Genomic DNA, 71,447 nt, shown 5'->3' on the forward strand with positions numbered 1-71,447 from the left:
TACCGGACAAAGATAAAGAAAACAAGCGCAATTTAAAAGTATCAGAACTACTAGCCTCTCCACATTGCGCTAAGAATTGACCTACATGCTCCCATGTGGTTATACTATCCTCACCACTAAATTTGATAAATTCGGGAATTCTATAACCACGAGGATATGACACATTATCATAGTAATCAACATACGGTTTTTGGTAAACCTTAGCATGATTCCTAGCTTCAATCCCGAATTTATCCCTAATAATTCCACTAATCAATTCCTCCATACTATCAGGCCTATGTTGGTTTGGTGGTGGATTTGGTGACCTAATAGGTTGAGCTTGCGGCGCAATATAATTATATTGGCCAAGCCCAGTATTGGGAGGATACCCCCTAGAAACATCATTATAAGCATTAGGAACATGAGGGGAGATTTGGGAACTATTAGTGGTAGTAGATACAGGGGAATCAAATGTTCTAAGATGATACAAATAACTAGCATTGGTCATTGGATCTACCCCCTGTATAGGGATGATTGCGCTGGTCTGATCGGCCCAATTCCCGGTCTGACCGGCCTCCAGAGCCGCGGTCACACCAATCTGAGGTCCGGTCTGACCGCCGGGATAATACCCGGTCTGACCGGCGGCGAAATCACGGTCTGACCGGCCATCAGGCCCGGTCAGACCGGCTGTGTGCGTCGTCCACCCCTCACCGGTTTGTTGCGTCTATGCCGCATCGGTTTTACTTCCTATTTGATCTATAGGGGCTTGGCTAGCACTAGTAGAGGCTTTATCTATGAACATAAAATTGGCCATGAGGGTACCGAATTTAGTCCTCATAAATTCTTCACAACGAGTTTCAATAGATGCATCTAACTTATTATTTAAAGTAACCAAAGATGAATCTATTGTATGCACAATTTGTTATTGGATAGATTGTGATACCTCTTCAGCACTTACCATGTCAAAAGTTGGTTTAGGCAACGATCCCGGCTTGAAAATCACGCCTTGACGAGTCCTAGCACACGCCTTTGTCAATAGATCTTGAGTATACGCCTTGAGATGCTCATCCAAAGCTTTGCGTGCTCCCTCATCAAGCTCCTCCAATGCGACTGGTATCACATTGACCGGTTCCACCTCCACCTTGGATGACGGCGGCTTCGTCATGGCGAAGTCGAAATTGAGATGACATTGAGCATATTTCCCAGCGGAGTCGCCAAAAATCGTGTTGGCAACTTTTTGTGACAAGTTGACAAGCACGATCGCAGCACCTAAATGCCTTGCGGTGATCTTAGAGTCGCCAACCACCTCGATCTGGCAAAAGTTAAACCAAGATGGGTTTTGATAACTAAACTGGCTAGCGGAGCTGATTCTAGATAACTACCCGTCTCGTGGGCAAAACAGAAGGTTTTCAGGTCAAACCTACAAAGAAGTGTCACACTTTCGCTGCGGCGGCGGACGATTTATGGCGCAAATCGACAAAGATGGATAAACTAAGAGAAAACTAAAAGCAATATGAAAAACGATTCGATTGATTGATTGTAGATTGGTTAGTTACAATTGAACCGGTCATGTCCTTTATATGTGGGTTGGTCTTGCCCTCTACAGGCCCTCCTCCATGTCCAACTCGGGATAGAATCCAAAGTAAACCCGAAACATGCCTTCCCGAGCAAAGAAACCCGAGATCTGACAAACACAGACCCGAACTCAGACTCTGCTGGTCAGACCGGCCACACACCGCCGGTCTAACCGGCCCTCACATGTCGGTCTGACTGGCCAACATATGACGGTCAGACCGGCCCAATCAGAGAAAACCGATAGACTTCTAAACATTGGCAATTTTCATTATGTTATCCCTAGGTGCCAAATTTGGGTGTAAACAGTTACCACTTAAAATATACTCCGACTACAAGTATCTCTTGGTGGAGGCAATTATACATCGATATGTAAACTAATCCTAGGCCGCAGCCCTATAGCGATCCACACGATGTGACAGCTGGTGCTCATCGATGCAGCATGTACTGCTCCTCCTTGTCAGCGTATCCTAGTCAGCCCCAGCAGCCACGACACTGCATGTTGCATTGCCCCACTATGCCGATGCAGCTGGAATCCCTTACAATAGTTGGTCTTGGAGCACTTGCTCAGGTGACGGAGTCCAAGAAGGGCAAGAGCTGGGGACTGGTCTAGCCCCGTTGTTCACGCAGGGACCTGGACCGGGTTAACACGCAATATAGTGGGAGTGAGCTGTTTCGTTCATGTCCGCACCGCACCATTGCAAACTCTAGATTGTACAAACATTGTTTTTTTTGGTGTATGTAGAGCCAGGACAAGTACTGCACAACAGACGTACTAGAAATCTGAGGTGACTACAGTGCATGATACGTGTCTTGGGAGCTTTCTTTTGTCTGTCCTATGTGGATTTTGTACGTTCTGTTTGGTGATTTACTGGGAAGTTCTGTACTTTAAAGTGGGTGGCAAATTTCTGTGTTGGTGAATTTTCCTGTTATATAATCTCTTCAACCTCTGTCTAGTGGCAAGCCACAATTTCTTCCTTGATTCCCCCACGATGACAATATAAGTCCTATAGCTGTTGGCAGCAACTACTGAGTCTTAGCTTCCATAGCTTGTGCCCATATATCTAACATCCATCATGGTTGGTCTGCATAGCACCAACGTCGAAGAAAATATAACAGACAGCTCCATTGGTGGTAGGCCCGGGATCTTGTGGCATGGAGGCACAGGATCACAGCCTCCGGTCCCGAGGCATGCGGCGCGGCGCAGCGCCAGAGAATGGGCGTGCGGCGGCAGCAGCGTGGAGAGATCGATTAAGACGATGCAGTTGCATGTAGGACCGGTAATTACCCATTCTAATCCTATCCTTTTTGAATTGACGGTTAGATTTGAATGGTACCATTTGGTACCTAGTACCTATTGATACCTCCTCAAAGATGGTAAAAATCCTCTTATTATGGAGTAGAGAAGGGTTTTTATCCATGACGTTATATCATAGGGATGCATTATTATGTCGATTGTAGCAACGCAAATGAGTTGGAAGAAACTCACTGATTGGAGCATTGACCTGTCGTTTTGTTTTCCATATAGAATTTCTTATATAAATGAATTATTGTACCCCTGCTTTGACCGTATGCATTTTGCATATATTTCTTTCCTGCTGACTCACATGACAGTCACGAGGGATACCGGATATATGCTTCAAGATTCCTGGGTTCCTGTACTGTCTAGAGTTTTATTTAGCCTAACCTTCTTGAGATCTGAAAGTACTGTGTTTGTCCTCAAAATATATAGGTAGCATCGATCACCTACCCAATTGCAAGATCTACCGAGAGCTTGCTCGATCCATAGCCTGTCTCCAAATATTTCTCCCCATTTTTGCTAGACACACGAAGAGTTGAGTGATGGATCCGGTGTCGGTAGCTGCAGTGGGATGGGCCATATCCACCGCAGGGTGGATCATCTCCCCCATCGTCGCCAAGCTCGTGAACAGCGTCTGCCCCCGCATAACCTTGAACGTGCCGAAGAAGATCCGCGACCTGGAGACCTGCACTCTCCCTCGGCTGGCGCTCACTCTGGGAGCACTGGAGATCAGCCAGAGGCATGAGCTGGAGAAACTGGTGAAGGAGCTCAAGTCGGCTTTCTATCAGGTGGAAGACATCCTGGATGATGCGGAGTACTGTCGTCTGGAGAAACAACTAGCCCGCTCCAAGAAACGCAAGTTCCCCTTGGATTTTAATGATGTTGGGTCCTCGTACCAGGTCGGTTCTCCTAATCTCTGTTTCCATCAGTTCAAGAGCATATACTCCCTGCGTACTCGTAAAGAAAGTCGTTTAGAACAGCGACACGGTCTTCAAAACACAACTTTGACTCTTTATTTTCTATAAAAATATTTATTGAAAAGTGATATATATATATATATACTTTTATGAAAGTATTTTTGAAGACAAATCTATTCATATAAGTTTTACATTTTCAAAGTTGAGAGTTATTAATGATTTATATTCCTAAGGTTTGACTTAAACATTGTTCTAAACGACTTTTTTTATAAGTATGGAGGGAGTACTTGATTAAAAAGAAAAACACACACACAAAGAGAGCACAGTACTTGGTTGTTCGTCTTTTTACGGATTGAGTTTTTTTATTTTTATTTTTGAAAGAGGATTAAACCCTGCCTGGCATGGAACGAAACCATAATGAGCAATCTGGTAGTTGAGAATCAGAAATCAGATCAACATCGCTGAAAGACAAACGTATTTTCTTTCCTTAAACAAAAGTCATGCCAACTCTGTGTGTGTTTGGTGGTGTGAATTTTCAACTCCACCTCGTTTTTTTTGCACGCTTCCTGTACTGTTAATAGAATTTGTATACGAAAGCTACTATAAAAAATCATATTAATCCACTTTCCTAAGCAAATAGTTAATATTTAATTTGTATACAAAAGTTACTTTAAAAAATTATATTAATCCATTTTTCCAAGCAAATATTTAATATTTAATTAATTATGTGCTAATGAGTTGTTCCGTTTTACGTGCGATAGGTATTAATGAGCTCTGCACTCAAGTTGCCGAACACAGTCTTAGTACAATACAAAATAACTAGAAGAAAGCTAAAGATACAAACAATATTTCTGTAAGAATTCAAGTCTTCATCATATAAATATTAAATTTCTGGCTTATAATATAGCCGTAATAATTATTATTTATTTCTGGCTTATAATATAGCCGTAATAATTCAAGTCAAATAATGGATGTGCGTGTTGTTGTGTTTGTTCATGTGCTTTTGTCGTGTAGTAAAAAAAGATATATAATATTTGGGTGAAACGGTGTACTCCCTCCGGTGTCATAATTATTAAAGTTTTGGAGGTCAAACTTTTATAACTTTGACCATCAATAACTTTAAAAATATCTATTAACTTATTAAAGGAATAGAAAAAAAACATCCACGTTCGCTTTCATGGCCTAGAAATTCTCATATTAATCGGAGAAAAAGAAAAAATAGAGTCCATATAGGAATATACAATTTAAAAATAGCTGAAATTCGGATTAAAAATATGGAATATAGGAAGATAAGAATATAGTCCATACCGGTAGACAATAGAACTAATAAAAATTTGGAATTAAAAAAAATAAGAAAACTAAAAGTAGAGATTAGAGTCAATATAGAAATAAGCAGAATAAAAAATATATAAGGAAAATTTATTGTATATAAGAACTTTTTTTAGAAAAAAAAAAGTGTCCGATCGGACAGCTGCATAGAATGATTAGTCTTGGAAGTCTTTTCCAAGGAAAAAAAAACCTAAGCTGGGCTACAGTAACCGTGTATAATACAAATCACAAGTGCTTATCTCGATCTATTCTCCCCGTTGCAACAAATCAAATCTCTAATGGCAGGTTCATACGGTCATACCTGCACACTCTATGCATTTATATGTCTATAATAGTATATCTTAGTCTAACATAAAAAGGCCACCATATTCGCTTCCACTTTCTACAAATTTCCATATTAAATAGAAAAAAATAGAGTTCAAATGGAAATATATTTCAATATATCTGAAATTCAGAATAAAGAATTCTCTTCAACTACCTAGATGAAAATAAAACTATTTATAAATATAAATATAATTTAATATATATCTAAAATTTGGAATAAAAAATGAAGAAAATTTTAAGAAGAGTCTATGTTGAAATAAAATTTAGAAATATCAAAAACTTGGATTAAAAAGAATAATAGAGTCCATATAGAAATACAATTTTAAATAGCTGGAATTCAGAATTAAAAATAATAAATATTGAAAGAAAGTATTAGAGCCCACACCATTATATAATTTAGAACTAACTAAAATTTGAAATTGAAAAAATAAAAATTAGAAGTCCATATAGAAATAAATTTATAATTGAAATTTAAAATTTTTAAAAAGAAATATTGGAAAAATAATTTAGAGTCTATATAAAAATATAATTTAGAAATAATAAAAATTCAAAATTATAAAAAAAGAATATTGGTAGCTAGCCGCGCAATTTGTGCGGGCCGTCGTGCTAGTTTAGTTTAAAGGAACTAGAAAGATATTTGTCTTTCAAAACACTATAATAAAGTAAACATATATTTATTTATTATATACTCCCTCCATCTACTTTTGATAGTCATAATTCATCTTGGCACACGGACCAAAGATAAGTAATTCTACTTATCATCCATTTAAACATTCTAATAGTTATTCCTCGTAAACAAACGATTCATTAATATTTACATTTCTCGATGTCCATGTAGCCAATCTTGTGTGGAAGAATGGAGAGTCACGCATTAAATCTGAGAAATTCGTTAAGATGATAGGTTGTTGGATTGAAATATGCCTATCAAAAATAAATTTTTTCAGATTTGGAATGACTATAAAAAATAGATGGAGGGAGTATATTATAATAGAAAAAAATGTCAAAGATATATTTTGTAGACCGTGTCATTGTCCAAAACGTCAATTAAAATAAAACCTGAGAGAATATATATGTTAATATGATATTCTTGTTACATAACGTGTAAAATCTATTTTTCAGCAATAGGACACCAAACATATACAAAAGTCAGCTCATTTTTTTTAGCTAGGAATTGTGTTGGAAATTTGGATAATTTGCAAATCTGTATGTACAATTGCGCAGCGTCTCTTACATAGTTCAGATCAATTCAGACTACTTATTAATTCACTGTTCTCCAACTAGCTCAGTGTTTACTTGGATTTGTAGGCTGATGGTACCAAGTTAACGGCAGGATATTCAAGATGCCGTTTGAAGGATAAACTAGATAAGATAGAGAAACTAATTGAGAAAGCACAGGACATTATTAAGTTAGCTAACCTGCCAGGCAATAATAATGAAAGTGGCGATCATAGACGATACGTTGGTGTCACTGCCAAACATACATCGAAGCCCACCGCTGCATATCTGCCACGCAAGGTAATCGGTCGAGACAAGGATCGTGAGGAAATAATAAGTATGCTTCGTGATGAAAACCAGTCAAGTGCTGATAGATGTTTTTCCGTTATTGGCATTCACGGCATCCCTGGGTCTGGGAAGACAACTCTTGCACAGTATGTTTGCGAGTACGAGGAGGAAGCCAACCACTTCGACATTGTGATGTGGATTCATGTCTCCCAGAATTTTGGCCTGGACACCATCTTGAGGGAGATGATTGAACAGGCTACAAAGCAACCATGCCCTCAGTTCAAAAGTCTTACTGCTTTACAGAAAAGATTGAAACAAGACCTGTGCGAAAAGCGTTTCCTGTTGGTACTAGATGATGTCGAGCATAATAAGGATATAAGCGAGGATGATCTTTCTGCATTGGAAGTTGGGGGAGCAGGAAGCAAGATTCTAGCAACCAGTCGAACTAGAGATGCTTTATTGGCTTTGGGTGCTGTGAGATCGAAATGCATTCCAATATCTAAGTTAGATGAGCATGTCTTCCGAGAATTGTTCTTGCAATATGCACTTGACGGTGCAGAGATATGTGAGCGAGATCGAATAGTACTGCAGATGATTGGGGCTGACATTGCAAAGAAACTGAAGGGATCACCTCTGGCAGCAAGAACAGTGGGAGGACAATTGCGTATAAGGCAAGATGTTGAGTTTTGGAGGAGTGTACGAGATAAGGATTTTTTCAGTGACGCAATGGAAGCTCTGCGGTGGAGCTACCAGCTTCTTGATGAGAAAGTTAGACGATGCTTTGCTTACTGCAGTATTTTTCCCAGAGGGCATCATTTGGGACGCAGTAAGTTAATTAACTTGTGGGCAGCAGAAGGGTTCATAAGCAGAGAGGAAGTTGGAGGAGATTACTTCCACAAATTAGTGGCGACCTCGTTTCTGCAGCTCGAACGAAAGGACTCGTCGGGCGAGGAGTACTATTTACTTCATGATCTGCTGCAGGATTTAGCAGAGACGGTCGGACGTAGTGATTGCTGCAGAATTGAGGGTGGCTGCACAGGACAAGTTCCTCGAGACGATGTTCGCCATTTGTATATTAAGGCTTGTAATGGAGCAACAGTTGCTGGCAATAAAGCTTTCGAGAAAATGATTACCGAAAATATTGTCAAACTGAAGGAGCTGCGCACTCTGATCATTGACGGAGGGGAGACAGGAATTGAGGCAAAGGTGTTCGATGATATCTTCGACAGCTTGAAGTCTCTACGAGTACTGATTGTAGAGACACAGAGTAGAAGAATATTGCAAATCCCAGAATCTATTGGTTACTTAAAGTATCTACGATATCTTTCTATCGAGTATAGATGCCGTATATTTTTTCCGCGCACGGTTACAAAGCTTTACCACTTGCGGGTGCTTGATTTTGGTGAATATGGAATGTTGGAACGTAGTTGCTCCCCTGAAAATATGAGTAACCTTGTGAACTTGCAGAGAGTGGTAGGCCGTTCACTTGGGGATTTTCCAAACATAGGCAGGCTGACATTGCTCCGAACATTACCAACCTTCAGGGTGAAAAGGGACCTCCTGGGTTACGACATTAAGCAGCTGAAGCACCTAAACAAGCTCCAGGGAAAATTGGTGATCAGTGGTCTCCAACATGTTCGCAGCGAGGAGGAAGCCGTTGAAGCGAAGTTAGCTGAGAAGGAGCACCTCAAACAACTGACACTGGCCTGGGACGATGATAACACAAGCAGTAACCACGATCCAGCAGTACTCGAGTGTCTATGCCCGCCAATGGGGCTTCAAGTCCTGGAAATCATAGGCTACCGTGGTTCATACCCTGGCTGGATGGTGGGTAAGCATAGTGGTCAACTGTACCTTCAGAAACTTGAGCTCCGCCAATGCAGCCCACTGGGACCTGCTCCTAGACTTTTTGAGTGCTTCGTTCATCTGGAATCGCTCTGTCTCTCTCACTTAAGCTGGCACACCTTGCCAGATAACATGGAGCAAGTCAGGACTCTCAAAGTTCTGATGATCTCCCACTGCAAGAATATGAAGGTGCTGCCAACACTGCCGCAGTCTCTTTCGCGTTTTAAACTCTCAAACTGCGGGCACGAGTTCACAAGGTCTTGCAAACAGAATGGAGAAAATTGGGAAAAGATCCAGCACATTCTCGAAAAAATAATCCTATGATATCCATAGCTCTCAAGGTAAGACACTAATTAAGACTCGAAGTCCCTTTGCTGCCTTCTGCTCCCTGTAAATGAGACTCACTGCTAACTCTGGTCATGTTTGTTAATCAATTTGTCAAACTGATTCTGCAGACGAGGCATCATGGCGCAATGGCGTTGCATCAGCAGGGCTTTAGGCATCAATGGGAAGACGATGAAGGGAATGTTGAGCAAGGTGGCAGTTCAGACCTTAAGCCAAACTGCAGGCTGGGCCGGATGTATGTGTGTTATGATTCCTTGGTGTATTTTCATTCTGTCCTTTTTTTATCAAAAACTAGGAAGGTAGCCCGCGCCTTGCGCGGCCATGTATTTTAGATTGCGTTTGAAAAACTTATATAGGTGGAATATCAACCGGATGACACCTGCCATATTTTTCAAAAGTACTACTTCGAAAAACTTATATTGCCATGTTTGAAAAACTTATATTGCGTGGGCATGTATTTAGATTGCATTTGAAAAGTTTATATAGGCGGAATATCAACCGGATGACAACTGCCATGTTTCAAATGTACTATTTCTCCGTAATTTTTCTTCATCAACATTGCTTAGATATTTTTTTCATGCTGTTTGTTAGCTTTTAAAATATATAATATTTAATCCATCGGTATAAACAATTATGTATGATCCGTATAAACACTTGCCATGTTTCAAAAGTATCTATTTAATTTGTTTGGAAAACGTGCCTAACAAAATAAACATAAATTAAAAGTTAAATGTTTTGTCTTGTTTAATTGATTGTTTAGTGGTCTTTTTTTAACAAATCCTAAAAGAACTATTATTGTTAGTAAACATGCTTTATTTGTACCATGAAGTTAGTCATCTTTTTAGTTGGTTCAATATGCATGTTTTACATACTTACATATAAATTAACAAAAACATATCTTAGAACCTCACTTCCTTTTAATATGTGTGATCTATAGTATCATTTCTAAAGCTAAATATAGTCGACATGAGTCAAAAAATTTAAATATAATAGTAACAAATATAACCTACTATATACTTATACCTTAGTGTGGCTTAATATGCAGACAAACTCATTATAATATGGTATTGGATAGATGCAAGACCACTAATATTTAAGCATTTAATAATTGTTATAAAAATGGAACATGTAATGGTTGGATCAATTTTAGTGAAAAGTTCAAACTTATTTGATTTTCTCCAAATAGTTCAATTTAGTCCCTATTGATATTTTAAATTGTAAATTTTATTTTATGCCAATTCAAAATATAGGGGTTATGGATAGAGCAATAGTTAGATTAAAAATCAAATGTGTAGCTTAAAAATATGCATGTTTTAATATTATTGATTATTTCTCGCAATAAAAAATGGATGGGTAGAGGAGAGAGTGGTGAGTTAGAGCTGAGAGGGGAGAGGACGTGTAGTGTTGTCATTTCATAAAGTGTGAGCCGTTAATGTGGTCTTTACCAAAAGTAAATACTTCCAGAGTATTCTTTTTTTTGATGAGATTCCATAAATAAAATTGCACACGAGAGCTTAAACGTTGTCGCACTGAGTTTCGCTATATGAAAAAAAAAGTTCAATCAAATATGGAAAATAAGCCTAATGCAAACACTTGGACAATATGCTTAGCTTGTGATAACCGTACATCAGCGATAACAAACTGATTTGATTAAGTATGTGTCCTCATTAGGGTGGTTTTTGGAACAAAACTAAGTAGGGATGGGTATTTGCAACAAAATAACTTATGGGATGGAATGTCAAACTTCAAGTGATTTATGAGGTGGTTTTTGCAATTTTCCCTATATATAACAAGAGTGTGTGAAGATTTCATTGGATTAATCTCTTAACTTCCTATAAGTATTGAAAGTTCGATAAATTCATGTTGATTCTAGTTTGAGTTTAGGCATGGGAAGTATGGGGAATTCTAGTGTCACATGCATTGCGTAATTAGCTGCAGCTTTCCAATTCCAGACATCATGAACAATGTATTTGGGACCTGTTTTCTTTTGACGAAATGGAATTAGACATATTCATAGACCAATGTGTATAGTCGTAATGATGCATATGAATGTATTCGTGCATAATTAGCTAGGCTGGGTCTCATGTACAGGATCTGGCTAAGAATTAAGCAGCTAATCCATAACATGTGAGAATCAGATGTTGATTTCTGGATATTATAGCTGAGTTCTTTCTCCCAGGTTCCCAACTACATATCTCGTTTTCCGCGCGCACATTTTTCAAACTGCTAAACAATGCGTTTTTTAAAAAATAATTTCTATATGAAAGTTGCTTTAAAAAATCAAATTAATCTATTTTTGAAAAAAATAGATTGCTAATACTTAAATAATCCCACCTTAATGGACTGTTCTGTTTTCCGTGCGTGGGACAAGTGTACCGAACCGGAATTAGCGAACACACCCATAGGAAGCTTATGGTGCTTCAGGACAATAACCTGATGTTTATTAACATCAAGCAATTCTTCGACTTTGACAATCCAAGTATATGAGAAACTCAGTATGTCCTTAGATTACAGAATGCTATGTTCTGTTATAGTTTCTCTTCGATTTGCTCAGCCATAGCCTCATTTCAATTGTAAATAGCCTCTATATATTGAAATTCTATTTGTTAGAGGGGGTATGGAGTACATCATAAACAGTCTGCAGAACCTGCACGTATAGTATATTAATATATTCTATATCAAAAGTCTGGTTCACGGAGTAACATTCATCTTTTACACGTTAACAGAAACAGTGTGGATATACAAGATGCGCCCAGCAAAATTTTACACATCCACTACAGGGCCAGGGCCGGTCCTGACTTTTCAGGCGCCGGGGCGAAACTAAAGTCATGCCCCGGTGCGAAACAAAATATAGAGGCCCTTATTATACGATATAATAATAATAATAATAGATACATATACTAAATTATTATCATAAATATTTAAATTGCATTCATAAATTTTATATAGGAAACATTGAACATGTTACCTCGAAAATTTCTTCTGACATTTCTAGCTGTGAAGTCATTGATAATTGTACCAATATCAATTTCATCCAATAATTTCTTCTCAATGCATAAAGTTGCCAAACCATTTAACCATTTCTCTTTTTTTTCCTTTTCTCGCTACTTCCTCGACGACATGTCCTGATAATTATAAAAAAAATAACATTATTGTAGTCATTTAACTCATATTACACTGCAAAATTATAAATCTAAGTCGGGAAAATAGTGCAGCCATGGCCTTCGTTGATTCGTCCAACTCTAGGAACAACATCAACTGAATTAATTAAATAATTAATCTAGCATCCAATCCTACGGGAACAACTGCAACTAAATCAATTTTTCACATGTACTTAGCGATGGCAATTGGGAATTTGGGATTTGGGAAATTGACTCACTCACCTGAACACAAAACATACCGCTGAGTCCTGATTCCTGAATTACTAATCGTTCTCCTCGGCAGATGGCAGCAAAGCAATCCGGTAGGCGGCAAGCGCGGCCTGCGGGCTTGTGTCGGCGGACGGCGATGGCGCGATATCGTGACTCGCACGAGGGGTTAGGGTGTGGGCGGCGCCGCAGCCATCTCGCTACTCGATCGCGTCTTCTGATCTTATCTCTTTCGGTTCGCTTTCTCTGCACGAGGCCGAGGGGCCGAGGCAACGCCGGCCTACGGTTGGATTGGTCGGGGAAGGGGGACGGGAGGTGGAGCCCTACGATCTGGGTGCCCAGGGCAGCCGCACCTCTCGCCCCCCTCCAGGGCCGGCCTTGATCCACTGTAATGGACGCATTCATCCACTACCATTTGAAACAAAACTTTCTAGCAATCTTCTGAGATATATATTTAGGTAATATGCTAGTTGGCACCTAAATCAATAAGATTAAGCATGTAGACAAGTTTGTGTTTCAAAACAAGCGTTTTAAATTCGTGCATTATATTGCACCCATCTGATAAGTTTGTGTATCACCAATGCAATTTACACTTTAATCAACTTTATTGATATTGGATTGTTTACCCAAGTCGACTTTATTGGATTAATTGTGTACCCATGGATATATGATGATGGTGGGGGCTGTGGGGCTTCCCTTACTAACTTCTAGTAAAGAAATTGATATGAAGAGGACATTCCTCATACATGGTGAATTCAATAGCTTCTCTAGGGCCAAATACACTAGGGATTACCAAGATAACTCTAGGGAACATGTTCCCCTTTATTAACCCTATTGGCGACTGTTAAATGCCAATTTTATGCCACTAATACCTGCATAAAACATAAATTATAAAACATCCAACATAGTGGTAGGGTTTAATGCTGATATATTCCACGAGTGTTGATGTATATTTGAATGCAGGTAATAAACCGCCAATATTAGGAGGAAATCTAAACTAAAGTGGAGGAGAATTCCATCTAAAGAAGAATTGGGCTCACAATCTCATCAAAACACCAGAAAATGGACCCAATCAGTTTAGAAGTGGATAAGGGAGAACATAGTAGAGGCCTAGAGCAAATTTGTGGTCTAGATGGGCCTGCCCAATTTCAGCCGAACCATGGCTGAGGCCGTCCATCCTGGCCTTCCACGTGTACGTCTAGGATCAAATCCCAATGACAGTTGGAGGGCGTTTTCGATTTTTCCATCTGCCATAACCGTCATTGGTAGGCCATAAAAGGAGCTCCCATTCCTCACTCTCACACACTGAAGCAAGAGTTGAATTATAAGAGGCTCTTTTGTACTTTTATGTACATAAGATTAGGAAGAGAGTAAGGTAGAAGAATTCAGAGGAATTACGGAGTTGTCGATAATCTCCTCTTACTTTTTATACCTTGATAATTACTCTCCTTTAATAGAGTTATCTTTTGAGTAATTAAGATATCTATAGTGAGAATTTTTCTTGGTTAGTTCTTATTAGCATATTGGATCACTGTTCACTACTGTCTATTATTACATAGTGATTACTTTGGTGAGTTATAAACACTAAAGTAGCAATCAATTTCGTAGACGCGGTGTCTAGGTAGTTAATTTTCAGTGATTGCTTCATATCCCATAGATAGTTAGAGGTTAGTGTAGTGGTAGTGACAGCCCTCGAGATCACCGCAGTCCTTCCTGTCTGGGTACGAGATAGAGTGCGTTCTGGTAGTAGCGAGCACACCAGTGCCTAAAGTATTGCGATAGGATTAAAATTAAGCTTTCCGTAAACATTGTCTCTCATTAGGAAATCATGTCTATTCTTTGCCTACATCTGCCTTGTCTACTTGGATGACAATAGAGAAGAGTTGAACACAAATATTACCTGTGGAAATCGATACCTTGAAATACTCCTGAGTGAAGTGCAACATCGTTATATCCGTGCGCTTGCAAATTTTATCTGTTATCGCAAGAAATACCAACAAACCGCTTGAGAAGACGCTCCTAGGGTCAATTCTACGGGAAATGCAAACTTCCCTAGAGTTTTTCATGAATACCTTGGGGAAGATATTTGTTCCCTAGAGTTCGAAATTCTACAGATAGTTGTACATGTCGCAAGTTCATCCTAAGTGTAAAGTATATTTCCCTAAGGTTTTCAGCTACAAAATGGAATGTTTCATTATTTTAATTTGTTATAGTACATATTGTATTATCATCACTTACCTCAATGTTCAAGGGAAAAAATTGATCAACTAACAACAATGTTCCTTTTGTTATGAACGGAAAAAACTTAAGTTGAACTGAATCTTCAATTTACATGCTTTTGTAGTACAGCAACAAAGCTGGAAATTAAATTGGGCTAACATTTCTTCTTACAAGCACGCTCAAACTTTCAAAATATGCTACAAAATTGAGGCTATCATTCCACGGAACGAAACAAAATTGAAAAAAACAAATAGCACAATTTCTTGAGGACTTAAACCACTGAATAGTAGCTTGCTGCAATAATGGAGGAAGTGCAGTGAGTTGTTCTCGGATGCTTCCTGCCGATTTCCCTTCAAAATCAGACCCAAATAGCAATTATGAGTCAAGATAAATTCGTGAATGAGCACAAATGAAAGAATTTGAAATTAGCATGAAATTGTTTGGCTAAAAGAACAGTACGAGCTAAGTTCAAATATGTACAACCATGTGTTGTTCGGCATCAAAATTACCAGACAACCTGCTGGCTGTGGCGCGTACATTGGAGGTGTAGGGGATGCGACCATTTGCCGTTCGCTAGCTGCCGGAGCTTGCCCTTGGGACACAAGCTAAGAAAAGAAAGAGAGTGGATCGGATGAACTAAAGAACCAAGTAACATGGATCTGGACAAATGATTGAGTGGAGAAAGGGGTGTTGCGGCACCGACGGCAGCTATAGCTGGATTTGCAGCACTTGGACGTGTTAATACTCAAATTTGGCTCTAGAATATAAAATTGAAAACTTTTGCTACATTTAAAACGAACCTAGACTTGTCATACGAGGCCGGTCAGACCGATGGTAGGGGCCGGTCTGACCGGCAGCATGTGATCGGTTAGATTGGTAGAGTCCGACTACAAGTTTGATTTATCAGTTCTTGGGTTTTCTTGCTAAGGCTTGATATTTTAGAGTTCTAGTTGGTTTCTACAGCTAATTGAATGTGAGAAAGATCATGGGAAGCAATTTTAACCCTCCTATAGATATAAGTGAGCTAAGGCCGATTGAAACAAAACCAAATCAATCGTTAAAATCAATTTAATATCCAAACCTTCTATATTTTCTATCTCCCTTCTTCTTGCTACCTATCCCAAGTATATTCTCCTTAAACCTGACATCCTAGCTGGCCTGTTGAGTCTAGGACAAACCGGCGTGTGTTCACCCCGACAGGGTCTCTCTGAGTGCTCGTTCGGCGACATCTATCCGCGCCCTATAGCGGCGCGTCTCTGGGTGCCGCGCCATGGGTTGCACATAACGTGTGTGGCGGCAGCACGATTCTACGTCAACAGAACGCTCACTGGTAGCTGGTGTACAGAGCTCGAGCCTGGTTGATGCTTGGTAGTTAGGAGAGGGCAAGCACTGGCCAACCATCGAAGAAGAAGGGGAAGATGTAGATTAGATGGGCCCAAAAACTACTGAGCAGTGAATTTGATTTTCAAGGCGCGTTGTTCTTGGCGGGGAGAGAAAAAAAGGGAATGCTAATCTGGCCATCCTAGTGCTGATGTGGCACAACTTAGTGTCCTTCTCGTCATAAGTTCCCTAGGAACATGGACAAACTCTTGTACCAAAATAAAAACTTTTATTGGATTAATTATGTAGCCATGGATATATGATGATGCTAAGGGCTGTGGGGCCTCTCTTACCAACTCCTGGTAAAAAATGATATGACGAGGACATTCCTCATAGAGAAAATTCCCTATGTACCCATCAAAGTTCACATAATCCCTTCTTTGCTTCTGAATTTTGCTCATTCTCTTACATACCCCTGAATTTTAGTTTGGATCGCTTCCACGCCCTTTTCCCTAGTTGACTGCTAAATTATTATGAAAAAGTCAATTTATTCCCTTTGCTATGAAGAAACATAATAAATTAATGGAGTACATTGTTGGATGTAGAAATTTGTTGGATGAGACTATTATATTTATGAGTTTGTTATGCACCATATTAACTGCGACAAATTTAGTTTTAGATATGGTATAAAAAGTTAATATTTATTTATTAGTTATTAAAAGTTTTTTTATGTAGCATATTGTTGACGAAAAATCCGTGCTCGGCCAGTGGTGCCAGGTCTGTGTTGGCGCGAACTAAGTCGACGAACATAACGGTCTAGGAGATCTACTTAGCTCTAGCGTAGGTTCAAAGGTTGGTGAAATGCAGGCGTGCCAGTCAAGTTTATCCTGCAACTGACAAGATATACAAATAGCATGTCAATGAGCCTATCGGCTGACGAGCCGATGGAGTAGTTCCAGTCGATGCCGATACCAGCCGATATGAGAGGGTTTGGAGCTATCGGTTATATATCCAATTTAGATTCTGATACTTGAGACAATCGGCTGATAATAGTAAATAACAATAATATAATCTAATAGAAACCAATCGGCTAACAATGATATGATAAAATAAGCACTGATCTGAAGGTTGAAGAATACATCGGCTAGAGATCCGATGTCATAAAATCCAGAAGATTAGATTAAACAGTGAAATCTTTGTTATCATCGTCTAAATCCAACTTATATGCAATCCTTGTAAACCAATGCAACATCCAGATACCTCATCGGTTGAAACCCCGATGAAACCCTTATTGGCAGTCCAAAAGCAGGCTAGAGATTATGGTTCTAAACACGACTTAGTAGATCAAACTTAGCTGATGCAGCACTAAGTATGAAAAGAAACACAATATCTAGACAATCAAGCCGATGATTGATTTTTCGGGTGGTAGAAGCCTCAGCTAATCTAATATAGTAAAACAATTTAGCCAATACTGGTAGAAACCCTAAAGCGAGAGACAACCGATAGAGCTAAATTGAGATACTAAGACTAGATTAACTAAGACATATGATAAATAGCCAGGCAAATATATCAACCAACCATAGCAATCCAAGAAGTACTGATGCAGCCTTGAACAACGCCAATGTAGCCAATACAATTGCCTAGGCCGGTAGAACATTGGACTTACCCTTTCGCCGGAGATCGAAAAGCGATGTAGCCCCGTATCAGGTGTCAAGTTCCGCCGTGATAAATAAAATAAAGTAGAAGAGGTAAAAGGTGGCGATCCGCCGAATTGTATTGATCGTGGAGATATTACAATGACCCCGGGTGTACATATTTATACCCATGGGTAGATACTAGTCCTTGTAGGATAAGAAAGAGACTTTCCTAAAGATAAAAGAAAACATAAAGTCCTTATAGGACACTAAACATACTTTCCTAAAGATAAAAGGAAACTAACAAACTATTCCTAATTAATAGATAACTTGCCATGGCGCATCCTCCTTAAACACGGTCACTTCTGGATAAGCTTCCTTTAATCGATTAATTTCCTTAACCGAATATAGCTGGAATCCGACTATATGTGTTTTGATAGTAATACAATAGATTGTTGTATAAGACAAATATATTTATATGCAACATAAACAACTTTCAATAAGTAATAATTAAGTATTATTTTTTATGTCATATCTAAATGTATATTTATCGCAAATAATATGGTGCATAACTAACTCATAAATATAATAGTTCCATCTAACAAATTTTTACGCTCTGACGGTACACTCTATTAATTTATATGCTTCTTCATAGCAAAGGGCAAAATGGGTCTTTTCATAAGAATTTAACGGTCAACTAATGGAAAATTCATAGCCTAAACTCCCAAGTAGGCAAAAGGTGGTGCGGACCCATTCTCATCCTCTTCCTTCCTCAAGCTCCCGCCTCCTCCCTACAGGTCTTCAAGGTTGAGCTCTTTCCTTGTCTCCAATGGAGGGAGCACTTGCCATGTTCGCTGAGATAATATTTTGTCCAACAAACTGTATGTTCTTTCATTACAAACACAAAAATGTATCGGCAATATGAAGCACTTGTACCACATAAATGATTTAATCAGGTCCGTTGTGTGTGGTTGCATTCCAAATATAGTGTACAAGTGGTTGGTCACCTGAAACCAGCATGATGCAAAGAAAGATAGGGAAAACGTGTATGCCTCGTTAGGACAACAAATATCATGGGAAAAGATTCATCTTCTGGCATGAGGTACTGTGGGAAAATTAAAGTTTTACTAAGTTTCATGCTTCAATTATTTCATATGGTATTGTAGGCTGAATCGACAAAAAAAAATCATTTTCCTTGCACTTAAGATTTTTCTTGTGTTGAACATAGATCTTTTTTTAATTTATCCACTCAGATCTTGTTTTTCTAGTAGCTCATTTTCTAGATAGGAATTTCATAGTTTATAAGCATTAAGCTGGTAATCAGATGCAACAAATACATGAACCAAGACTAGCTTGTAGGGATCTAAAAAACGGAAAAGTGATATTTTGATTAAAAAAGGAAATGGGATGATGGGATACAAAATAGAAAAGAATGATATATTGGTATGTAAATAAAGGAGTGATTGACACCCTCCAAAATCGATAGTTGACCATGCTTTCTCTGGCAAAATATCATCTAAGAAAAAGTCCACCTTTGCCATGTTGTCTAGGTAGGCAAGTGATAATGAGTATCGCATTACTTGCGTGGCAAATGAAAATTCCTGATTGCCCTGTGAGAATCCTACAACACTGCTGAAAGGCTAAGCCATGTCACCATTGGATCCAGCACTGCCGCTTCCACTGCTACCTCCAAACCGATTGTACCCTATTGAGCTAATGCCACTTGCAACATCCACAAGCCATCCCTCCCTCTGGATTGGTACCTCCGTGCTCGACAATGACACGGATGCAGGTATGAGGCCTTCCTCATGGAGCTTCTTGAGGCGGTCGTTGACAATCTTGAGACGTGCATTTGCCATCCATCCGAGGCTGGTAATTTGCTCGATGGTGAGACCCTCGAGGCTCGGGCGGTGGCCATTGATGGCTTCAATGAGGAGTAGCTTGGTCTCGCTTTCATCAGCATCGTGTTCCACCTTGTGCAACTGCTCTTTGAGCTTGTCAACCTGCTCGTTGAGGATGCCCTCTAGGTCTGTCAACTTCTTGTATCTGACCAGATGAGGCATGGCCTTGAAGTGCTCGAGAACTCTGGTCGCCTCCCACACCGACGGCCAAACCTTCGTTGCTTGCACCTCAACCTCACCGTACACCATGAAAAATAGTGTTGCGAACTCACTAACCTTCTTCGTCAAGCCCTTGAGACTCTTCATGAATGTCACCCGCTGCTTCACATCAATGACGATCCGCTGAAGCTTCACCCTCTTGCAAGCCATGGCCTTCGCAGTTCACTACTTTCTAGCAAGAATGCACCTGTAGATTGATGAGAGATGGTTAGATTGATGTGAAATCAAGGAAAGGGGAATATGGTGGATTTTTACTGGGAGTTCAGATTGAAACAATCGCCATGTTGTCGAAAGAAATTATTTCACAAATCCAAAAATATCAAATGAATCAATGTAAGTTAATGCTTTCTTGACAAAAATGCTCGGTTAATGTGTAGCTGGCAAGCATATCTGTCAACCATTAATCGTGCCCGTCAATAGCCAATAGATATTACTCGCTAGATGATAATGAGTTCACACCAAAGATACATTCATGCCCAGTTCATTATATTTGTTTGAGTTAATCCTCTTTGATATGCGAAATTGGAATTCAATTTACAACTACAGAAACGATTTTTGCTACATTCAAAGGGTTCCAAGGATTGATCCTGTCACGATAACTGCCATCGGATGGGCCATATCCACAGAATGGACGATTTCCCCCATCACTCATAAACTTGTTAACAAGGGAGCCGCCTTCATGCTCGGCTCGCCATCCCAGCTTGCATCTGTTAAAAAGCATACATGGTTACCTTGTTAAGAAAGAGAACACTAGATTTCTCGTAAACCATATTTTTATCAACTCTACATTTATTGGATTGTTTATCCATCTATTGCAGTTGAGTGGAGAAAACAGTGAAGCTAGCTACATAATTTGAGGCTCCTATTAAAGCCCCTTTGGTCCAAAATCTCCACATATTTATTGCAGGTCATCAATTATATTATTAAAATTTAGTAAAGCAACAATGCTCAGCCAAAAGAACTAGAGAAAAAGTACAATATTCTGAGGGAAAAAAAGAATTTACATCTTTGATCGTGCAGAATTTAGATTATGTCAATATATACTATTCTACCACCTCCACAACATCAATTGGAGAAACACAAGAAAGATTAACACCGCTACGTTCGATGGGTACAGATTTTCTCACTATATTGCAGTAAATTGGTCTGCCTGAACCGTATAAGAAGTATACTAGTATAACACTTCTTTACAGCGAAGATTGCATGAAATCCTCGGCTAGTTCGTAAAATTTTATCTTATATCTGTTCGTGGATTTCAGGAAGCACAGAAGCACATATAAAGTTGGTTTGCAATTTGCACAAGAATTGCATTTGGGAGTTTCCGTGCCGCGATCATTTCCATCAGTTCTTGGACAGAAGGTGACTTTTATACCTAACCAGATCAACTTTGCTTCCATTTGTAGGATGTTGTTCCAAGTGTAATTAAGTCCAAAAATAGCTTGAAGAAACCGTTGGAGAAAATGGAAACTCCCAACGCTGAAGCACAGAAGATTGTTGACCTGCCAAACTTGATAAGCAATAAAAAAATGACAACCATAGACCCAATCCTTTTGCCCAATATACATCGATTCCATTGCAGATCCACCACACTAGGTAATCCGATGAAGTATGAAATGTCGGCAGAGAAAAGATGTGCTCAATGACGATGGCAACCCAAGTCCCGATGTTCATAAATGATATAATGAATTGGCATCCATGGTATGCGTGGATCTGGAAAGATAACTCTCGCACAACATGTTTGTGTCGGATGCAGAAAAAGTCCACTATTTCGAACTTGTTACGTGGGTTCATGTTTCCAAGAATTTTCATATAGATACCATTTTCACTTAGATGATTGAGCAAGCTACAGGGCAATCATGTCTTCGGTTTCCCTCAGTATACGAGACTAACTGCCCTAAAAAGGATATTGAAGAAAGCCATGGATCATAACTTGCTAAATTCTACTTTCCAAATTAAATTAATACAACACTAAATTAAAAATTGACGATAATTATGGCATCATAGTATTAACTTTGAATTCTACAAATATTAATTTTTGGTAAATGAAAATTAAAGGGTCCATGCTATTTTCATTTTGCATGTTTTATTTAACACAAACTTGCAATACAATTTACGATCATCATAATACGATTTTAGCAGCCATATTTTTTTTAGTTATTATAAGAACATCCAGATAATGTCCAGTTAATATTGGTATCGGTACTTAGCTGACACGAAATAAGTTGTGAATCAACATAATGTAAGCATCTCCAACCATTAATGTGTAGGATAGAACACAAGTAACCAAGGCATATTGACTATCCATGGTACATCCGGAAAATAAAAAACTTTGCCTGGTATATGAGATCTATTTTTTAAAGAATAAAAACAGAGAAGACAAAGGAGAATGCTAATTGGAAGGAATCAATATAATATGGCCCGAGCTGCATGGAATTCAAGGATTAAGTGTGTTGGGGGATTATTTCATTCCTAGGTAATATTTTTAGAATTATATAATCTGTATAACATGACACCAAATGTACATGTGCAATGACTAAAATTCCCCAAAACTATATGGCTGCAAAGCACCTCGAAAAAAGTCTAAACCCCCAAATGGGCAAAAGGTGGGGAAAACCCATTTTCATCCTCTCTACACTACCACCTTTTCCTTCCTCAAGCTCCCACCTCGTCCCTACAGGTCTTCGATCAAGGTTGAGCTCTCTCCTTGTCTCCAATGGAGGGAGCACTTGCCATGTTAGCTGAGATAATATTTTGTCCCAACAAACTGTATGTTCTTTCATTAAAAACACAAAAATGTATCGGCAATATGAAGCACTTGCACCACATAAATGCTTTAATCAGGTCCATTATGGGTGGTTGCATTCCAAATATAGCTTACATGTGGTTGGTCACCTAAAACCAGCACGATGCAAAAAAATATAGGAAAAACGTATCTGTCTTGTTAGGACAACAAATATCACGGGAAAAGATTCATCTTCTGGCATAAGATTCTGTGGGAAAATTAAAGTTTTACTAAGTTTCATGCTTCAACTATTTCATATGGAATTGTAGGCTGAATCGACAAAAAATCCTTTTCCTCGCACTTAAGATTTTTCTTGTGTTGAACATAGTTCTTTTTTTAATTTATCCACTTAGATCTTGTTTTTCTAGTAGCTCATTTCCTAGATAGGAATTTCATTGTTTATAAGCATTAAGCTGGTAATAAGAGGCAACAAATACATGAACCAAGACTAGCTTGTAGGGATCTAAAAAAGGGAAAAGCGAAATTATGATTAAAAAGGGAAATGGCATGATGGGATACAAAATAGAAAGGAATGATATATTGGGATGTAAATAAAGGAGTGATTGACACCCTCCAAAATCGATAGTTGACCATGCTTTCTCTGGTAAAATATCATCTCAGAAAAAGTCCGCCTTTGCCATATTTTCCAGGCAGGCAAGTGATAATGAGTCTCGCATTACTTGGGTGGCAAATGAAAATTCCTGATTGGCCTGTGAGAATCCTGCAACACTGTTGAAAGGCTAAGCCATGTCACCATTGGATCCAGCAGTGCCGCTTACGCTGCTACCTTCGAACCGATTGTACCCCATTGAGCCAATGCCCCTTACAACATCCACCAGCCATCCCTTCCTCTGGATTGGTACCTCCATGCTCGACAATGACACGGATGCAGGTATAAGGCCTTCCTCACGGAGCTTCTTGAGGCGGTCGTTGACAATCTTGAGGCGTGCATTTGCCATCCATCCGAGGCTGGTAATTTGCTCGATGGTGAGACCCTCGAGGCTCGAGCGGTGGCCATTGATGGCTTCAATGAGGAGTAGCTTGGTCTCGCTTTCATCAGCTTCGTGTTCCACCCTGTGCAACTACTCTTTGAGCTTGTCGACCTGATCGTTGAGGATGCCCTCTAGGTCTGTCAACTTCTTGTATCTGACCAGATGAGGCATGGCCTTGAAGTGCTCGAGAACTCTGGTCACCTCCCACACCGACGGCCAAACCTTCGTTGCTTGCACCTCAACCTCACCGTACACCATGAAAAATAGTGTTGCGAACTCACTAACCTTCTTCGTCAAGCCCTTGAGACTCTTCATGAATGTCACCCGCTGCTTCACATCAATGACGATCCGCTGAAGCTTCACCTTCTTGCGAGCCATGGCCTTCGCAGTTCACTACTTTCTAGCAAGAATGCACTTGTAGATTGATGAGAGATGGTTAGATTGAAGTGAAATCAAGGAAAGGGGAATATGGTGGATTTATAGTGGGAGATCTGATTGCAACAATCACCATGTTGTGGAAAGAAATTATTTCGCAAATCCAAAAATATCAAATGAATCAATACAAGTTAATGCTTTCCTGACAAAAATGCTCGGTTAATGTGTAGCTGGCGAGCATATCTGTCAACCTTTAATCGTGCCCATCCATAGCCAATAGATATTACTCGCTAGATGATAATGAGTTCACACCAAAGATACATTCATCCCCAATTCATCATATATATTTGAGTTAATCCTCTTTCATATGTGCAATTGGAATTCAATTTACAACTACAGAAACGATTTTTGCTACATTCAAAGAGTTCCAAAGATTGATCCTGTCACGATAGCTGCCATCGGATGGGCCATATCCACCACAGAATGGATTATTTCCCCCATCACTCATAAACTTGTGAACAAGGGAGCCGCCTTCATGCTCGGCTTGCCATCCCAGCTTGCATCTGTTAAAAAGCATACATGATTATCTTGTTAAGAAAGACAACACTAGATTACTCATAAACCATATTTTATCAACTCTACATTTATTGGATTGTTTATCCATCTATTGCAGTTGAGTGAAGAGAACAGTGAAGCTAGCTACGTAATTTGAGGCTCCTATTAAAGCACCTTTGGTCCAAAATCTCCACATATTTATTGCAGGTCATCAATTATATTATTAAAATTTAGTAAAGCCACAATGCTCAGCCAAAAGAACTAGAGAAACAGTACAATATTCTGAGGGAAAAAAGAATTTACATCTTTGATCGTGCAAAATTTAATGTGTCAATTTAGACTATTCTACCACCTCCACAACATCAATTGGAGAAAAACAAGAAAGATTAACACCGCTATGTTCGATGGGTCCATATTTTCTCACTATATTGAAGTAAATTGGTCTCCCTCAACCGTATAAGATGTATACTAGTATAACTCTATTTTATAGCGAAGATTGCATGAAAACCTCGGCTAGTTCGTAAAATTTTATCTTATATCTGTTCATGGACTTTAGGAAGCACAGAAGCACATATAAAGTTGGCTTGCAAATTGCACAAGAATTACATTGTGGAGTTTCCGTGCCACAATCATTTCCTTCAGTTCTTGGACAGAAGATGACTTTTATACCTAACCAGATCAACTTTGCTTCCATTTGTAGGATGTTGTTCCAAGTGCAATTAAGTCCAAAATAGCTTGAAGAAACCATTTGAGAAAATAGAAACTCCCAACGCTGAAGCATAGAAGATTGTTGACTTGCCAAACTTGATAAGCAATAAAAAAAATGACAACCATAAACCCAATGCTTTTGCCCAATATACATCGATTCCATTGCAGATCCACCACGCTAGGTAATCCGATGAAGTATGAAACGTCGGCAGAGAAAATGTGCTCAATGACGATGAAAACGCAAGTTCCGCTGTTCATAAATGATATAATGTATTGGCATCCATGGTATCCGTGGATCTAGAAAGATAACTCTCGCACAACATGTTTGTGTCGGATGCAGGAAAAGTCTGATATTTCGAATTTGTTACGTGGGTTCATGTTTCCAAGAATTTTCATATAGATACCATTTTCACTTAGATGATTGAGCAAGCTACAGGGCAATCATGTCGTCGGTTGTCCTCAGTATACGAGACTAACTGCCCTAAAAAGGAGATTGAAGAAAGCCCTGGATCATAACTTGCTAAATTCTACTTTCCAAATTAAATTAATACAACACTAAATTAAAAATTGACGATAATTACAGCATCATAGTATTAACTTTGAATTCTATAAATATTAATTTTTGGTAAATGACAATTAAAGGGCCATGCTATTTTCATTTTGCATGTTTTAATTAACACAAACTTGTAATACAATTTACAATCATCATAATACGATTTTAGCAGCCATACTTTTTTTAGTTATTATAAGAACATCCAGATAATGTCCAGTTAGTATTGGTATCGGTGCTTAGCTGACACGAAATAAGTTGTGTATCAACATAATGTAAGCATCTCCAACCATTAATTTGTAGGAGAGAACACAAGTAACCAAGGCTACAAGAGGGGGATGGACGATTAAGTCAGTGGAAGTTAAATAATCGAATCTTGATAGATCTGGCGGTCTATCTGACCTGCTAAGGTCGGTCCAACTGAGGCATGGCTGGTCTCTTAATGTCAAATGTCAATTTCTCTTATTCCAACTATTGGATCAAGTTGAAAACTTAATAGAATAAACTAGACAAACCAAGAAACAACTCCACCGGAGGGATATGCAAACTAAAAAAGGGTTTAAGAGAAAACACCCTCAAAAGTCAATTGTCTCGGAATTTCAGCAAATCTGAACTAAACATAAAACTTAAGCAAATTCGAATCTAGCACGAACCAACGAATGAAACTTTCTAGATCTGATCTATGAAGTATTAGGAAGGTTTTCGATGGACTAAATTGAACAAAATCGTAGCAAAACGAACAATCACAAGTTAATGCCAAAATCAAACATAAACGCAAAACTTACAAAACTAGAATAGATCATTGATGCCTTGATGATTAAATATGACCTTTATTGCTCAAGTATTGTTTATAAGATGCAGCCACAGCACCCCTCGCAAGTTTTCACGAAACCCTATCTAATCTCTCAAACTTGGCTTACCCTCAAGGCATAGCCTTCCTCTCTATTTATACCGAATACCTCCTACTCAAAGTAGAAATACAACTCCTATTCCCAATAGGACTCTATTGCTGAATTTCCAAATCAAACTACAATTTCCAAATTGTAAATATCTCTTCCATATACATCAGCCGCAGATAATCCTCCATGCATATGCTGCATGATACAGTACCATCGCATATGCTGCATGATAATCTTCCATATACATCGAGCACTGTAGAAACCATATAATCCTCAACAGTTTTCCTTCTGATTTCCTTCGCGAACACCGACGCTGAATGTACAAACACCTCGTGAAGCCCGTTGCAAAGATCTCTCCCACACGGCGTCCATCCACTGTGTACCATCTCATATCCAACTTCGTCACCCATTATCATTGACCATTTGCACCTCAACTGCTCCCTGGTCTAGTCCCGATCCCACCGTTGACCGAAGTTGACCTCCAAAAATCCTAACTCTAGTCGCTTTCTCACATGGTATCTCGACCGCACTGGACCTCTGCTCCTCCCTGAGCATAGTCTCGATCCTCACCATTGACCAAGACTGACCACAAGTCACCTACACACTATCAAACAACACGAATTGACTCGCATTAGCTAACTTGCGCTTCTTGCTTTCCATCTTCCGGTGCTTGTCCTCCAAGCGGATCGCCTTGTCGACTAGCTTTTGGAAGTCTTCGTAGTCACCAAAGATGAGCTGGACTGACAACTCATCATTCAACCCTTCAAGAAATTTCTCCTTCTTCTCATCATCGCTGCGAACGTCCTCGAGAGCATAGCAGGCCAACCTATTGAACTCGTGCAAAAATTCAATGACGGTCTTGCCATCTTGCTTGAGTTCACAGAATTCTTTCTTCTTCAGGGCTACAACTCTAGCAGGTACGTGAGCTCTGTGAAAAGCAATAGAGAAATGAGCCCAAGTAATAACTTGTCCAGCTGGTTGGGTGGCCTGGAAGTGGTCCCACCACTCGGAAGCAGGGCCATGCAGTTGGTGAGTGGCGAAAGCGACTTTCTCCTCATCAGTACACTAGATGAGGTCCAACTTCTTGTTAACCACGTGCAGCCAGTCATTTGCGTCGACGGGGTTGGTTGTGCTTGAAATAGTGGGAGGTCGGACTCGGAGAAATTCCGACAGCTTTGATTGCGGTGGAGCGTGTATGGGAGCTTGAGTAGCGGGTGCTTGTGGGTTTTGCATTTGGTGGAGCAAAGCTGCGATGAGTTGGTTTTGATTGGAGAGCACTTGTGCTAAGTTGGGGTGATCATGGATTGGTGGAGGTGGCGGTGGTGGTGGCGGTGGTGGTGTGTGGCCCTGGTCCTGATTCTAGTTCTGATTCTGATTCTGATTCTTAGCTAAGTTCCCAGCACGAACATTGTTAGCAGCAGTACTCCTTGTGTTTACCATCTGTAGTAACCAAGATGAGAGGGAAAGAAAGAAAGGAGAGATTAGGACAAGAACACGAGCTATTAAACCAACTTATTTAAATTTTACTGATGTGATGTTGGTTACATAGAGTTCAAGTTGCTTAAGCACCACAAAGGTATAGCTATGTCACAACGGGCCGATATAGTCCATACCAAAAAGCACAAAAGGAAACAAACTCAAGCAGAAGATAAACGATAAAAACAGACGCGCACTAAGACTACGCGTCTACCCGTCCTTGGTTGCGTTGTGTCACGCCCAGAAATTCCCGAATAGAATTCCAAGCAGAATGTGCATTAAAATCCCCGTCCAGGACCGGCCGGGGTACACAAACGACAATGTTGACATTCAGATCCACGTCTTACAAACATCATAAAAGTCTTACATAAATGCAGCGGAAAAACGAAAGACAACAGGAGCTAAGCCTTGACTAGCACTGCAGCGGGAACACCACTCCACAGGCATCCTCGACGACACGGACGAAGCCTACTCCTCGGAGAAACCTTCATCTGACACATACTCGTGCTCTGGGGTTGGGAAAAAAAAGAGCAAGACTGAGTACTACCCACTGTACTCAGCAAGTCATACCGGAATAGAGGCATGATGCAGGGAATTATCAAAGAAGAGCTAAAGTGGTTCGTTTGCATAAAGCGAGCATTAAAAAAAACAGAAATTGAAAGATTTAAACAGTTGTAATAATTAATTAATATTAACTATCCACTGTCCAACGCTATCCCACGTTGCAACAGGCCCAACCATCCACCTAAACTATCCAAAATCAAAAGATTACACTAGGGTGAGACTAATCACGGTGAATCTGGTTGACCGCCCATAACCGCGGGCACGGCTATTCGAATAGTTTTACTCTGATCAGAGGTGTACAACTGTACCCACAAGACACAGCCCCACGACACGTTACCGTGCGCCAACATGTCACCACGACATACCGGAAAGAGGCCGTGACAGGACCCTTCGCATAACCCCCTCTACCCAAGCACACCACACCTCAGGTTTCACCCCCACTCCTCGCAAGGCAGCGGGCAGTCCCCTCTCGTGCCTAGGTGAATCCGGAAGCGACAGAGGCCGTCGCAGGGCCCGCCCTGCTCCATCACGCCCACCCTTGCCTGGATGCGTCGACTAGAGGAAAGCTACAGTACAAGCCCAGCCGTTGCCCACGCTGGCTTGTGGTAAGTACGATAAGTTCGTCCAGGGCATCCCGCGAACCGGTCCTTAACTGCCATGGGTGCGACCGGCAAAACCATGCACCCACAGCCCACCATGTGATTTATTTTAATTAACCAACACCAAAGCGGTGGCACTAATCCAACAATACCATTAGAACCAACAGTCTAAACATTAATAAGATTTTCCCCATTGTGCACTACTTGAACTAAGCATGGCTAAGCAATCCCTAGTCCAATCTCTAGTCATGTTATAACCCCAAGCTGACAAAGAAACATGGTACATCAATAGCATGGCTATGACAATAGGTAAACACCCCATAGAAACATTATAAAACAATGCAATATTTGAAAGAAAACAATAGAGCATTTGCAATATAGGATCAACATGTTCAAGTGACAAGCATGACTTGCCTTGCTCTGCTGCTGGAGGAACCTCGGCGACTATTTTGAAGTACACCGGAGCGTCGGAGGAACCGGAATCTAGCGACATACAAGGCAAACATTGCAAACAGGCTATAAGACTACTGAAACATGGAACAAAACCATTTTTAATGGATTCTACACATTTTTCTTGATTTACTGAGACTTGAATGGGCTTAAACGGAGCTCGGATGAATTAGTTATGAATTTTAGAAGATTCACTGTGTTTATTACTATAAAAGAAAAACCTTAAATCATTTATTGCGCAATAAATCCCAGGGCTGACGTCAGCACGGAGGGGGGGGCGGTGCCGACATGCGGGGCCCACCGGTCAGCGGCTCGGGAGAGGGAGGAAGGGGCGCCGGCACGCGGGGCCCACCGGTCAGCGGCTCGAGGGGGAAGGAAGGGGCGGCGGCGACTCGGCTCGGCTTGGCTCAAGGCCGGTCGAGCGGCCGCGGCGACGGCGACGGCACGCGCACACGTGAACGCGTTGCCGGCGACGGCAACCGGCGGCGGAGGCGACGGCGCAAAGGCGACGCGAAGGCGGCTGCGCTAAGCGACGGCTAGGAAGGAGAGGGAGGGGAATAGATGGGAGGGGATGCCTCACCGAGGGTGGCCGGCGCGGAGGAAGACGATGGCGAACGGTGACGACAAGCCACAGGAGGACGACGGCAACCTGCGGACGGGCTTCGGGGTGCCCTAAGGAAGGAAGAGAGAGATTAGAGAGAGGGAGATGAACCACGGCGACCGGCATTCAAGGCCGAAAAGCGGCGGTAGCGGTTGAACTCACCGGAGCGCGAGGGGATGCGAATTCCGGCGACGAAACTCGATGGGGAAGGGGCGGCCGGGGTGGAGCTTAGCCTCGCGAACCCGACGGCGGCGACGGCGCGGTGCGGCGGCGACCCTAGCGGTGGCTAGCGGCGGCCGGAGCAGCGGAAACGGCGGCGGCGGGTGGTTGCACGGCGCGGGAGCGATGGGGAGCTCGGGAGAGTTCGGCGAAATGGGGAAAAAGCGAGAGGGGGCGACGGGGAAGCCTAAATAGGGGAGGAGAGCCCCGGACGTGGCCGGTAGGTGCGAGATTTCGCCGGCCAACGTGGGGAGTGGGGGAGGAGAGAGAGGCGGGATTCGAAAATCGAATCCCGGCCATCTCGGGCGCGGGCGCGGGTGGGAGAGAGAGGAGAGTGGGCGCGGGAGATACGGCGCACGCGCGGACGTGGCTGACGTGGCCCGGAGAAGGCGGAGGCGTGGGCGCGGCGCCGGCTGGAGGAAGGGGACGGGTCCGACATGTGGGGCCCACCTGTCGGCGTCCCGGGGAGAGAGGGAGGGGCGGCTTGGCTGGGCCTCGGCCTGCGGCCGGCCCAGCAGGGAGGAGGGAGAGAAAAGGAGAGAATGGGCCAGCGGCCCATTCGAAAACAGGAGAAAATGATTTTCCTGGAATTAAAATATTGCTTGCTCAATTTTAATTGGTTAAAATTATTTCTAGGGCTCTGAAAATTCCACTAAAAATCCTGTTAGTGGATTTCGACATGTAGAACTCAAGAAAAATTCCACATGCCACTTCCGATTATTATTTGTATTGATTTAAAAGGGTTTACTCTTGCTTTGCACCGGTATTTTCTTAGGGTCTCTTATAAATTAAATTTTAGGCTTGGGAGGAGAACTTCAGGGTGTGACACGTTGTCGTCCACTGTCGGCTCTGACTCATCATCACCGTCATAGGAGTTGTCGTTGGAGTCATCTTCGTTGGCAAGAGCCATAGTTGATCCCCTTCGCTCCAAGTAGTTCTTGACAATCACTGTAACGACCCGCCTTTCCCTAGGCCGGGCCCTCTTACATCTGATAGCTTTCATAGGTCATAGACTGCCCTCACAGACCAACACAAGTCTTTTCTGTACACTTTGTCCTCACTCGTGTGCACCCGGGACCAACACAAGTCTTTTCTGTACACTTTGTCCTCACTCATGTGCACCCGGGAAGAATTTCCCGGTCGGTCACCCATCCCAAATTGCTACAGGCCAAGCATGCTTAACCCTAGAGTTCTTTAGAGATCGGCTTCCAGAAAAGAAGTTGCAACTTGTTGATATGAGTATTCTATTAATCCTATTAAGCCCTAGGCTGGGATGTCACAATCACCCTGGCTGACGCTTGAGCATCGTGCACCATCGGAGGAAGGCCATGTCGCGACCGAGAAAATTGCATTTTCCCGAACGCTAGTGTATTAATCCCCGTCCCAGGAAAAGCCGGGGTACACCATACAAACATGATATAAAAGACACATCTTTATTATATCGATAATATTTACATTATTACAAAGGCACTTAAGGCCTGACAATCAAAAATAAACAGCAGCGGACTAGCGGGCCTACGGCTCCATCTTCACAGGCGCTCAACTGGGGTATAAGCCAGGACTCCACCTAAGACTTCTTCTCCAAAGCTTATCTTACTGAAGGGGGGGAAAGATTGAGCAAGAATGAGTACAAACACAGTACTCAGCAAGTCACACCGGCAGATGCATGATTAATGCAAGGGGGTACAAGGGGATAATAACATAGAGGTTAAGTTTTGCAGTAAACAGCATTTAAAAGTCACTTAGTTGCCCAAAGCCATTTTATAAAGACGATCCTAGAGCTACACAGTATTATTAATCAAGGCCGTGAACCCTCACGAACCTGCCTTAACCCAAGGCCTACGATGATTCAGACCGAACTGGCAACCCGACCCTGGGTCCCAGCTCGTCCCAAGCCAACCCAGGCCAACCATTCCACATTTTAGTTGTTGAGCAAATTTTAAGAATTATAACACTGACTTGGGTACATTGCTCGGCTTGCCCATAACCGAGGGCGCGGCTATTCGAATAGATTATACTCTGATCAGAGGTGTACATCTTTACCCACAAGACACATCTTCCTCACGTGTAACCACGTGCCACATACCACCACGGTATACGGACGGAAGACGTGACATAGTTCCCAACCCATCCTAGCCTTAGACAAGAGTACCGACCCAATCCCACCTACGGCCGGGATACCCGGGACAGGCAGGCAGAACTGAGCCCCTAGCAGCAGGGCACCAACCCTCTGCCATATGACATCTCGACTACCGGGCCGCAGCTCGTGTAGCCTTCATTTGCCCTGGAGAATGTCCATCGACACCCGACTTCATCCATCTCCAATCCGTGTACTTTTGTTTATGACTAGACTGAGCCACAAACTAAGCCTTACCCATTAGACATGTGGAAGTACGGTAGTGCTTTGCAACAGAGGCCCGAGCTTAATCCTTATAGTGGCCGGGGTGCTACTTCCCACAACTGGCATGCACCCAAACCCCACCGAAAACAGGTTTTAGGGGTTTTGAAAGAGGAAGAGAGGTGTATGTCCAATTCCACCATAATCCAACAATTCCATAGTGTCCAAATGATATGAGAATTCCCAAAGTCTAAAGTTATAAAAACCACCTAGTGCTGCCTAATTAACCAGCGAAGCATCTACCTAAGTTCATACTAGTGGAACCATGAGTAGAGTGTCCACTAGTTGAGGTTTTGTTTAATCTAGGGTGAACAAGGTAATAATAATAACAATAACAATAATAATATGGTCATAACAAAGGTAAATAGGCATGGCTAAATAAAACAGTGATAACGCGGGAATTTAAATAAAGCGGTAATGCAATAATTTAAATCAAAATAATTTTATAAACTGGGATTCAATATGCTCAAGGATGATGTGACTTGCCTTGCTCAGAGAGAACGGCCTTCCGAACCTTCGGCGACGGCCGCGAACCACGCTTCGGGAACCTCCGGAACGACAGAAGCTACGCGAAGCACACAAGCAAAGCTACAAGCCTATAAAGAAGCAATAATAATACATAAAAAGAAAGCACAGGGTTCTTTAGGTTATAACAAACATTAGGAGACTTGAACGGGTCGATTCAGAGTTCGTATGACCGAGATATGATCATCCGAGGTTTAATGCTGTTATATGGAAATTTGCGGATTATTATAATTAAGCTTTGCAATTATAAAACAGGTGTAAGCGCTAGCCTGGAAAAGACAGGAAGGCTGCGCCGTTGACATGCGGACCCCACATGTCAACAAAAAGGACCGCGGTAGACCGAGTACACAGAGACGGTCCACGGGTCGATGGAAGCGGATCCCGTGTGTCAACCGAGGCGAGTGGCCGACAAACGGACTCCACTAGGCACCACACGGTCACCACCCGCACAAGTGAACGACTACCGACACCGATACACGGGTACCGGGGTCGACGACCGCACAACGAGTACGGGTGACACCGAAAGGACGAGGACGGGGCAGCGAGGGAGAGGGATCCTTACCACCACGCGACGAGGCGCGGGAACGACAACGACGAACGGGCGCGGCGGAGACAGACGGGCACAACGGAGACGAACGGCGAGGGGACGACTTCGGCGGCGATCCTTGGACGAAGGCGAGACGCGGCCGGCACGAGGCTTGACGACGCGGAGCCGAGGACGAAGACGAGGACGGGGCTGCGGCGGCTCGCTTGACGAACGCGGACGACGGACGAGAACGGCTCGACGGAGGGACGAACGCCACGACGACCGGGAACGACGGGAGGACGACGACGACGACGACCGGGGCCGGCGAGGAGGCGACGAGGGCAGCCGGCAGCGGCGGCACGGGGACGAGGATGACGTGGAACACGCCGCTACGATGACGACGACGGAGGCGGCGCCGCGAGACGACGAGCCGGGCGACCGATGGGACGTCGACGACGAGAACGATCGGAGACGACGATGATGGACCGCGGAGGGGTTTGGATGGAGGGGAAACGATGCCGAGGACGGCCTTGCCGCTGCGATGCCGGAGGTGGTAGTGGTGCAGCAAGCCGACGAGCCGAGGAGGAGGAAGGGGCGGCCGAAAGGACGCCGGCGACGAAGAGGATGGAGAGGCCGGCGCGGCGACGGCGTTCCGGCGAAACCGAGGAGCAGCCGGGGTGGAGGACGACGCTGCGACGTCAACGGAGGAGACGGCGACGTCGGTCGGCGTACCGGCGACGAACAGCAGCCGGCCGGAGACGGAGAAGTGGTGGCGACGCCACTGGACGCCGGCGAGGACGCGTCTCCGGTGCTTTCCCCGCGAAACGGAGGGCTGACCGAGGGAGAGGAGGTGGCTGCGAGGCCGAGGGAGAAGACGGCGCGACCGGACGGCGCACGGGCGAGGCGGGAGAGGCGACTGGAGGCGGCCGGCGCGGAGGAAAGAGAAGGGCGACGACGGGAAGGCAGCTCCGGGGGTCTCCGCGGGAAACGGAGGGCAGGCCGGGGTGGAGGAGGTAGCGGCGACGCTGGAGGAGGCGACGGCGCGGCCGGCCGGCGCACGGTCGAGGCGGCCCAGGCGGCTGGAGGCGGCCGGCAGCGTGGGAGAGAGAGGAGGGCGGCGGGGAGAGAGCTAGGGACCACGGGGAGGCTCGGGGTGGGGCTAAAACGAGAGAACGGGGGATGAGGATCCCATTTTATAGGATGGGGGAGAGAGCCGGCCACGGGAGGAGGTCGGAACGGCGGCGGTAAAGGCGGCCGGCGGCCATGGGAGGCAGCCGAGGAAGACGCGGGCGTTCCCGGCGATTGGGGGCGGCATTCAAGGGGGAAATTGGGGGGAATTGAAGAGGAATCAATGGGGGTTAATTTCCCCTATTTAATTTTGGAATCCCATGAGCGAATCACACGGATTTGAGGGAGGAAAGGAGTAGGGTTTTCACGGGAGAGAGAGAGGGCCGGGCGGCGGCTGGAGGAAGAAGGCGACGGCGGCCTGGCGCGTGGGCCCCACGCGGGCGCGCGCTCAGCGCGCGTGCAACGCACGTGCACGGGAGGGAGGGGCGGCTCGGGCAGGGGGGGCTCGGCTGGGCCGGGACACGGCCCAGGTGGGAGAGGAGGGGGAGGCGGCCTGGGCCGGGCAGGCCGGGAGAGGAGGGGGGGGAAACGGCCCGGGAGAGAGAGGGAGGAGGGAGTGGGCCGGGAGGGGAAGAGGGGCCCAAGAGAAGGAGGGAGAGAAGGAGAGGGAGAGAAAGAGAGGGAGGAAAGGGAGACTTCGGCCGCGGGCCGAGGGGAGAGAGGGGGGACTTTGGGCCAGACTTGGCCCAAAGGAAAAGGAGGATTATTTTTAGGTTTTTCTTTTTATTAAACTTTGATAATTGTTTTTGTTGCTTAATAATTATTTCCGGTGCTCTGAAAATTCAAGTAAAATTTGAGGGCTCCTTTTAGACCAAGGAGAATTTAACAAAAATTCTCCGGGCCACATTTGAATTTTTCTTGCACGTATTTTAGTGTTTGCCAATTTCTTTTCGAATTTTAATTAATTCTATTATTCCTTTTAGCGAATGATTTTTATTTCGGGATGATGCTGGTCAAGGACCAAGTATAGGCGTATCTCGATCACCTATAGGCAATGATAGGCATACGGAAACAACTATTTATACCCATGGGTAGATATATCCATATAGGACCTGACACAAGTTTCCTAAAGTTAAAAGGATAGATATAAGTCCCAATCGGACACTAGACAAAACTTCCAAAATTACTAAATGATGCCTAATTAATGGATATAATTAAATTGCCATGCTATGGTATTCATGGTTCAGAACTTGGACTCTTATGGATAATATTTCCATCGGCTGATTAATTAACCGAATCCGCTAAAGAATATTACCAAATTTTGACGTTAACAGCGTCTTGTCGAACCGCCAAAACAACATGTACTAAATCTATTATTTTAGAATGAGGATATATATTTTTTTGCTATTTTTGTTAAATACTATTATTTGTAAAAAGAATATTCTCTGTATTACACGTCCCGATTGTTGTTTTTTCGAAAAGAAAATGTTAGGCTATCACGTGGTAGTAAAATCAAATTTGCACCGTTCATATATTCTAAATAGATAATATATATTTATACTATCAACCTGACACCTCAACTACCGGATTAATTTCTTTCTATTAGTATAATTTATAAGTTAATAGTTGAGCTAACTTTAAACACCATGATTCTCGTTTTCACGACGATCCAAAACCAAAGAGCGATAGTAAAATACTACTTCCGTCCAAAAAAAAAATAAATTTCTAGAATTTAAAACCACGCTCCATTTAAATTATCTCCATCTCACTTTCGTTATTGGAAATATAAGCCCATTAGATTTAATCATGATATTAAAAATATAAATTAGCATAATCGCATCATATAATCTATAAATGTAAAATAGACATAAAACATGAACATATCTAATATGTAAAATATTGTCAATGTGTACCAAGGATTTTGAAAGTTCAACTGCACAGCATGAAAAACTCGCGGTACCATGTGTTGATGACGGTGCGTAACACTTGAACGAACGAAGAGGAAGATGATCGAGCCATGGCGGACGAACAACAAGCAGTCACGTGAAGAGCTTCGCAAAAATCTTATTGTTACCTTCACCCTGTGTAGGATGTTAAAGACGAAGGTTTCGGAGACATACTCTCCTGATATCGGTTCATGTTAACAAACAGGACGGAGTAGACTAGGAGCAGCGACGTAGTATATAGAGAGATAGAAAACCCTAGATTGCTTTCGCATATGTTGCAAGGAGGCGACAACTTGGTTTTATAGAGATAACATGACGCGTGATCAGAATGCCTGCACGATCTCCACACCACGTAACCGAACCGGATAAGTCACGCATAACTTATTCGGACTCCACGCCACTTCATGCACCAGATTATTTGATGTATTTCCAAAATCTATGTTTACAAAACAAACACCGAATTTTACAACAAAACAAAACTGTCGTACGTAACTTATTCGGACTCTACGCCGTTCCACGTACCAACGATGTGTTTCTATGCGCTAGGTTTAGAAAAACAAATACCGAATTTTGCAGCAAAACAAAACTAAAAAAGTCACGTCTGCATAAAGATGAGGAACCAATTTTGATAGACCATTCACGAGTATATCGCGTACATATGCTACCTGGCCAGCCTGACCAGAACAAGCCTTATCTAGTTCTCAACTACACATGCCTCAATTGAATAGGAGAGCATTCTCCTTTTAAGGAGGTCTCTCTTCTAGAATCGGTAAGGTGATACTCCTATACATACCTCCTATGATGTGGGTTTTTTTTATTTTCTAAAGAATTAATCTTTAAATGGGCTAAGGTGGTGTTTAGATCCAGGGACTTAACTTTAGTCCCTGTCTTTAGACACTAATTTAGAGTATTAAATATAGACTACTTACAAAACTAATTACATAAATAAAAGCTAATTCACGAGACAAATTTTTTAAGCCTAATTAATCTATAATCAGAGAATGTTTACTGTAGCATCACATAGGCTAATCATGGATTAATTAGGCTCATTAGATTCATCTCGCAAATTAGTCCAAGATTATGGATGGGTTTTATTAATAGTCTACGTTTAATATTTATAATTAATTTTCAAACATCCGATGTGATAGGGACTTAAAAGTTTTAGTCTCATCTAAACAGGGCCTAAGACCCATCTATTAGTTCCAATATCATCTGCCGTCCCACTTCTCATTCGACAAGAACATTAATATGCTTTCTTTGCCTATTCCCTCCGGTTCCATAATTATTAGACGCATTGAACAATGACACGATCTCTGAAATCTTTCTTTGACTATATTTTTCTATCATAATATATATATAAGAGATAAATAAATTATCACTCACTTTGTAAGACAAATATGTACATACTGTTTTAGTGTCTTTAAATTAAATAGTTTTAAAGATATGGACTGTTAAAGTTATAAAAGTCTGTTCTGCCTTTTGATATAGAAGAAATTGGGTGATACGATATCAAAAGGATCTTTTAACATAAAAAAGAACAGAGAGAAACGTTGTCAGTCTCTCCGCTGCACCGGCTACAACCACAGTCCCCTTCACTCAAACAGTGCTACTGCTTCTCTCCGACTGTGTCGCCGCCGAATGGAGCGGGACGCCGCGGAGGTGGAGGTGCGGCGGCGGCTGCGCGACGTCGGCGCCCGCCTGAGCTCGCTTCCGGACGACGGCGAGCTGCTCAGGTTGCTCCAGGTGAGCTCTGCCCCCCAGTTCGAACCCTTGATTTATTATGTACTATTCATCAACTCTCAAGTAATACCATTTCAATTAGAAGTAATTAGGGTGCTGCAAAAGTAGGAGTTTCGGCAATACTAGAATCTCTACTCCAGCATTGGATTGTTATAATGGACTCTAATCTTTAGTTAGCTCTCTATTGCCTTCTTTGAAAAATAAATCAAATTTTGAACAAGACTTTATTTAGCTGTTGTGTTGTTTGGCTTGACTGTGGTTACAGAAGTGTATTGTTTGGATTGGATCTGATTGACCATGTAGAGACTTTTTTTAGAATTTCTTTTCTTTTATGCAGGAAGCAGCCAAATTGTTGTACAGAGTGAATCAGTGTGAGGTAGACAGAATTCACAGTGCTCTTATCCCTGTTATGAGAGCATTGATTAAGAAAGAGCTACTGGATCACACTGACCCCGGAGTGAAGCTCGCCGTAGTGTCGTGTTTAACCACGCTGATCAAGATCCGCGCGCCGGATCCCCCTTATGATGATGATGTGATGAAGGTGACTTTCTCTTCTTCTTGTTCTTCTGGGGATGAAATGGTGGTGTTTGAGTGTATTACTGACCTTTATCTCTTACCTTGTTTCAGGATGTTCTCAAGCTTGTTGTTGGGGTCTTCTGTGAACTGGATGATGTGGACTGCCCCTCCTATGGAACAAGGGTTTCAATGCTTGGAACTTTTGCAAGGATACGGGGTTGTGCCTTGTTGTTAGATCTTGACTGCAATGATCTGATACGGGATATGTTTCACCATTTCTTCCGCACCGTATCGTATGCAACTTCTTTCTCTGTTTTTCTGCCATACTTGTGTCCATTCTGTCATAATTTCTGTCAAATGGATTACAGAGATGTTGCAGTCCTGTTCTTGACTTTAAAAGATGCGTATGAATGACTGTGGCAGTTTATATGACATAGTTATGGACTTATGGTTGTGGAATATACAGAGAAGGTGAAGGATGCAGGTTATAACCATGTTTAAAGTTACTCTGATTCAGGGAAACATTGTAAAGATGGCTTTTCTATGTAGTTTGCATGCTTTATGCATTTCACTTAAATTGTTAAGCTGATCGGTTATACTGACCATAACACTGAAAGCATCTATGTAATTATTTTCGGTCCACACAGAACATCATTTTGCATATACATCATTCATCATTTTGTCTTTTCTAATAAAATTTAATGACACCTTTTATGGTGCTACAAAATTTCACCCCTTTGTTGTTCTTCATTTTAGAACTGAGGCACAGTTTATCCTGGTCCATAAAAATAGTGATACAACCCACCATTAATTATTCTTTGTTTCCACTGTTTTACTCCATTTGTGTGTCAAGAGCTGTCAATTGCTGTATTTTTTTTCTAACATAGTATTCTACAAAGTACACCGTGATTTGAGTTGCTGCAAGTTGAGATTATACCATTGTTCTGTTTATGAATTAACAAAATGCTATGAGATAAGAGCTCACAATGTCACTGCAGTTTGTTACTTCAAGAATCCCTCTATTTGTGTGTATATTGCAGACGCCTTTTCCTCTAAATGTGTGCATGCATGTTTTTGTCTTGTGTATGCTTTATTAAAATTTTCAGGTGCTTTTATTACCCTTTCATTCCTTAACGTTTTTCATTTATTTCAGCAATACTCATCAGGAGCATGTTATATCCTATATGGAAACCATAATGAAGTTTGTGATCGAAGATATTACTGATATGGAACAAGATCTAATTAAAGATCTGGCATCCTGCCTGCTTCAGAATGTTAAAAAGGAAGAAAAAGTAATTTGGTCCATACATTGTTTGTATCAACAATATAACATCATCTTCACTAAAGTTTTCAACTTGGCTTGTAGGAAACTCCTCCAGCATCTTTTGTACTTGCAGAGAGGGTAATAGGACTCTGCCATGAAAAGTTAAAGCCAGTGTTCATCAAACTACTTCAGGGTGCTCCCATAACCGAATATAGCAATCTTGTTACATCATTTCTCCAAGATGCTATAGTTGCTGGAGATAACAATGTTGGTGCTTTTATGCATGACATGGTCAGTTAAACTGCTTTACTACTTCTACATATTTGGATAATATTTTTGCCCTAATGGTTACTGCCCCAAAACATAGGGTTCCTTGAAAAAAAATTGTAGTACCTATGGTTTTGTGCTATGAATGCCTTGAAAACTGGGTTTTGTGAAATTTAACCTATATATTCTATGTAATATATTTCCAACTAGCTGATCATTGCAATATTACTATCATGTAACCAACACACTGATTAGGATTTCAATTTTAAAGTAATACTTTTATTACCAGCCAATATATTGAGTTGTTTGCACTGCACACCACACATGCATGGGTATTACCAGTTAAAGGTTGAATATCTGTTTTACTTAATCATAATTCACTTTTGGGGGTCTTCGTATTTGAAGTGGCTGGTGGAAACTACTGTTTACAGTTAGTAGAACCATAGCTCATCGTTTTCAAATGTATAGCTTATATCCCCATTGTTTGATGATCATTGTGTTGTTGAAAAGTTTATCATCTTCATTTGAACAAAGTTCTACAGCTTTATGATTGGCAATGGTAATCTGTCACAGAGAGAGTTCATAGAGTTCTAACAGTTGTATTGAAAGTTTTGTCCATGCTATGATCATCTTATTGGTCAACTGCACTGACTATTTCATTATTAAGAAGGAAGTAGTGTCTCCTAAATCTTCGACCATGATGGGTAAAACTATAGGACAACCAGCAGATAGTGGGGATGAGTTGAAACCGGAAATTGTACAGGGAACTAAAGAGGTATGCGTGCCTGATTGCTGAATGTCAAAAGTAAACATTATTGTTCCACCATGCTCTCTGTTTCAGTTACAAGCTTTATGTCCTCTTGTCAGGCTCCTAATTCAAATAAAAAAGCTCTTGACGGTAGCATTGTTGGCTCGAGAATCAAAGTACGGTGGCCTGCTGATGAAATGTAAGTGTGATAATCATCAAATATGTTTCTTATTTGAAGAGATGTTCTAAAACATGCATCTATATTATAATTAGTGCTCAATGGTTTGTTGTTTATTCATTTGACTTGTTTATATAAAACTTTTGGCGACTTAAACCTGGTGTATGGAGCTATGTACCAATGTTTTACCATTTGCTATATTGTTCAATTGTTAATGCTGGTTCTTATTGAACTTCCATTGCTTTAGTCCTCTGGTTTTATAACGAACTCTCATGAGTTATACTGGAGTTATGTGTGTATGTTTTAGGCTTTTCTTATTAATTTTGAATTCATTGCATGCTCTGCAGGTTCTACAATGGATTGGTTAAGTCATTTGATGCTTCTTCAGAAACACACGAGGTGAACATTTTGCATGTGGGCTTTGTCTGCACTTTCCATGCTCCATTTATTAATTTGGGCACCGTTTCTTTTGCTTCCTTTCACTTGACTTCATATTTAGATATTCTCTTTTCTTTTGTTTGAAACCCAGATTGTGTATGATCATGGTGATGTTGTACGGCAATCTCTTAAGGATGAAAAATGGGAGTTCATTGCTGAGGTATGTCCATGGGGGCATGTGGTGTGCAATTATTTGTGTTCACTTGCTCCTTTATAATTCAGCTGCTATCCTGTAGGAGCAAGACTACAACCCCGATGCATCCCCCGACATGTATGTAAAATATCTACTTTGCACCTTCCGTATGTCCTATGCTTGGATGCAGTTCTGGTCAGGAAGAAGTCGAATTTCCAATTCTGAACTTTCATAGTCGTTCTCACAGAAGTCTGAAAATTAACCTGACCTTCAAAATCAGATCTTATGACTACCAGCCTCTTCAGACAGCCAAAAATTGATTATTGATTTGCAATTTTCTGGTTTTCAGGGACTATACTAAAACCCTAAAGTTGACTTATTTGTATTGCTGCCTTGTTGTTTTGACATCTCCACAAATATATATCAATCAATTAATCAAACTATCGTTGCTTTGTTTCGGATCCTTCCCCCATTACACTCTTTTGTTGCTGATGCTCCTTTTTTTGTTCATCAATTCTGTCAAATCCTACTGCAAAAAAAAAGTTTCTTCAATTTTGAGTCGCTGCTCATTCAACCAGGCTAGAAGACCGAAGTGATGAAGGAAGTCTTGGACAGCCATTCCAGGATGTTCACAAAGCTGCAAGCAGCCATTCTTTCGTCATCCAAGAGAAATACAATACCGTGCTAAATGAAATCGGATGCATTTCCACCGAAACCACCGGCTCACTTCTCGTGCGCGTAAGCGGCTAGGAAAATTGCCACCTTGAGCCCGAAAAAGTTAGCACGGTGTACACAGGGCAGCTCCCGTCAGCCACAGCACATAACCTCTTTGCAGAAAAGCCTCAGTCCTTCAGTTGCAAATTGCAACACACAAGCCTATAAATCGTGGACTCGTTCCACCCGATGTAAGTTATTCGATTTTCAGCGCATAGACAGTTATGATATGATTCCACATGTTCATAGCTTACCTACACATATTCATGTAAACAAGAGACATTAAACCTAGCACGCTAAATGGCGCTGAACACTTTTTTCTTCTATTACAGGAACAGCCTACAAGGTTGCATCGCTCTGAATCAGTATATATCTTTTCTTTGTTCATCTGGAGGTGTCCATCAAATTAATGAAGATGATCCTCTACTTAACATGGTCGTAATCAGTATTTTACGGACCAAGAAAGAGCTGAGTTCTGGATGGCGAAATCTGTGCAGTGTCTGTCTATATAGATGCCATCTTGGAGCTATTCTGCCTGTTCATATTTCAGTTCCATTTTGCCTAAAACCGCAAGAGCCGTTCTGGATGGTGTGACCGACTAATCCAAGTTATGAAATATGTGCCCTGCATATAGATTCCTGTATATATCTCAGATTCAGTTCCTTTTGCCTAGAACTCACCTATGCACAATCCTCTTATGGACGTCTTGACTAAGCTGAAGGAATTGTGTTCAATTCTTGTCACCATGTGGTACTGTATGTAGTATCTTGTTCTGTGGCAAAATTGGTTTAGTGACGCTGAATTTCAACTGTGCTCAATTTTGATGTTTGGACTATGCAGGTTGGTCTACACTGCAATCTAGATGTGTAGTAACACTAAAAACCTACTCCCTCCGTTTCACAATATAAGTCATTCTAGTATTTCTCACATTCATATTGATGTTAATGAATCTAGATAGATATATATGTCTAGATTCATTAACATCAATATGAATGTGGAAAATGCTACAATGATTTACATTGTGAAACGGAGGAAGTACCAAACCTACTAGAGAGGGCGAAGGGTAGGAACACCAAAAATTACATAAATAATTCATGTATTACTAAAATTATAATATAGCTTTGAAAATTCCACTAAAATTTCATATAGTATTTTAGTTTATGGATAATTTAGGAAAAATAACTCGCACCGTGATTTATTAATAATTTTTTATTCTCCTGTTTACTTCATTAAACTTAATTCATTTTTGCACATTATTATAAATTCTAAAAACATTAAGTAATTTTTGACAGCTTACAAATTCAGGCCATGGTGCTTTCAATCATGAACTTAAGACATTTGCCGGTTGGTCTCTTATAAAAAAATATTTGTCCCGGTTGGTCTCTTATAGAAAAACATTTGTCATGATATATCATTGGATTAGTTCATGTCAATTTGTCTTTGGTCTCAATGACGAACATCTCATTTTTGTCACTAAGCAACACAATCCTCCTACCAAACGTCATAAAACTAAATGGCATAATAACGAATCGAGGATCGAATTCGTCACTGAAAGTAACATGTGTTTTATATTAAGTCTTGGTTTGCCAGGAACTAAATCAACAGAAAGAACAAGCTTATAGTTGGAGAGAGAAGCAAGACATAGAGCGGAACAAAAAGTATGTGCTTTAAAAGAAGGGATGCAACAGCTGGAAGAAAGAATGGAAGAACGAATGGAGAGACGACTTGCAGAGAAAATGGCAGAATTTAAAGCTATGAAGCATACTTCTCCTGAACAAAGGCATTCCTTGAACAAGCCAATTGAGGAGCACTCATGCTCATCTGCCTCAAACAATATAAAAGATCATAGTTCATTTTGCATAACCTCAATTGTACTGGTATTATTATTCAGGAACTATAAACTTCTATCTTTTTTCCTTGATTTTAGATACAACCAAGAATTGTTGAAGCATTGCAACTAAATCAGAAGAGGCCTGCTATGAAGGTAACTTCAATGACATTTACTTTTCTCCATATTTTTCAACTCAATGTGCTAGTCTAGTTTCATCTAATGGTTTTTTTTTCCTTTGTTGAATACAGATACAACCAAGAATTGCTAGAGAATTGCAGCTTAGTCTGAACAAACATGCTAGGAAGGTGAGCTAATGGAAACTAATTCATTTCCTTCGTCTGAAGTACTTCTAGAATAGTCCTAAAGTTAGAACATGGTCTAGAATAGTCTAGAAGCTGGTGCATGTTAGTTTAAAATATGATTTTTGGTGAATGAAATGCAGGTAGCCATCTAGCTTGCTTGTTGCTTTATTCTTCTCCTAGCTAGTTGGTTGCTTTATTCTTCTTTGTTTGTCCCCTGCTCAAGCTCTTCTCGAACAGATAGTAGTTGTGCTTAGTACGATGCACTAACAATAACTTCGACTTTACTTTATCTTGCTCAAGTCAATGCACCAGTATTGTTTGCGGCATTAAGAATTATTTTTTAAAATACAGGTACAACCAAGAATTGTTGAAGAATCTCAGCTTAATCATAACAGACATGATGGGATGGTGAGTGAATAACGATGACTTTGCTTCATATTTTTCAAGTCAATGCACTAGTATTATTTGGAATTAGTATAGACTTATTTATTTTTTGTTGAATATAGGTGCAACCAGGAGTTGCCAGAGAATCGCAAGTTAATCAAAATATGCATGTTACGAAGGTGAGCTGAATAACATCGATTTTACTTCATTTTTCAAGTCAAACTGTAACATATCTTAAGTCTTGTAGGATTCATTGAGAAGGGTTGATGCTACATGTAATGTACAACAGGGGGTAGAAAAAGATGTGGACAATCACAATTGTACCAAGCAACCAAGAATGACAAAAAAAACGTTGTGGAGAAACAACAAGCAATCATGCCACAAGTAAACGCTCTAAAGTTCCAACTGTGATCACTCAAAATGCTGCTGAAGTTTGTATATGGATATATGGTATTTATTTGGAACGCACTATATTACCACCATGCATTTCTGTTGCTTAATGCATGCTAATAGGTTGACAACAGTAACATCTTCTATTGTGTAACAGGGGGTACAGAAGCATATAGCCAGGTACAATAACAACAAGCCTACTAAAATTGAAGGGGCCAATGTGGGAACAACTAAACATGCTAAGGTCAAAAGGGCAGCATTAGCTTGTGAAAATGTGGTTAGTTCTTTTTTATTACTACAAAACAGTAGCAACTATTCTACTTTCTACTCTGTAATAAAATCTGATGTGGCTACATTTTGAAATAGGTTGGAAGGGATGTCTTTCTTAAGAGAATTGTTCGTCCATATAACCGTGTTGCAAGAGCTACTATTCAAAGTCAAGACCCCTTAGAAATGGTCGGAGGAACAATGCTGGGAAGGGAGTGCTACAAAGTAGTGATAGACAGTCTTATATGTGGAGATGCTGAATTGTTCCGGCCGCATAGAAATTTGAACTATATTAGAGACGCTATTGGTCATTGCATTGCATGGCCATCCCAACTAGTATGTTCCTTTCTTGGCTTCTTTGTTTTATTGCTTAGTTTACATAGCAAGTCTAACATGGTAAATATCAATTTGAAATGTTGAAGAAGTGTCACCTCAGTGCAATGGGGAAGTGACAAAAACAGGTATATGTGCCATTTATGTTGGGTATATATAGAGTATTTACATCATTTTTATTCTGGAAATTTCATTGAGCAAAATATAAGTATGCAAAAGATAGAAATGCTATTGTAATTTGGATTGCCATATACTTTAAAACCTCAATAGGTGCAGTCTATTTTACATAGAAATGTACTTCTGTTCAAAATGTTTAATCATAGGTCTCTAGCATTTCCTTCTCTGTATAATTAGTTCCTGCTATACTTTGGATTGTTTTGTCAATTTTTCTTTGGTAGTAAACTCAATTTCCATGCTCATGATCATATTTTATGTTCTTTATTTAAATAAAGATAGTGACATTGTTTGTTTGTGTTAACTGAATTTTACATATTTACACTCCAGGTGCTCGAGTTTCTCTCAAACGGTGATGATTGTCGATCATGTTCAACTATAGAAAATTGGCGAGAACTTCTTAGAAGAGATAGCTCAAACATGAGCAGTAATTATATATCTACACTTTTGAGTAGTTGATTGTCTCAACACTTGTAAATGCCACATATGAATTGGAGTTCAGACATATTAGTTCACTTTAATGCCTATATTAAGACCACCAGAATGTTGTTATAGTCTAAGTGACGGATGAGATGCTATGTATTATTTATTGGACATGTATGATTGGATGTACTGCTAATATATGAATGAAGTGATTTGGATACTATTTAATTTCTTATTGTTTCAATTGTCAAGTTTTCATGTTTTCATGATGATGAAAATGTGTATTTCCCACAATAATAATCTAGGAAATATAATTAATTTGATGCATCCTACATTGAGGCAGGTTACAGTTGCCTCAATTTGTTTTGAGGCAGCAGTAATAGCCTCGGTAGCGTACCCTAGCATTGAGGCATGCGGTATGCCTCAATCAAATTCTGAGGCATACATGGTTAGCCTCAAATACACCTTTTAGAGGCCAACTCTTATGCCTGGCTCAATATACTATTTTGAGGCAGGAGTATCCGAGGCAGTGAATGTTGGCCTCAATACATATTCTGAGGCGGATTTTTTGGGATTTTGAGGCTGATTAGCTCGCCTCTAAATGTGTATCATCCTGTAGTGGGAATTCGTCACTGAAAGTAACATGTGTTTTATATTAAGTGTGCTCGTATTTACATCTAATCAGGGTTAAACTTCGGTTTAGCTAATTTGATTGGACCTCACCGAAATTTCCGACATTTTTGAACAAAATTTAGTTGAATTCGAACAAATATTACCAAAATTCACGAAAAATTTAAAAAAAATAAAAATTTTCGGCTGAAATAATATCGTATCAGAGGGGTCTAGTCCGAAATTTCCAACCATGCATCTAATTATTCCTTTAGTAGAAAGTGACATGCCCGTTGATACCGATGTGTTTATAGGGAATTCGTGAATCTAAATATATATCGTTAAAATCTTTCAAATGTGCTAACTATTAGAGTAGAGCGTGCGTACATGCGTTCGTCGGAGTAAGTGTACGTGTGTTTTAATCGTCTATGTTTGTAAAAAAAAAAGATCCATTTCTCGAGCTCCTAGCTCACGATGTTTTGGAACAAGGCAATTTCGTAGGAATTTCTACATAAATTAAATTGTTTGACGAATCATTTCGAATTTCACATGGAATTCAAATACACATGTCCACACATTATTAATTCCCACAGTCACGTGCGTCAAACGGCTAGCTAGCTTAGCCTTTGACCACCCTTGTTCCCACCAGCGAGGAGCACCTCGTGGATGAGCCGATCCAGCCCACACTCCGCGGGCCCACCCGGCCGCGCCGCCCTCGCCGCCGCCTCCTTCCACCCCGCCGCGCGCCGTCGCATCTCCGCCCCCTTCTCCCCCTCCATGGCCTCCCGTATCAGCGCCGCCACCTCCCCTCGCCGCGCCTCGCCGCCGATCTCCATCCCGACGCCCCACTCCGTCCGCTTGTACCGGCAGTTCGTCTGCTGCTCCGCGAAGAACGGCCAGCTCAGCATCGGCACGCCCGCGGCGAGGCTCTCCAGCGTCGAGTTCCACCCGGAGTGCGTCAGGAACACGCCCACCGCAGGGTGTTCGATCACCTGCTCCTGCGGGCACCACGTCGTCAGCAGCCCGCGGCCCTCCACGGCGGCGAGGAACTCCGGCGGCAGCATGGCGGCGTCGCCCTTGACGAGGTCGGGGCGCACGTTCCAGAGGAACGGGTAGCCGCTGTGAGCGAGGCCCCAGGCGAACTCGAGGAGCTGCTCGTTCGTCATCACGGCGATGCTGCCGTAGTTGACGTACACGACGGAGCGCGGCGGCCGGCCGTCGAGCCACTCGAGAAGGCCGCCCTGCTCCTTCCAGAGGTTGGCGCCGACGGCGACGTCGAGCTGGGAGCCCGCGGGGACGGCGCGGCGGACCTGGAGGAGGAGCGGGCCGACGGCGTAGACGGGCGGCGGGAGGACCCTGGGCATTTCGTCGAGCGCCTGGCGCTCGAGGTCGTCGAAGGTGTTGACGATGATGGCGTCGGGGAGGGAGAGGCGCTCGCACTCGCGCATGAGGAAGTTGAGCATGGTGTCCCCGCGGTCCGTGGTGCGGATGAAGCTCGGGAGGTCGCGGAGCCGGACGCCGTCGCACATGCCGCGCGCGCCGTCGACCACCGTGTCGAGGTACCCGTCGGTGAGCTGCGCCGCGTCCCTGAGCGGCACGAGGCCCCGCTCCACGAGATGCCGGTAGTGGCGGTACCCCATGAGCCCGCACGCGCTGGCCGTCCACAGCGCGGCGCACGGCACGCCGATCCGCCTCGCCGCGTCGTACGCGAACGACATGACGCCGTCGCAGACGACGCACGTCACCGGCGGCGCCGCGGCGGCGTCGGCGTTGATCGTGGCGAGGAGCGCGTCGAGGTGGGGGAGGCAGGTGGTCATGGTGGAGTAGCAGAGCGCGGGGATGTCCTGGGTGGCGTCGGGGTCGGAGGGCGGGAGGCCGTCGGGGATGGCGGCGAAGCGGAACCCGGGGACGACGCCGTCGAGCGCGGCGGCGCCACGGGTGGCGAGGAGGCGGCGGTGGTTGAACTCGGTGTTGACGAAGGTGACGTGGAAGCCGCGCGCGTGGAGCAGCTTGGCCAGCTTCAGCATCGGCGTGACGTGGCCCTGCGCCGGGTACGGCACCATCACGGCGTGGTGCTGCCGCCTCGCCGTCGCCGTCGATCCCATCTCCGGCTCTCTCTGGTCAGCTCAGTGATGAGCTGCTGTGCTTGGAAGGCAATGAGCACTCGTGTACTGTGGAGATGTTCGTTTTTATAGCAGGAGATGCACGCGTGGGGCGCATGGCGGAGTTGTTTTATGTATGGACATGGGTGGCCACATGGTTTTTCGCGTGGGACCAGGTGAGACTGGAGAGAGCATCGAGTTTTGTGACTTTTGTCCCGAATAGTAGGGGCGTCTCATTGTATCAAGTGTGCCATGCGTATGGTATCATGTGGAGACAAAGCTGGAGATGTGAGAATACATTATATGCTATTGAGTTTATCATATATCTATGATCCATCACTGACTTTATCACGTTCTACGATATGCAATTGGCTTTGTTTAACTTCTATAATTTACCATCACCGTCCGATTAGCCTTCATTAATACTTTACAATTTTGTTTAAATGACCAAAATAGCTTTATGAGAATAACTTCCGAAATTTATCATAGGACAGTCATTATGGATTTTGACTGAGACCCTCTTAAATCTTGCAAATATATACCATTGGATCGCTTTGAGATTCATGCAAACATATATACCCAAATCTTTTTTTCTCTTTGTCTTCCTCAATCCCGCCCATCGCCGCCGCTTTCGTGCGCTCACGCAAAACCTTCGGCTCTGTCTCCTGCTCCTCCGCTACCTCTCCAGCTGGTCAGAAGGGGTCAACAGCACCGATGAGCCCCCTCTCCCACCTTGGTCGGCCTTCTCCCCCTCCTCCTCTCTCTTTCCCAAGGCAACGTCGCCGAGTCCCTTGTTTCGCCGTCTTCCCCGTCTCTGGTGGCTCCCGGTCGCCAGATACGGCATCATCGGCTGTTGCCTTCTAACCAGTCTCGTTATTTGCCCGGCCGCTAACGTTGGCCCACCGCCTCCTGCCATCCCTATGGCTCTAGTGCCACCATTGGTGCCTTACCGCCCACCGCTGCCCACGCCCATCCCTCTAAACCTTGGGGAACTACCTTCTTCCCCCGCCACATCCCCACTCCTACTCTAACAATCCAACCCCAAATCCTAATCCATATATATGTCCCCTGTCGGAGTTGGGGGCATCGCCGGCACCGGAGAAGAGTGAGAGCTCGTCGGGGTTGGGGGAGAAAAAGCGCGGGCACGAATCTTGGCGCCAATCCAACAGTCTAAAATCTGTAAAATATTGCCCCTAAATTTTTGTACAATGACATTTAGCATTTCGAATTTATTATTATATTATATACTCCCTCGTCGCGAATTTATTATTATATTATATACTCCCTCGTCGTTTCATATTAAATGATGTTAATTTTGATTATTTTCTTAGGGTGTGTTTGAGGAGAAGGGGATTGAGGAGATTGGGAAGATACGCAAACGAGGTGAGCTATTAACTCATGATTAATTAAGTATTAACTATTTTAAATTTCAAAAATGGATTAATATGATTTTTTAAAGCAACTTTCCTATAGAAATTTTTTGCAAAAAATATACCGTTTAGTAGTTTGGGAAACGTGCGCGTGGAAAACAAAACAAACAAACTCACTCTCTCGCCCTCTCGAACGCTGCCTTAGTCAACCTCCTTTTAACTTTAGCTAAGTTTATAGAAATACTCCCCGCGTACTCGTAAAGGAAGTCGTTTAGGACAATGTTTAAGTCAAACCTTGGAAATATAAATCATGAATAACTCTCAAATTGTTAAGTTTAAAATGTAAAAGTTATATGAATGGATTTTTCTTGAAAAATACTTTCATAAAAGTATACATATATCACTTTTCAATAAATATTTTTATAGAAATAAGAAGTCAAAGTTATGTTTTGGAGACCGTGTCGCTGTCCTAAACGACTTCTTTTACGAGTACGGAGGGAGTATTTAGCAACATATTTGTTTATGATAATATCCCGGATACTCCTGGAAATCTCCTTGTACCGCAGCCTGCATTTCACTGAGTAGTGGTCTGATACTCCAATGTCCGAAATTGCTCAGTTTTTTAAACTTTGCAATTTCGAAGGCCAATTGTACAGAGCAATGAGTTCAGCTTAAAGAGGGGACGTTGCCACGGTACTGTTCGCCTTTGATCAAGAGCGCATTAATTATGATCATTAGAGTGATGGAATAGGATTCCAGTGCATTATCATGTGATGTGATACGATCGATGGGATCGTCCTCATGCATGGGCGCAAGATCTACTCCAGTATGGCATTGAATTTTGGACATCCGATCCATATAAGTACTCATCTTATTTAAAAATTTATATAATAACAAGGAATGTAGCCCGCGCATTCACACGGGAATGTATCGTAGTCTCTCTTATTTAAATAAAAATCATTTTGTCGTGGTCATATATAAACTCCCCTGTTGTTATTGTCTTAAAGCTATGTGCCTTTTTAATAAATGAAACTGAATTAGTACCACTAAAATAAATTATATATTATTAATACACTAAAAAAATCATCTACACTGCATAACTCGATGTCCATCACTTATTTCCACATCTATGTATAAATAGTCTGAACATACCACTTCTACCGGATAATAATACGATAACACCGTTAAAAATAAACATAAATGTCACTCTAACGGATAAAGTCGATAACTACCAAAGCTTTCTTATGTAATACCCTGAAACATGGGTCCCACATTGACGTAGCCGTGCATCTAAAGACCAGCCTATGGCACCATTTTAACACTTAGTTCACTATGGGCACACCCACAAAGGATTGCATTAGTAAGAATGTCACTTTAGATACATTGCCTATATTGGTTTTTTACTGACGCCATCTTAACTCAACCATATGCATATGCCTGCGATATTTACGATAGTATAGTAAACACTACACCCTGCATTGAATGACAGGGATGGACAAAAAGGAGGAGGTGATGAAAATAGTTATAATTTTTGCACCTACTTATTTTTGCGTGGTATTATTTTTAACAAAATCGTAATTTAAAGACTATTGACAACAATAAGTGCCGGCGTTTATGATTTTTCTTATTAGTATTTTCTTTCTGATTTTACTATTAATATATTGATATATTTTTTATTTATCGTTTTGTCCATTGTATATGACGTAGGTAATTAAGTTTTTTTTTTGAAAGTGAGACGATCATAAATATAGGCAGTTTGGTTTTCCATCTAATAAGTGAGAAAATAAAAGGAAAAAAAAGAATTATGTGAGCCCAGCGTCGTACTTACGTATCAAAGTATGGACATACTTGTTTTTTTATACCTATATGTGCACGTACAATGCGAGTTTTTAGATAATTTAATTGTATTTTTTATAATAGATCTAATGGTTATAAATATGGGCCCACCGTAAGCCCCTTCTTCATAAGATCAAGAAAGTACGAGCGTCTTTCGTATTCTAAAATTTTTTAAAACGCCACGTGGTGACTTAGCAGTGTTTAATGGACTTTTAGTAGATAATAATAGATAGATTGAAGATTAGGAAAGGGAAGGGGAGATGAGGGGAGAGAGGGAGTACGTACCTTACGTACCAACTGGAGGAGGAGGGGAATGTAGAGGAGGTGGGGACCGGTGTGGAGAGGAGGATTTTATTTTTTATTTAATCTAATGGTTGAAAATATTGGACCTAGCAATTTAAAGGAAAATCAACGGTTAGATTTTTAGACTGCCACTTGGCATCTTTGGAGCGTTTGTTGGAGGACACGTGGCGGCTTAGGAGCGCTTATAGGAAGTTTAATAGACTTTTAAGTATATAATATAATAGATAGATGATTTATCTTCTTGTGATTTTTATGATTGGAGGTACTTTTTAGCATAACTTATATTTTTATATACTAGTAGAATTTTAAAATTTATACTTTCTCTGTTTCACAATGTAAGACTCTCTATCATTGTTCACATTCATATATATACTAATAAATCTATATATATAATAATATCTAGATTCATTAGCATCTATATGAATGTGCGCAATGCTAGAAAGTCTTACATTGTGAAACGGAGGGAGTAGATGAATAATCAAATATATCTATTCTAAAGTCAACAATATCATCCATTAAAAACAAAAATAGGAGAGAGTATATTTTAGGCTACTACAGGACTATCAGTTATGCAAAGCGTGGACGGGGCGCAGCTCGTGGCTAATAGAAAAACAGGGAACCAGCCAGATGTGTTGGGAAATAACAATAACGTATTATGCATTTGATTATCGCAAATTGTTATAACGCGACAAATACGTATAGCGAAACTGGGTAGTTATATACAGCTTCAGCTTGGAGGGTATATATGATCTGTCTGTTTTAGGTGAAGGATTGTTTATTTGTATTACCACCTACTGAATCGATTCGATGCGCGATATCATCATATTTTATGGGAACACATGCATTTACTTAACTCCCGAAGTATTGGACTTGACTTCAAATAATCTTAAGTGGTTTATAAAGAGTTTTAGAATAATAATTTTAATTATTTTTATATGTGGGATTTTGTTTTATTTTTCTCTAAGCTTGAATTATCATCCAAGGCTCAGAGAAGGCTGGTGACTTCTTTTTAAGAAAAAAGTGACTTTTTTATTAAAAAAAAGAAAAAAGAGAGTTTCTCCGGTGCTTGGAAATGAAGATGACCGTTGATCCAACCTAATCTAATGGTTTACAATACAAGGTACCTATAAAAAGGTACTTAAAAAGTAGGCCAGATATTAGCTTATAGATTGGTTGAAAGGTTAGATCGGTAATTTTGTCTATAGTATCATATTAGATCGGTATAAGAAGTTCAGTTGTTCTTCGTAAATCTGTTGTTTGGGATCATGGAGCAGTTCTGTATGGTGAATGGCCCTGGAGGCCCGGATGTATTATGAAGTTCCCGTTATCGATTACAGGGAACAAACATGCGTTTAGAGGTGGAAGAGAAGGCCGATTGCACATACTGAAAGAGCTATGTAATTGATCAGTAATCCATTAATCACAAACTGTGTAAATGACAATAAACTGATAATTGATCAATAGCTAAGGCCATATGTAACTGTGAAATAAAGCATGATTAAAATTAAAGTATATCTTGCTTTCGCACAAATGGGTTTACAAGAATGACTAAAAGTCAAATTTTAGATATCAACCATTAGAGGCAAGAAGAAATTAATTAGATTTGGTTTAGTGGATGAAGCCTGCGTAGGTGGCAGTGATATAGTGGGTGAAAACATAGTGATTAGAGTTTCCCCCATATAGTGATGGTATCGAGCAACAAGTGGAAATGAGAATTAGTGAATTGGGGCTTGTATCCAGCGGCCAGTTCATCAATCTGGCTAAAAATTAATTAGACGTAGCAGCAAACAACCAGGAATGAGTACAGAGGCTGTTACGGCTGAAACAATTGCTAAATTACCATTGTAGTGCTTTCCCTAAGTTGCCCTTTAGCAAATCAAGGGTGGATACTGAGTAGTTTGAGAGGTACCTAGCACTTTAAAAGCTCTCTGGGTCTAAAATCTGGACACTCACAAATAAAACTAACAAGTTTGTTGAAAACATATATAATTAAGTGTTGTCAGCTCTTGTGTATTCTCTTGGTCAAAAAAAGAAACTCGTGCATTGTTATGTTTCATATTAAGTCATTTTGGATTTGTTAAAAGTCAAGCCTCATCAAGTTTGATCAACCTTATAGAAAAATATAATAACATCTATGACACCAAATTTGTTTTATTAAATACATTGTTGAATATTTTTATATACAACATATTTATTTTGTGTTGAAAATGTTGCTATATTTTTCTATTAACATGGTTACACTAGAAGAATTTGATCTTATAATATGAAACGGAGAACTCTCGTTGTGTTGCAGATTGAATGCCATTTTGAATATAGCAAGATTAACCGTTATGCGGCCTCAGTTAGTCCTTGTCAGTTGAATTAATGGAGCTATATTGATACAGCAATAGACAGATTCTGGCCTAACAGGCCCATATATATATGGCTCTCAATTTCTTTTCTATGCAATGAATCTCAGGCTGGGCAATTAACAAGGCATACGGCGCCTATTGAACACAATATATACCACGCTGCATCTTGTTTTTTTTCTTCCTTCAGTACTCCCTGTCAGTTGATTGACACTAAACGGGCCGGATGTTAAACATGCATGTCGAAACAAGATTTCGGCAATAAGAAAAAGGGTGGCTATCAAGATGAAAAAATAGATGGGTATGAAGACAATGAATTTTATACAGGTTCAGGCCCTCTCAATGAGAAGTAATACCCTACTCCTGTCCAGAGATTGATCCACCGAGTGTGTTATTGATTGTATAATCTGGAAGAAAAGTTATGCCCCAAGAGTCATCCGGACCTCTCCTTATATAGTGAGAGGAGTCTGTATTACAACATACAGCCCATATTCCTAACGGAATAGGCAAGTAAAAGATAAAATACAATCGTAACCGACTAGGACCCCAGTATTTCCATGATACACAAGTTAGGAATTTAACCCGAGCCCCTTAAAGATATTCTATCTACATATGGTACCCTTATACCCAGTCGGATGTACATGCCATGTGGGTATGGGGTATCCATAATCTCCACAATGTATTTATTTTTTGGTTGAAACTGGGATGTTAAACTTGTTAAAATAGTAGTTTTATCAGACACAGAAAAGATAAAAAGAAAAGAAAAAACATAGGTCCCGTGTCAACATATTAACGATTCTGGACAAACAGGCCCATATATGGCTTAGCATGAATATATAAAAAAAGCAAATATTAGGAAATGACCTAATATCAAATAATTAGAAGGGGTGATGCTTCAAACCCATATCGTCTAGCCTAAGACCTTGTGAAGCTAGCCGGAAGACCCCTAAGTGTTTCCCTCAGCATGTATATACACTTTAATTCTTTTAATTTGCTATGAATCATATCAGGTAGCAAGGCCGATTCACAATATTTTCATTTGAATACTCAGTTTATTACATTAGAGAGAATGATCAAAATGCCCTTACGTAGGGTATGTTTGGCTGCCAGCGTTCACAATCATACCAATTTTTATATTGCAGAATTTTGGCAAGCTTCCAATATAAACATGCCTCAAATACCGCAGCAATATCTGTTAACTCTAGAAACTTCACCTATAAGGCATAAAACCAATCATACCATTGGTTCTCTCTTCTTTAATTCCTCTAATGACCATAGTACTATGCCATCCCAATTCCCAACCTTTCACAATGCAACTCTGTCATATGCTCCCTCTGCTATTAGCTTCAATGCTTCATCATGTAGGGGAGTATATGCAATTCATGGGATATGTCGTTAGAATGGGATCTACATCCTACCCCCTTGTGGTCATTGGTATGCACTTTTCTGAACACACTGGTTCGAGAATTCGGAGTGCTGGAACTTGTGCTTTATACTATATATTCCCAACTTGTGTTCTTATACTCTCTTGTTTTATGCCTTCGCTTGCCCAACACCTGTGTGGTCTGACACCCAATGTCACAATGAACTGAACTTTAGTTCCTGGTGCCTCCAATTCTTATCAGTCAAGGCCTGGAGTCTTTTAAGTGATCTGTTTGAGATATGGTTCCGAGTATATACATTTATATATAATTGATGGGCAAACTACTGCCTTATTTTCTTTTAAAGTAGAACCTCACCCTCCTATGCAGACCATGACATTTCCTTTTCATTTCTCAGAGTTTTGATGGTGTCTAAGCTTGGTTTCTACACTATTGATCCTCAATATACGACAGTAAGTGTCGAAGTGATGCATCCTATTTATAGCTGAACATGTCTGGTTGAAGGCTTGAGTCATATATGACTCCAACAACCACATCAAGCGATCCATATTTTCTTTTTCCATTACACAAAAGACGTGTACGCATACTACCACGAACTCACATGGCAGCCACACTAGTAAGTGCGCCCCTTTATATCTTAAATATATAGATCAATGGTAAATCCATAAACATTATCGAAAAACGAATGTCAGGTCAAGTGGCACTATGGGACCCACATGTCGCATATATAGCCCGCACATGCATCTCCTTCCATTCTGCTGCTTGTACCGCATCTGCTGCCCCTACCGCTAAACCTCACTGCCAATCTCCATCCCAATAACCCACTCTGGGTGAGGATCCTCACCATTATAGTCACTGGTATATGGTTTTCACCTTTTTATTATCCCACACGTCAGTGCTTATATTAATGGTAGAGTCATTATAGTATAGGATATGAAACCCCAATTTCATGCACTTTTACTTGTAGTTAGTAGCTTGGCAAAAGAGGACCGGCCAGCTGAGCACAGGCAAGCCGGCATAGAGGATCTCCAACGTCGAGTTTCACCCATTGAGCACATTCTGCCTGCTCATAAGTTTGTTATGTCCCTTTGTGCTCCCAAACAATTCTGAATTTTCAGCTTCAAAGTTCAGTTGATTAATTGGCTCTGTTTGAGCGAATATCATGGGCACGGCAGTGATGGGGTCGACTGATCCGGAGGTAGAAGGGATGGCAGCTAGTGGCTACTGGCTAGCACAGAAGATGTGTGGCGGTCAAACGGCGGGTTGACTCGAGGTCATAGTTATCGTTGTCAATCGCAAGGTTTCATATTTCGGTTTAAAATTTCAATCCCCACAATAGATTTTTTAAATTTTCTGTGAATTAACTAAAATTAACTCAAATTTGGTCAAAATTTGTTTACATTTTAAACTATTTCGGATTGAATTCTCCAAAAATTTCTCCGATTCCGAAGTACCCAGAAGGCCTTTTTTCTGCATTCCGCGTTATATAGAACTCTGTCAACGGTAGCAGCAGGTGTAGCCTGAAGGTTTTTTTTCTTTTCTTTTTCTCAGCTAACTCTGTTAGCATAGAAGATGGACACCTGTGGACAGAACCTTTAGTGTTATTTTCCAGAACCGGCCTCTTCACCTGTGGTATAACCAAATTTTGCCTTATATCATGTGTAACCATTAATGAATTTGGATACAAATACAAATTTGGTGATCTATCGATTGACTACACCAAATTTCTGAAATCTATACGCCATTAATAAATTTGGATACAAACACCCACTTGCCCTTTGTTTAAGGCTCTTTGGCTCACAGAAAATTTGCAGCTAGTTCATATAGGAATTAGTTCAATTCCCATGAAATTCTCACAAGATTCCTCCATTTGCAAATTGATTAACGAGGTCAAGCGTTTCAATCTTCTGCCTAAAACAAACTGGAAGCTAATGCGAAAAACCAAATGTACGTGGAACAGGAGGGGGACAGTATTGGTAGCTGATATCCAGAAGTGAGAAGCTGTGAAGAAGATAGGCGCAGCTTGTTCAGAAATGTGCGTGGAAATAACATCTCGCATAGAGAGTCGTGTAGGGAAAGAATCTCAAGGAACAAGCACGCAAGTTTGTTCCTCTGCTCGCCCAACAGCACTGTGATATCACTCTGATCTTCAATGTGACAGTTGGTTGCAAGGTGCCTCCAATTCTCATTAGACCTAACATCTTATCTTATCCATGTGAGATTTGGCTCCATGCATCCATTCATAATTGATCAGCAAACTATAATCATGTATTTTCCCTGAATTAGGACCTCACCACACCTTCTTATGTAGGCCATGACATTTTTCTTTTTGTCAGAGTGTTGATGGTTTGTGAGCTTGGTTCCTACACTATGACTCTTCAGTGTCATAGTGATGTATATCCTACTTATAACTGACTCGTTGAAGGCTTGAGTGAGTATTGCATGATGGCTTACCAAGTATCACTTCAACAACCGCAGATGAAGTGACCTCTCTCACTTTTTTATTAAGGGAGACGCATGTGCGTACTCTCTACCTTGAACTCGCACCACACACTACTGGAGAAACCCTTATCTCTCCTAGTTTGCAACCCCTTAATCCCGGGAAGTAAACCGGGAGAGAGAATCCGGGACTAAAGATCGTCATCTTTAGTCTCGGTTGATAACACCAACCGGAACTAAAGAGGGATGCACCACGTGCTTGCAAAAGCCATCTTTAGTTCCAGTTGGTGTTACTAACTGGGACTAAAGATTTTTTTTTCTTTTCCCTTTTCATTGTTTTTTTCTGTTTTAATATTGATTTCTAACTGAACTCAGATAAAATCATCCACATTCACAAAATCATTCACAAATACAATAACAAAATCATCCACGTTCACACAAACATCACAAAATCATCCACAAATTTACATCATAATGCAAAATCATCCACAAATTTATATCACAAAATCATTCACAAAAACATCTAAAAATCATTCCAAATTTACAACACAAAATTACATCAGTCACAGCCTCGGCCGTGCTGGGCGCCGCCGCCTGCAGCCTGCCGCAGCCCTCCGCGACGGCCACGCTGCCACCTGCCGCTGCCCGCCGCGTCGCGCCACGCCGCCTACCGCCGCCCGCCGTGCCCTGCCACCCAGCTGCCGCATCCGGCCGCCACGGCCGTAGCTAATGAAGAGGGGAGGGAGGAGGGGGAGGGGGAGGGCCCGGGGAAGGAGAGGAGGAGGAAGATAAGAGATAAGAAGATAAGGATAGGAAGGAAATAAGGTCAAGGGATAGAAAGATAGAGATTTTTTTTTTGTCTCTCCACGTGCGCTTTTTCGTCTCAGCTGTCTCCCACGGCCGTTTTTTCTTTATAAACAACTAGGTAGGACTAAAGCACTGATCTTTAATGTTCCAGTTGTTAACACTAATCGAGACTAAAGATACTAGGATGCCTGCCACGGCCTGACAATGAATGAACCGGGACTAAAGATCATTTAGTTTTAAACCGAGACTAAAAATGATTTCTAGTCCCGGTTTTTTTTGATGAATCGGGGCTATTGAGGTATTTAGGCAACCCACGAAAGATAGTTTCTCTAGTAGTGATACTTGCTGGCCGTAAGTGTGTCCCTTTACACACTTACAAAGATAGATCCAGATAAATCCCATAAACCTCATTAAATAACAAATATAAATGAATAGGTCGAATTGTCGACAATACGATTTTAAACCTAGTGAATGGAGCTACATAACCACGCACTTCTAGTGCTTCCTCACTGTGGACCATTGGATGTCTGGACTGCTGCTATTTTGTAAGATTATATACGATTCAAATTAATTTTTAAGAAAACCTTTTCAATATAAACATGCCAACACAATATTATCGTAAACTTTTAGATTCAGTCACGGGCGTCCAAAGCTTGACGCTTCTTCCCACCACTGAGCAGCACCTCGTCGATAAGCCTTGTCAAGTTGATATCCGCGGTTCCACCGGGCAGCGTCACCCTCGTGGCCATCTCCTTCCACTCCGCCGCGCGACGCCGCATCTCCCGCCCTTTCTCCCCCTCCATGGCCTCCCGTATCGTGGCGGCCACGTCGCTCCGCTCCACCTCGCCGCCGATCTCCATCCCGACGCCCCACTCCGTGCGCTTGTACCGGCAGTTCGTCTGCTGCTCCGCGAAGAACGGCCAGCTCAGCATCGGCACGCCCGCGGCGAGGCTCTCCAGCGTCGAGTTCCACCCGGAGTGCGTCAGGAACACACCCACCGCGGGGTGCTCGATCACCTGCTCCTGCGGGCACCATGTCGTCAGCATGCCGCGGCCCTCCACGGCGGCGAGGAACTCCGGCGGCAGCACGGCGGCGTCGCCCTTGACGAGGTCGGGGCGCACGTTCCAGAGGAATGGGTAGCCGCTGTGGGCGAGGCCCCAGGCGAACTCCAGGAGCTGCTCGTTCGTCATCACGGCGATGCTGCCGTAGTTGACGTACACGACGGAGCGCGGCGGCCGGCCGTCGAGCCACTCGAGGAGGCCGCCCTGCTCCTTCCAGAGGTTCGAGCCGATGGCTGTGTCCAGCGGGCTGCCCTTGGGGACGACGTGGCGAACGTGGAGGTGGAGCGGCCCGACGGTGTAGACCGGTGGGAGGATGGCGCGCATGGCGTCCAGCGCCGGCCGCTCGAGGTCGTCGAAGGTGTTGAGGATGACGGCGTCGGGGAGGGTGAGCCGCTCGGCCTCGCGCATGATGAAGTTGAGCATGATGTCGCCGCGGTCCGTGGTGCGGATGAAGCTGGGGAAGTCGCGCAGCTGGACGCCGTCGCACATGCCGCGCGCGCCGTCCACCACCGTGTCGAGGTACCCGTCGGCGAGCTGCGCCGCGTCCTTGAGCGGCACGAGGCCGCGCTCCACGAGCTGCCGGTAGTGGCTGTACCCCACGAAGCCGCAGGCGCTCGGCGTGCACAGCGCGGTGCACGGCACGCCGATCCGCCTCGCCGCGTCGTACGCGAACGACATGATGGCGTCCGCCACGACGCACGTGACCGGCGGCACACCGGAGGTCGGGTCATTGAGCTCGGCGAGGAGGGCGACGACGTGGGGGAGGCAGGTGGTCATGGTGGAGCGGCAGAGCGCGGGGATGTCCTGGGTGGCGTCGGCGTCGGACGGCGGGAGGCCGTCGGGGATGGCGGCGAAGCGGAACCCCGGCACGCCGCCGTCGAGCGCGGCGGCGCCCCGGGAGGCGAGCATGCGGCGGTGGTTGAACTCGGTGTTGACGAAGGTGACGTGGAAGCCACGCGCGTGGAGCAGCTTGGCCAGCTTCATCATCGGCGTGATGTGGCCCTGCGCCGGGTACGGGATCATCACGGCGTGGCGCTGTCGCCTCGCCATCGTTGCGTCCTGCTTCTCCGGCGGCATTACGGTGTCACGCACTGTTCTGGCTCTGCTTGGAATGCATGCTACATGTCGTTCGCCAACTTTTATAGCTGCGTTGCTCGCATTGTATATTCGGTTTGTTTATAGCGTCACGCGAGACACGCGGGAGAGCCATCGGTTTCTCCTGCAAGAGCGTCATCGCATCAAGCCTTTAAATCCCCATCGGTTTCTCCTTATCACTATATAAGTTATGCAGCTCGCGATTGATACTTGATAGGGAAACACTGCAACTTAGAGTTCTCTTTTTGTGCGAATTTTGATGTAGGAAGAATACACTCTCCTATTTAATCATAAATATATATTTTAATGTCCATGGTATCCTTGACGTGTTGCACAATAACAGTCTCGGAAATATATCTTTGACTATGTTTTTCTATGATATATATACAACTATATTTGTTGTTCTAGTGCCTTTAAACTAAGTATTTTTGAAGTCATTTATAATCAAAATTATAAAAGTTTAACTTCAACCTAGTCTAAAACATCATAATTAACGTCTAGGTTTATGCGACTGGAAAGTAGCGAATAATCATGTTTTTTTAAGAGTGTGTTCCTCCAAATATTCACTTTTAAGATGTTCAGGAAGTAAACAAAAAGTCGCCATGTACTACAACAAAATCTGTATTTTTTTTAAAACAACAGTCCTATATAAATAGTTTACTAATCAATTAGCTGGCCATCTAGTCAAGTTATTTATGGCTTGTGCATGGAGGCTAATGGCATAACTAGTCTATTTTAGAATTTTAGGTGTGATCTATATCAACTACTCAATCACTTGGATGGCGATATCACCTAAACTTATGCAATGGCAACATGTCTCTTATTTGACTTTGTCTAAGTATATTCGTACATTCACCGCTCTGGTTTATTTGTTTCATCCAATAGGACTTAAATTAACTGTATTACATGGTTTAGGAAAAAGAGGTTAGGCGGTGCTAATCAATCAAACAGAAACATACCACACCTTTTTTCGGCAACCTGTGAAAACACATTTATTAAAAAAGATAGATATTTGAATTCCTTTTCTGGCAACGCATGGAAACGTGAAATCCAAACATGCCCAGCCCACTTGGCCAGGTTAAACAAGAGCGTTTTTACTGTCCTTCAGGAAGTATGGCATCTTATACCTCCCAATACCTCCTCAAGTACTCCTCCCAATACTTCCTCAAGTACTCCTAAAAAGGAACTCTGGGAAATACTTCTACACCATTACAACAAATGCAAGGCCCACAGCTCGACGTACAGGTAAATGCAGTTCAGTACAGGTGACCCTGGTTGACTATCAGCAATGGCAGCAAATGGCCATAACAGTATTTCAGAAAAAGAATGATCATCTCCAAATCAATCTTGAGAGAATACCTGAACATGGGGTTGCACACTCAATTTCCTTCTATTATGAAGGTGTGAGTCCACAAGTTTCCCTATCAAGTTACAGAGCAAGAGCAAACAGTTACAACTCAACACAAAAGCACTACGCTAAAAGAGTAATAAAAGTGTGGCTAGGTAGAAATAAATTGGCAGTTTGTATCAATTTATAGGTCTTAAACAGGACATAATTTTGATCCCTACTCTTGTATACCTACTCACCTGTATGGAGGATCAGTTTAGTTTCCATGCACACGAAGCCTCGCAAATGTCAGGTAGCCAGTGTGTCCTCTAGCAGTGCTACAAGGCCTAACCATAACACTAGAATTCTGCTTAACATCTAAAGTTTCTGCAGCAGCAAGAAGTTTTCTTTTTTTCTGAGCAAGAGGCACTGCATTAGACTCTTCATTGGTTGTGGCACCCTTCAAACCACCTTCTCGTACTTCATAGGTGCGAAGAAGAATTTCAAAGGTTCTAATATCTGCATTATAACACGGAAATGTTAAAATAGAACTTTTGTTCAGCCCCCACTTTTGTGGGTTAACTCAGGATAATGTTTACTTGTATTACCTATTGGTCAATATTTTCAAATCTATGGTTATGTATTCAGAAATAGTTTAGTGTTTAGTAAAGTCAACTGTAGATAATTTATATTCAAAATGGGATATAATTTTTCAGGGTCTAAATGTCACCATTCTGTAACTCCAATATGATAGAACTAGAGTCGCATCATCAAATTATAAGTCTGAATAAGACTACCCACTAATAAAATTGAATGGTGATGAAAATGACTCCTAAGTTAAATGGATCCCACAAAACATCAAATTGTAAGCTGTAGCAAAATCTTTACAACTTTCATACTCAAACAAGAAACTTTAAATACTGTTTGTCGAAGCAGCTAACTTAAGGTCTGTCATCCAAACAGCTATCAAGGTACAAACTACAAACTAAACAAGTTTGCTACAACTCGAAATAAATATGTAAAGTTCTCTCCCAAAATTACTCCAAAGCAACACAAGGCAAAATAATCAAACTTTCAATCCCAGATGTGCAAATTGGTACCACAATCAATCTATGAGTATAATGGGGTCATTTGCTCCCATGAATCATGAAAAACAGTTATAATACGCCCTCAATTTCTGACAGAAAAAAATTCTGAGCATGCATTGAACCTGTGAAACATGATCTCATAGCTTCGCAAGCCCGCTGCACTTGCTCAATGCAGGGTGAGAAGGAGCATAAAACTCCATCTTGCTTTAGCATAGTCCCCGCAGAAGGTATTGCAAGCCAAGGCTGGGGTAAGTCCAAGAACACAGCATCGGCAGCACCAGTGTGTTCCTCAGGGAACCCTTGTCCTTGTATGTCCCGAACTGCGACTGTGATTATGCTGGTCAGGTCATTCCTCTCAAAATCTTCCCTATTTACAAATGGAAACCAAATCGCAATTGCAAAAAGGAAAATATCCATCAAAATGATATGTCTATGGAGAAGTATTGGACAATCATGGATTCACGGTTCTGAAAATCTTCTCTTTCATGTTATATAAGTTCTCTATCTGCTGTGCCATGTTGAGTGACAATAACAATTTTTAGTCCAAGTAAACTTTTCTCTGTAGTGTAATCTGCATTTCACATTAGTGTTATGCTTCAAGTGGAGTTGAAAAGGGGGTGAACCCTGTCGATCATATCATCCTAGTATCTTACAGGTGCTGCAAAGACATAAGTTGAGAAATCATCCCTATGGCCCTATCCTATCTGTAAAGTCATTTTCTATAACAGCATATCACACAAAATACTTTTATTGTGCATTACTGCAAAATAGCTCCATACAACCAGCTAGGTGGTGCCACACAAATCACTTTATCGTGCATTACCACCACAACAGAAAACGATCTCACATCAAAAAGCTTGGACAACTCCAAGCTAATGTGTGTGCAAAAGTGCACAGGTGATTCTGATTTGTGACAATCATATCAGGCAGGGAAACCACCAAAGGATAATATTGCTTGTGAATTATCACCAATCTACCTTCTCTATGCAGAATGCTAAGATAAGTATCTATACATTAGTCACAGTGGTTTATTTTTCTCCCCAAAATTCGGCCTAAATATTCTATCAAGTGATCGATTCTTCCATAAGAAAAATATTAGTCCATAAGAAAAAAAATGTATGCAGAATGCTAAGATAATATCTATAAATTAGTCACATCTGTTTATTTTTCTCCCCAAAATTCGGCCTAAATATTCTATAAGTGATCGATTCTTCCATAAGAAAAATATTAGTCCATAAGAAAAAAAAATGTATGCAGAATGCTAAGATAATATATATAAATTAGACACAGCTGTTTATTTTTCTCCCCAAAATTCGGCCTAAATATTTTTATCAGGTGATCGATTCTTCCATCAGAAAAACAAATATTACAGTCCATAAGAGAAAAAAATTAGTACCTTGCGGAGGCGGCCCTTTGGTCGTGGAAATCGAAGGTGCAGACGCGGCCGTGCGGGGCGACGGCGCGGGCGAGCGAGGTGGTGAGGGAGCCGCTCCCGGTGCCGGACTCGAGTACGAGGCACCCGGGGACGAGCTCGAGGTAGGAGACGACGAGGCTGATGTCGGCGAGGTAGAGGATCTGCGTCCGGTGGCTGAGCACGAGCGTCCACAGCTCAGGGGTGGGCGCAAGGAGGTGGACGAACCCGCCGCCCTTCCCCTTGCCCCCGCGAGCCCCTCCGCCGCCGGCGGAGGCGGCGCTGTGGACCTTGCAGCCGAAGGGGCGGCCGATCCAGTCGTCGTGGCGGAAGACGCCGAATCGGTTCTGGAGCACGGCCCCCGGGCGCACGGCGACGGCGCGCATGGCGTCGTGGCGCTCGTACACCACGACGGTGTCCCCCTCCGCGATGCGGCGCTGGGAGGTGGGCTTGGATGACGGATCCAGCGGCACCATCATCTTCTCCGGCGGCGGCGGCGGCGGCGTGGTGGTGGGGTTTGGGGGGTTTATCGCTGTAGTGGTGTTAGATTTGTGTGTGCTTTTACCTTATAATCCTCTTTTCCGAGATCGGGGGTACGAGGAAGGGGTCGCCTGGAGTCGCCGCCCGCGCCGCCAGGAGACAGCGCCCGCGCCGCCGACACCCACCGCCTGCGCCGCCGACACCTGCCGCCCGGCCCCGGCGCCGCCACCCGCTCCGCCGAACCACCCCCGGCCCGGCACCGCCTACCAGTCCGCCCTCCACGCCGCCTGATGCGCCGCCGAAACAGAGGAGGGAGGAGAGGTAGGGTTTGGCACTGGTGAACCGGTGAGAAGAGAGGAGAAAAAAGGAAAATTTTGATAATTTGACACCTTTTTTTCCGTTGCCCAAATGCTTTAATTGATACTCTCTCCATGTTATCATATTTTAACGTATAACACCGTTGACTTTTTGACCAACGTTTAACCATCCGTCTTATTCAAAATTTTTATGCAAATATAAAAATACTTACATCATGCTTAAAGAATATTTGATGATAAATCAAGTCATAATAAAATAAATTATAATTACATAAATTTTTTAAATAAGACGAAAGGTCAAATGTTTGTCAAAAAATCAACGGCGTCATACATTAAAATACGGAGGGAGTACTTGTGAGGATGACATGTAGGACTATCTAAGTATATGAAAGTGGACTAGGATGTCAAATAATCAAAACCCACTTAAATAAGTGATAAATTATCAAATCTCTCATAAAAAAAAGGAGAAAAGGATGGGGAGGAGGTGAGGGGTGCACGATTCACGCGGTCCTGGGCCACCCCGTCCGGCCGAATCGGCCGGATGCACGGAGCCAGCATCTAGAGGAAATATTCCTTAGGTGGTGGCCATATCCCAGTGTTGCCCACCATCCAAACACCTCCAAAATTTGGGTGGCCATATCCTATCCAAGCCCTCCATCCAAATACATCCTAGTTTTAGTTTGCGGCAAATTTTGTGGAAAAAAAAAGAGGCAAATTTTGCTAACAACGTGACTTTGTGGTTTTAGTTTTAGGACGCGGAGTTTTAGTTTAGGACACTACGCGAATAGACTTTTGGGGGAAAACACTATCAAAAATTAGATATTTGCTGGTGAATACCGCATCATTAAAATAATAATGTCCAGATGAGGAAGAGAGAGAAATTGCATGAAATGTCAAAACTGCCCTTGGCCCACATGTCAGCTCTTCTATCTCTCTTCCCTCTATCCCCTCCTTCCAGCGCCGCATCTCTATGAGACGGTGAGCGTGCGCGACGGCTTGGCACGAGCTCACCGGTGAAGGGCAGAGAAGGGGGTGGCTCGGCCGAAGGCCCGGACAGCTAGAGTTGGCCCTCCCTCACCTTCTAGAGGCAATGGCGTGGCCGAGGGTGGCTAGAGGCGGCGAGCACCATAGCCGGTGGCAGCAGTGGGTTCGGGACGGCGACGATGACATGGCTATGGTCGATGACGGCTCAATTAAAGGAGAGGGGAGGACATAGGGACTATTGAAAGGCAGCTTGGAGCTGTGCGGCGACGAGGTCCCGAGGCGGCCGACTGCAGCAAGGGTCGCGGCGGCGCGGAGATGGTCGTGGCTGAGCTGATGGACGGCGGCACGCGTTAGGGAGCTCGCCATGAGGGCAAGGGCAGCAACCATCATCTGGGTCCAGGGTGACGCCGCTGGAGTTGCACCGGTTAGATTTGGAGTGATGCCGCTGCTGCCGTTCCCTATTGCCGGTGCCAGAGGGAGAGAGAAGAGAGATAGGAGTGTTGACACGTGGGCCCAAGGACATTTTTGATATTTCACGTGATTTCTCTCTCCTCCTCACCCGGAAATTATTATTTTAATAGGTGCGGCGTCCACAAGAAAATATCCAAGTTTTGAGAGTGTCTTCCCCTAAAAGTTACTTCGTACGGTGTCCTAAAGCTAAACCGCGAAGTTACGATGTCCTGTAGCAAAAAATTTTCCAAAAAAAAAAATTAATCGTTCGGATTATAGGATGGAAAAATGCAGATAGGAAAAATACTAGGGATCAGATGTCTGATCCTAATCAAAAGTTCAGACAGTGTTTCACCGTATAGAAAAATATTTTAAATGTTTCATGACTTACTAAAAAATATTTCAACAAAAAGTGTTTCATATGTATCATAGCTCAACAAAAAAATGTTTCAGCCTTTAACATCATTGATGACAACATCAGGTTCTATTGTGTGTAGCATCAAGAAAAAAATACACTGCACATCATGTGCAACATTATAAGAAAAGAATGAAACACACAAACAGAACAAGATGCAACAGAAATAAACAATATAATTGCAACAAAACCTACAATCATCTTCTTCCCCTACTCCATTGGCTGAATATACTTCTTCCTTCACTCCAGCAACTGGATCCACCAAATGCCATTTCCTCATAAACATGCCTCCTCCACCTCCTCTTCCACGGCGAAGCCTCCAAACATCAACCCTCTTGTTCTTCTACTTCCTCGCCTTCCCCTGCTCGCCACCAGCACGCTGACACGTCAGTGCCACCTTGATGACAAGTTGGATCTCCCCACCATGCAGCTCCCTTAAAGTCTATTAGAGGGGATGAAGATGATTGTGGAGGAGGGAGAAGGGAGCCAGTGGGGAGGAGGGAGGATCTTTTGGCGGCGGCGGCTGCAGAAGCAGTGACTCTGGCATCGAGGAGAGGGTTGTTGTTGCCTGCGTGGAGCCATCGAGGTCAGGATATGGGACACTCGCATCCAAGTGTTTCCCGCAACTCAACCGTCGGATCACATCTTGGATAAATGGCTGGGATTCTTGTGGAGGTGTTCGATGGGAGCGTTGCGTTGGATGCTCGATCGTGAGCATTCTTGGAAAAATACATGAATAGAAAAGGATGTGAGTGTAAAGGAATATAGAGGTCAGTGTTCAGATTACAAAATAGGAAAGTAACAGTACCTCGGCATTGTCAAAACGTCAAGAATTATGGAGCCGGAGGGAGTATATTTTGTCGCCATCCCAGACATTTATAATTTTTAAAATTTCGTTTATCTAAATAGATCTAAGAAATTACAACACATTTTAGGAGATGGAAAACACCTCGAATGAAAGAGTAGTCAACTACAAAGTGGTAGATCTCGTCAAGATTTAAAAATTTGTATAAAGTCTATCTTCATCTGTCTTCATATGAAAAAGATAGATAGAAAATACATGTAAGTCCATAGGTGATCCTTTCTTCAAGAACCGACACATATATGACATATATAGGTGTAAATTTATTAGATGAACCGGCACCTATGACTTGGTAGAATTATTGTTGCCGGTTTTTTTAAACCGACACCAATGAGTAGTTATAGGTGCTAGTTCTTAATTTTTATCCCGTCAAAAGGCTCATTTACATGGAAAACGCCTCATAGGTGCCGGTTTTAGGCAAACCAGATCACGGAGATCCTATATAATCAATGGCGGAGCCAGTGACACCATTGAGTTAGGTTCACTAATAGCGTTTTTTAGTGACCAACTAATTTTCATAGGCGCTGTCGGGTGTTGTAGTGGAGACGGTAGCAGCGGAGTTTGGGTGGCCAGCAGACCTGCCTTGGAGGTGGCTCCGCCGCTGTATATAATTTTGTCATGCTACCCTACTTAATTACATCACCTATCATTTATATCGTGTCCTTTGTCGATCCAAGTGCACGGCACCGATAAATGATAAATAGTGCACTGCACCAGAATTATAGAAAATTATCTTGAGATAGACAAATGGCCGAAAATTTGGAGGCTCAACACAAGTGCTTGTCAGTGTGAGATGGAGCACAGCTTCTCTTAACCTATAAATATCATGCATTTTAGTTTTGTAGGCCCTGCCCTGTATGTCCATGTTTGAACAACTTGCGTAGAACTAGGAGGCACCGGGAATGGTGTAGCTCCATGGATCTGATATATTCGTTCAATAGTCACCCAAGGATGGCCTCCCAAATGTCCAAAGACTGCCGATCTTGGGATCCATGGAAACAGGCAAAATCATGCCAACCCAGATCACACTGCGCAGCTTGCTGATCAAGGAAATGGACCAAAGATGACGGACCATATTCATGCCACTTATAGACTTCACTGGTGGAGAAACCCTTTGTAGTCCCGGTTCGTAACCCCCATTTAGTCCCGGTTTCCAAACCGGGAGTACCAATCCGGGACTAAAGATCGCTATCTTTAGTCCCGGGTGAAATAACCGGGAGTAAAGATCGATCTTTAGTCCCGGTTGGTAACACCAACCGGGACTAAAGATGGCTCAGCCACGTGGCCGGCTGAGCAATCTTTAGTCCCGGTTGGTGTTACCAACCGGGACTAAAGATCGAGCTGACCTTTTTTTTTTTTTCATGGCCCTGTTGCTGCATGGTTTATATATATATATATATATATATATATATATATATATATATATATATATATATATATATATATATATATAAATATATATATATATATATATATAAACCATGCATATATATGTTTCAATACATATATATGCATACATATATATATGTATTTATACATATATATGTTATGCAAATGCATATGTATATAGATATATATATGACCAAAATATATTTACATTATAGAAAATGTGTACACATGCATATAGAAACATATGTAGTCATGTATTAA

General features: G+C 42.2%; 7 protein-coding genes across 8 annotated transcripts; 2 read left to right on the plus strand and 5 right to left on the minus strand.

Annotated features, from left to right (window-relative positions):
• Nucleotides 1-3,183: 3,183 nt before the first annotated feature.
• On the plus strand, nt 3,184-9,627 carry LOC4335486 (putative disease resistance protein RGA3). Its single transcript, XM_015778777.3, has 3 exons — nt 3,184-3,750; nt 6,727-9,110; nt 9,225-9,627. Exons 1-2 carry the CDS (start codon nt 3,394-3,396, stop codon nt 9,091-9,093), a joined length of 2,724 nt encoding a protein of 907 aa, XP_015634263.1. The 5' UTR covers nt 3,184-3,393; the 3' UTR covers nt 9,094-9,110; nt 9,225-9,627.
• A 9,669-nt stretch (nt 9,628-19,296) lies between these two features.
• On the minus strand, nt 19,297-19,926 carry LOC107280626 (agamous-like MADS-box protein AGL80). Its single transcript, XM_015779307.1, has one exon. It carries the CDS (start codon nt 19,924-19,926, stop codon nt 19,297-19,299), a length of 630 nt encoding a protein of 209 aa, XP_015634793.1.
• A 3,372-nt stretch (nt 19,927-23,298) lies between these two features.
• LOC107277549 (agamous-like MADS-box protein AGL80) lies at nt 23,299-23,928 on the minus strand. The gene is made up of 2 exons (XM_015779308.1): nt 23,710-23,928; nt 23,299-23,640 (listed from the first exon to the last, which is right to left on the minus strand). The coding sequence occupies exons 1-2, from the start codon at nt 23,926-23,928 to the stop codon at nt 23,299-23,301; spliced, it is 561 nt and encodes a 186-aa protein (XP_015634794.1).
• Nucleotides 23,929-38,591: 14,663 nt separating this feature from the next.
• Nucleotides 38,592-43,825, plus strand: LOC4335488 (sister chromatid cohesion protein PDS5 homolog D). Of its 2 annotated transcripts, none has more exons than XM_015779075.3 (12): nt 38,592-38,752; nt 39,087-39,290; nt 39,377-39,558; nt 40,419-40,557; nt 40,632-40,820; nt 41,464-41,571; nt 41,664-41,743; nt 42,070-42,121; nt 42,252-42,320; nt 42,397-42,431; nt 42,872-43,198; nt 43,340-43,825. In XM_015779075.3, exons 1-11 carry the CDS (start codon nt 38,648-38,650, stop codon nt 43,041-43,043), a joined length of 1,335 nt encoding a protein of 444 aa, XP_015634561.1. In that variant the 5' UTR covers nt 38,592-38,647; the 3' UTR covers nt 43,044-43,198; nt 43,340-43,825. The 2 variants fall into 2 exon arrangements, with proteins under 2 accessions (XP_015634561.1, XP_015634562.1); XM_015779076.3 differs by having other exon boundaries at nt 41,467-41,571.
• Nucleotides 43,826-48,203: 4,378 nt separating this feature from the next.
• Nucleotides 48,204-49,881, minus strand: LOC107276086 (7-deoxyloganetin glucosyltransferase). The gene has a single exon (XM_015779111.3). It carries the CDS (start codon nt 49,823-49,825, stop codon nt 48,335-48,337), a length of 1,491 nt encoding a protein of 496 aa, XP_015634597.2. The 5' UTR covers nt 49,826-49,881; the 3' UTR covers nt 48,204-48,334.
• Nucleotides 49,882-60,722: 10,841 nt separating this feature from the next.
• LOC9271167 (7-deoxyloganetin glucosyltransferase) lies at nt 60,723-62,517 on the minus strand. Its single transcript, XM_015779614.3, has one exon. It carries the CDS (start codon nt 62,443-62,445, stop codon nt 60,940-60,942), a length of 1,506 nt encoding a protein of 501 aa, XP_015635100.2. The 5' UTR covers nt 62,446-62,517; the 3' UTR covers nt 60,723-60,939.
• A 937-nt stretch (nt 62,518-63,454) lies between these two features.
• On the minus strand, nt 63,455-67,102 carry LOC4335490 (uncharacterized). Its single transcript, XM_015778006.3, has 4 exons — nt 66,275-67,102; nt 65,001-65,245; nt 64,051-64,309; nt 63,455-63,884 (listed from the first exon to the last, which is right to left on the minus strand). Exons 1-3 carry the CDS (start codon nt 66,766-66,768, stop codon nt 64,068-64,070), a joined length of 981 nt encoding a protein of 326 aa, XP_015633492.1. The 5' UTR covers nt 66,769-67,102; the 3' UTR covers nt 63,455-63,884; nt 64,051-64,067.
• Nucleotides 67,103-71,447: the final 4,345 nt, after the last annotated feature.

This window comes from Oryza sativa, chromosome 4 (genome assembly GCF_034140825.1).
Source record: "Oryza sativa Japonica Group chromosome 4, ASM3414082v1".
In the NCBI taxonomy this organism is placed as follows: Eukaryota; Viridiplantae; Streptophyta; class Magnoliopsida; order Poales; family Poaceae; genus Oryza; species Oryza sativa.

Excerpts from the sequence above, each read along its gene's own strand:
- LOC4335486 (XM_015778777.3), top strand. The coding sequence starts at position 3,394 with ATGGATCCGGTGTCGGTAGCTGCAGTGGGATGGGCCATATCCACCGCA. Across the intron at positions 3,751-6,726 it reads ATGTTGGGTCCTCGTACCAG|GCTGATGGTACCAAGTTAAC; the intron begins GTCGGTTCTCCT and ends TTGGATTTGTAG.
- LOC107280626 (XM_015779307.1), bottom strand. The coding sequence starts at position 19,926 with ATGGCTTGCAAGAGGGTGAAGCTTCAGCGGATCGTCATTGATGTGAAG.
- LOC107277549 (XM_015779308.1), bottom strand. The coding sequence starts at position 23,928 with ATGGCTCGCAAGAAGGTGAAGCTTCAGCGGATCGTCATTGATGTGAAG. Across the intron at positions 23,641-23,709 it reads TCAAGGCCATGCCTCATCTG|TTGCACAGGGTGGAACACGA; the intron begins GTCAGATACAAG and ends CTCAAAGAGTAG.
- LOC4335488 (XM_015779075.3), top strand. The coding sequence starts at position 38,648 with ATGGAGCGGGACGCCGCGGAGGTGGAGGTGCGGCGGCGGCTGCGCGAC. Across the intron at positions 38,753-39,086 it reads AGCTGCTCAGGTTGCTCCAG|GAAGCAGCCAAATTGTTGTA; the intron begins GTGAGCTCTGCC and ends TCTTTTATGCAG. Across the intron at positions 42,432-42,871 it reads CCCGATGCATCCCCCGACAT|GCTAGAAGACCGAAGTGATG; the intron begins GTATGTAAAATA and ends TCATTCAACCAG.
- LOC107276086 (XM_015779111.3), bottom strand. The coding sequence starts at position 49,825 with ATGGGATCGACGGCGACGGCGAGGCGGCAGCACCACGCCGTGATGGTG.
- LOC9271167 (XM_015779614.3), bottom strand. The coding sequence starts at position 62,445 with ATGCCGCCGGAGAAGCAGGACGCAACGATGGCGAGGCGACAGCGCCAC.
- LOC4335490 (XM_015778006.3), bottom strand. The coding sequence starts at position 66,768 with ATGATGGTGCCGCTGGATCCGTCATCCAAGCCCACCTCCCAGCGCCGC. Across the intron at positions 65,246-66,274 it reads CAAAGGGCCGCCTCCGCAAG|GGAAGATTTTGAGAGGAATG; the intron begins GTACTAATTTTT and ends ATTTGTAAATAG. Across the intron at positions 64,310-65,000 it reads TATGAGATCATGTTTCACAG|ATATTAGAACCTTTGAAATT; the intron begins GTTCAATGCATG and ends GTTATAATGCAG.